The following is a 63,545-nucleotide window of genomic DNA, read 5'->3' as shown; positions in this document are numbered from 1 at the left end:
CGGACACAGGCAGGGGAAGAGCAGACTTTCAAAGCTGCCCGAGCCGCACGATATGAAAGCTCAAGCCAAGGAGCCAGGAAGGGCTGGCCGCTGAGGACGGAAATGTCCTCTCGGGGGACTCGTCCACTCCCTCTGGCAGACAGAGGCCAGGAGGGGGGCAGGACAGAGTGAGGCACCTGAGTGAGGGGACACCAAAACCCTGGGCCAGCGCAGCAAGATTCCTAATCCTTCCATCCAGTCTGTTCAGAATCAAAACGGATGCAAGGGATCCACGAGGAGCCAGACACCGACCTTTCAAACGAAGGCAGGACCCCCCCCCCCCCAAAAGACAAAAGCGAAGACGGAGACGGAGTTGCATCCCAGCCGGGGAGCGGGGGGAGGCGCTTGAAACTTAGACACTTGGGGAAGGGGACGTCTTTAAGGAAAGACAACACAAAAGGACCCGTACCAACTCCGGTGCGGAAACGAGGGTTTCTCGCGAACGACGGTATCAAGGACAGCCAGGTACCGACTTGGAGAAGCTGACACACGGCGCAGGCATCAGAAAATCCAGAAGCCGTCCCGCTTGGGATGGATGGCCAGGCCCGGAAGGCTCCTCTCGAGCCCAGTGGGCCCCGTCCTTCTGTAGGTGCTGTTTGGAGAGGCCTGACCCGGGGTCTTTCCTAGATGGGCTCTGGAAGACGGAGGGGCTGCTGGCAGCTTGCTGAAGCTGTCCGGGCCTCCGCAGCCCGGAGCGGGATCCGTTCCATCGCACACCACGACTCGACCAACTGCTTGGGTGCCGCGCCGGCCGAGTGGACCGCTAGGGTCTCTCAGGAGCCTGGCGGGTGGGAAGAGGCCGCCGAGGACAGAGGGAGCCCGCCGGACGAGGGCGGCGTCGGGGGCACGGCCACGCGGGGCCGGCCCCGGTTGGCCCTGGGTTCCCGTGGGGCCGCGAGGTGGAAGGGCTGGGCGGCGGCGGCGGCGGCGGCGGCGGTGGCCGCGGCCGCGGGGCACTCGCGCGGCTGGACAGCGGTGGGGGCGTGGCGGGGCGATGGGGCGACCGGTGAGGAGGGAGGAGGGGCGGGAGGAGCGTGGAGGGAGCGGCTCTAGGGCCGGGGGGCGGGGGGGGGGGGCGCAAAAGGAGAGGGAGGCGGCGGGAGGCAAAAGCCTACAGCACCCGGTATTCCCAGGCGGTCTCCCATCCAAGTACTAACCAGGCCCGACCCTGCTTAGCTTCCGAGATCAGACGAGATCGGGCGCGTTCAGGGTGGTATGGCCGTAGACGCTGGCGGCTGCCGCCGGCGCCCCTAAGAAGCCTCGCGCGCGCGCGCGCTGTCGCCTGGCCCCTGTGACGCGCCGTCGCCTGGCGTCTGTGACGCGCGCGCCCGAGCCCCTGTGACGCGCACCGGCCGCCCGCGTCCCCTGCGCCCCGCGCTCCGCCGCCTGCCGCCTGCCTGCCACTGCCTCCCGCCGCCGCCGCCGCCGCCGCCGCCGCCGCCGCCGCGGCCAGCCAAACCCTGCCCTGCCCTGCCCTGCCCTGCCCTGCCCTGCCCTGCCGCCCGCCCAGGGCGCGGGAGGCCTCGGGCACCCCGGGGACTGTGGGCGGGCGGGGCGCAAGTCTAGGCGCTCTCCCAAGCCGGCCCCGGACGCTCCAGGCCTCCTGTCCGCCCGCATCCCGGCGACGGGTCGCAGGACATCCGGCTGCTCTGCTCGGGGACAGGTGGCCCGGGGCGTCGGGCGCGTCGGCGCGTCGGCGCGTCAGCGCGTCGGGGCCCCGGGCCGGCGAGGCCCCTCCGGCCCGAGGCGCCTCCCAACGAACCCGGGCCCAACAACCCCCGGCGGCCGCCGCTCCGGCCCGGCCCCAACTTGCCCAAATCCAGCTGGAGCCACCGGCGCGACCAGAGGGCATCACCGGAAACCCCTCCGGGGCGGGCGGCGGGGCGCGGGGAGACCAGGGCGGGCCACCCTTCCCCGCCCCGCCCCGCGCCCCGCCCACGGGACCCGGACCGCGCCCTCAACCCCAGGCCCCGCGGCCACCCTGGACAGCTCCTGACTGACCGACCTGAGAGACACAGAGACAGAGACAGAGACAGAGGCAGAGACAGAGAGATTGAGAGGATCCGAGACACGGACCCAGACAGACACCCCCCGGGACAGACACACAGACGCTCACGCTGACACAGAGAGGCCCTGCCCAAGAGGCAGCTTCCCCACAGGAGGGCGGTGGTGCTTGAGCTGGGCCCGGGCAAGGAGGCGGGGGCCCTGGGGCTGGCGATCACCCCTGGGGCCCTGGGACGTGCAGACAGGGTCTCAGGAGTGCAGCGCTCCTGGGATCCCTGTCCCGCGACCCGGACGCCCAGGAGCCACGGACAGGCAGCCGGGCTCGGGCTCGCTCTCGCTCTCGCTCTCGCTCTCGCTCTCGCTCTGTGTGTGCGCGTTTTTGTGTGCGCGTGCGTGTTTGTGTGTTTCTTTCCTTCTCTCTTCGCCTCTTCGTTCTGGCTCTTTTCCTCTTTCTGCGGGGCGCCCCCGGACTTCCTGAGTTGACAGAACGAGCAGCCAGAAAAGTCAGGACACGGAGAACTTCGCCCGAGAAACCAACGCAATCTACCAGACGTACAGAACCCCCTCCCCGACGACCACAGCGTCCACAGTCTGCTCGAGCGCAGGTAGGGACATTACCCAGGGTCTCCCACAGGTTAGCTCACCCGTTAAGTCTCCTTAGTTTTACCAAGATGGCTAGCACGCCGAGGATGGACGGATGAGCGCCACGGTGTGATTACGGGGAGGGAAACGCACGTCGGAACACCCGTTGGTGCCTCCCGACGTCACCGGTATCCCCGTCCCGAGACCTCTGGGCTTCAGGGTTCTGGGCCGCAGCCCTCTCCCGTCGTCCACCCGGGATCCAGTGCACGATGTCTGCACTGCCCATCTCAAGAGTTTGGGCCCTGTGGGCGTTCTTGGATCCCGTTGGAAAGGGGACCTCGGGACGCGAGGGAGAGGAAAGGGCCGGGGGGCCGGGGGGGGGGGCGGGGGGGCGGGCTGGGGGAAAGAGAGCGACGCCATCAACGCATGTCTGACCAGGACCTCGGCTGTGCCAGGCTCTCCATTTCCCACGGCACCGCGTCCCGTCGTCGGGGACGCCGCCTCTCGTCGGGACGTGTTGGTCTGCCGTCGGTCCTCCCGTCCCAGGCACGAGGCGGCGAACTCCCCCAAAGGCAGAGATTTTGGCACCTGCGTCCTCGGCTGCTGGGTCCGGCCCCAAGCAGGCACGCGGCCCGCAGGTGCCGGGCGAATGTCGGCGGAAAGCACTATGCTCACAGGGAAGGACGGCAGACGATGAGCGCGCACCAACCAGTGCCGCGCTCCGTGCTGAGCGGTGTGCTCCGTGCTCCCGCTTCCGCGCTCGCAACAACGCCACCGACGAGGCACTAACAGGACCCCCTTTCCAACCAGATGAGGCAACTGCCGCTCAGGGAGGGCGAGTCCCTCGCAGGAACGGCGGCCCTTGCTGCCGAGCCTTCGTTTGAGACCAAGCCTCCGGGCCCGCACTCCGGGAAACTTACGGAGACACAGCCCCAGTTCTCCCAGCAGAACACGCTCATCGGAGGTCAGATTGGGGGAGCCGTCGGAACCAGAACCACCCAGGGCGCTACCCTGCAGGGAGCGACGCGCGGCCCGCCCCGCCCCGCCACCCCGCCATCCCGGGCAAGCAGGAAGCAGGCCACAGGTGCCCTGGGTCTGCTCTGGCAGGGAAAGTGGGGCCCACGGGAAAAGGGAAACACGAGGATATTCGCTCCCAGGATGATTGCTGAACGGTGAGAGGATGGAGGTTGAGGTCCTCTCTTCCTGCTCTGCCCGCATGTCCCAGCTTCTCCACAGCGAGCAACTATTGCTTTCTGTCTGCGGTGGGGAAGAGACGGCTTACCTTGATGAATTCCCCCCTTGAAAATGTAAAAGTCCGTGCGATCTGAGGCAAGTCTCCCCTCTCCTCCTCCCTGTCATCCCCGCTCTCCTCCCCTGGAGCAAACTCCCCTCCCGCTTTCCCGGATCCCCTTTCCGCGATAGTCTGCGCGGACACAGGCAGGGGAAGAGCAGACTTTCAAAGCTGCCCGAGCCGCACGATATGAAAGCTCAAGCCAAGGAGCCAGGAAGGGCTGGCCGCTGAGGACGGAAATGTCCTCTCGGGGGACTCGTCCACTCCCTCTGGCAGACAGAGGCCAGGAGGGGGGCAGGACAGAGTGAGGCACCTGAGTGAGGGGACACCAAAACCCTGGGCCAGCGCAGCAAGATTCCTAATCCTTCCATCCAGTCTGTTCAGAATCAAAACGGATGCAAGGGATCCACGAGGAGCCAGACACCGACCTTTCAAACGAAGGCAGGACCCCCCCCCCCCCAAAAGACAAAAGCGAAGACGGAGACGGAGTTGCATCCCAGCCGGGGAGCGGGGGGAGGCGCTTGAAACTTAGACACTTGGGGAAGGGGACGTCTTTAAGGAAAGACAACACAAAAGGACCCGTACCAACTCCGGTGCGGAAACGAGGGTTTCTCGCGAACGACGGTATCAAGGACAGCCAGGTACCGACTTGGAGAAGCTGACACACGGCGCAGGCATCAGAAAATCCAGAAGCCGTCCCGCTTGGGATGGATGGCCAGGCCCGGAAGGCTCCTCTCGAGCCCAGTGGGCCCCGTCCTTCTGTAGGTGCTGTTTGGAGAGGCCTGACCCGGGGTCTTTCCTAGATGGGCTCTGGAAGACGGAGGGGCTGCTGGCAGCTTGCTGAAGCTGTCCGGGCCTCCGCAGCCCGGAGCGGGATCCGTTCCATCGCACACCACGACTCGACCAACTGCTTGGGTGCCGCGCCGGCCGAGTGGACCGCTAGGGTCTCTCAGGAGCCTGGCGGGTGGGAAGAGGCCGCCGAGGACAGAGGGAGCCCGCCGGACGAGGGCGGCGTCGGGGGCACGGCCACGCGGGGCCGGCCCCGGTTGGCCCTGGGTTCCCGTGGGGCCGCGAGGTGGAAGGGCTGGGCGGCGGCGGCGGCGGCGGCGGCGGTGGCCGCGGCCGCGGGGCACTCGCGCGGCTGGACAGCGGTGGGGGCGTGGCGGGGCGATGGGGCGACCGGTGAGGAGGGAGGAGGGGCGGGAGGAGCGTGGAGGGAGCGGCTCTAGGGCCGGGGGGCGGGGGGGGGGGGGCGCAAAAGGAGAGGGAGGCGGCGGGAGGCAAAAGCCTACAGCACCCGGTATTCCCAGGCGGTCTCCCATCCAAGTACTAACCAGGCCCGACCCTGCTTAGCTTCCGAGATCAGACGAGATCGGGCGCGTTCAGGGTGGTATGGCCGTAGACGCTGGCGGCTGCCGCCGGCGCCCCTAAGAAGCCTCGCGCGCGCGCGCGCTGTCGCCTGGCCCCTGTGACGCGCCGTCGCCTGGCGTCTGTGACGCGCGCGCCCGAGCCCCTGTGACGCGCACCGGCCGCCCGCGTCCCCTGCGCCCCGCGCTCCGCCGCCTGCCGCCTGCCTGCCACTGCCTCCCGCCGCCGCCGCCGCCGCCGCCGCCGCCGCCGCCGCGGCCAGCCAAACCCTGCCCTGCCCTGCCCTGCCCTGCCCTGCCCTGCCCTGCCGCCCGCCCAGGGCGCGGGAGGCCTCGGGCACCCCGGGGACTGTGGGCGGGCGGGGCGCAAGTCTAGGCGCTCTCCCAAGCCGGCCCCGGACGCTCCAGGCCTCCTGTCCGCCCGCATCCCGGCGACGGGTCGCAGGACATCCGGCTGCTCTGCTCGGGGACAGGTGGCCCGGGGCGTCGGGCGCGTCGGCGCGTCGGCGCGTCAGCGCGTCGGGGCCCCGGGCCGGCGAGGCCCCTCCGGCCCGAGGCGCCTCCCAACGAACCCGGGCCCAACAACCCCCGGCGGCCGCCGCTCCGGCCCGGCCCCAACTTGCCCAAATCCAGCTGGAGCCACCGGCGCGACCAGAGGGCATCACCGGAAAGCCCTCCGGGGCGGGCGGCGGGGCGCGGGGAGACCAGGGCGGGCCACCCTTCCCCGCCCCGCCCCGCGCCCCGCCCACGGGACCCGGACCGCGCCCTCAACCCCAGGCCCCGCGGCCACCCTGGACAGCTCCTGACTGACCGACCTGAGAGACACAGAGACAGAGACAGAGACAGAGGCAGAGACAGAGAGATTGAGAGGATCCGAGACACGGACCCAGACAGACACCCCCCGGGACAGACACACAGACGCTCACGCTGACACAGAGAGGCCCTGCCCAAGAGGCAGCTTCCCCACAGGAGGGCGGTGGTGCTTGAGCTGGGCCCGGGCAAGGAGGCGGGGGCCCTGGGGCTGGCGATCACCCCTGGGGCCCTGGGACGTGCAGACAGGGTCTCAGGAGTGCAGCGCTCCTGGGATCCCTCTCCCGCGACCCGGACGCCCAGGAGCCACGGACAGGCAGCCGGGCTCGGGCTCGCTCTCGCTCTCGCTCTCGCTCTCGCTCTCGCTCTGTGTGTGCGCGTTTTTGTGTGCGCGTGCGTGTTTGTGTGTTTCTTTCCTTCTCTCTTCGCCTCTTCGTTCTGGCTCTTTTCCTCTTTCTGCGGGGCGCCCCCGGACTTCCTGAGTTGACAGAACGAGCAGCCAGAAAAGTCAGGACACGGAGAACTTCGCCCGAGAAACCAACGCAATCTACCAGACGTACAGAACCCCCTCCCCGACGACCACAGCGTCCACAGTCTGCTCGAGCGCAGGTAGGGACATTACCCAGGGTCTCCCACAGGTTAGCTCACCCGTTAAGTCTCCTTAGTTTTACCAAGATGGCTAGCACGCCGAGGATGGACGGATGAGCGCCACGGTGTGATTACGGGGAGGGAAACGCACGTCGGAACACCCGTTGGTGCCTCCCGACGTCACCGGTATCCCCGTCCCGAGACCTCTGGGCTTCAGGGTTCTGGGCCGCAGCCCTCTCCCGTCGTCCACCCGGGATCCAGTGCACGATGTCTGCACTGCCCATCTCAAGAGTTTGGGCCCTGTGGGCGTTCTTGGATCCCGTTGGAAAGGGGACCTCGGGACGCGAGGGAGAGGAAAGGGCCGGGGGGCCGGGGTGGGGGGCGGGGGGCGGGCTGGGGGAAAGAGAGCGACGCCATCAACGCATGTCTGACCAGGACCTCGGCTGTGCCAGGCTCTCCATTTCCCACGGCACCGCGTCCCGTCGTCGGGGACGCCGCCTCTCGTCGGGACGTGTTGGTCTGCCGTCGGTCCTCCCGTCCCAGGCACGAGGCGGCGAACTCCCCCAAAGGCAGAGATTTTGGCACCTGCGTCCTCGGCTGCTGGGTCCGGCCCCAAGCAGGCACGCGGCCCGCAGGTGCCGGGCGAATGTCGGCGGAAAGCACTATGCTCACAGGGAAGGACGGCAGACGATGAGCGCGCACCAACCAGTGCCGCGCTCCGTGCTGAGCGGTGTGCTCCGTGCTCCCGCTTCCGCGCTCGCAACAACGCCACCGACGAGGCACTAACAGGACCCCCTTTCCAACCAGATGAGGCAACTGCCGCTCAGGGAGGGCGAGTCCCTCGCAGGAACGGCGGCCCTTGCTGCCGAGCCTTCGTTTGAGACCAAGCCTCCGGGCCCGCACTCCGGGAAACTTACGGAGACACAGCCCCAGTTCTCCCAGCAGAACACGCTCATCGGAGGTCAGATTGGGGGAGCCGTCGGAACCAGAACCACCCAGGGCGCTACCCTGCAGGGAGCGACGCGCGGCCCGCCCCGCCCCGCCACCCCGCCATCCCGGGCAAGCAGGAAGCAGGCCACAGGTGCCCTGGGTCTGCTCTGGCAGGGAAAGTGGGGCCCACGGGAAAAGGGAAACACGAGGATATTCGCTCCCAGGATGATTGCTGAACGGTGAGAGGATGGAGGTTGAGGTCCTCTCTTCCTGCTCTGCCCGCATGTCCCAGCTTCTCCACAGCGAGCAACTATTGCTTTCTGTCTGCGGTGGGGAAGAGACGGCTTACCTTGATGAATTCCCCCCTTGAAAATGTAAAAGTCCGTGCGATCTGAGGCAAGTCTCCCCTCTCCTCCTCCCTGTCATCCCCGCTCTCCTCCCCTGGAGCAAACTCCCCTCCCGCTTTCCCGGATCCCCTTTCCGCGATAGTCTGCGCGGACACAGGCAGGGGAAGAGCAGACTTTCAAAGCTGCCCGAGCCGCACGATATGAAAGCTCAAGCCAAGGAGCCAGGAAGGGCTGGCCGCTGAGGACGGAAATGTCCTCTCGGGGGACTCGTCCACTCCCTCTGGCAGACAGAGGCCAGGAGGGGGGCAGGACAGAGTGAGGCACCTGAGTGAGGGGACACCAAAACCCTGGGCCAGCGCAGCAAGATTCCTAATCCTTCCATCCAGTCTGTTCAGAATCAAAACGGATGCAAGGGATCCACGAGGAGCCAGACACCGACCTTTCAAACGAAGGCAGGACCCCCCCCCCCCCAAAAGACAAAAGCGAAGACGGAGACGGAGTTGCATCCCAGCCGGGGAGCGGGGGGAGGCGCTTGAAACTTAGACACTTGGGGAAGGGGACGTCTTTAAGGAAAGACAACACAAAAGGACCCGTACCAACTCCGGTGCGGAAACGAGGGTTTCTCGCGAACGACGGTATCAAGGACAGCCAGGTACCGACTTGGAGAAGCTGACACACGGCGCAGGCATCAGAAAATCCAGAAGCCGTCCCGCTTGGGATGGATGGCCAGGCCCGGAAGGCTCCTCTCGAGCCCAGTGGGCCCCGTCCTTCTGTAGGTGCTGTTTGGAGAGGCCTGACCCGGGGTCTTTCCTAGATGGGCTCTGGAAGACGGAGGGGCTGCTGGCAGCTTGCTGAAGCTGTCCGGGCCTCCGCAGCCCGGAGCGGGATCCGTTCCATCGCACACCACGACTCGACCAACTGCTTGGGTGCCGCGCCGGCCGAGTGGACCGCTAGGGTCTCTCAGGAGCCTGGCGGGTGGGAAGAGGCCGCCGAGGACAGAGGGAGCCCGCCGGACGAGGGCGGCGTCGGGGGCACGGCCACGCGGGGCCGGCCCCGGTTGGCCCTGGGTTCCCGTGGGGCCGCGAGGTGGAAGGGCTGGGCGGCGGCGGCGGCGGTGGCGGCGGCGGTGGCCGCGGCCGCGGGGCACTCGCGCGGCTGGACAGCGGTGGGGGCGTGGCGGGGCGATGGGGCGACCGGTGAGGAGGGAGGAGGGGCGGGAGGAGCGTGGAGGGAGCGGCGCTGGGGCCGGGGGGGGGGGGGGGGGGGCGCAAAAGGAGAGGGAGGCGGCGGGAGGCAAAAGCCTACAGCACCCGGTATTCCCAGGCGGTCTCCCATCCAAGTACTAACCAGGCCCGACCCTGCTTAGCTTCCGAGATCAGACGAGATCGGGCGCGTTCAGGGTGGTATGGCCGTAGACGCTGGCGGCTGCCGCCGGCGCCCCTAAGAAGCCTCGCGCGCGCGCGCGCTGTCGCCTGGCCCCTGTGACGCGCCGTCGCCTGGCGTCTGTGACGCGCGCGCCCGAGCCCCTGTGACGCGCACCGGCCGCCCGCGTCCCCTGCGCCCCGCGCTCCGCCGCCTGCCGCCTGCCTGCCACTGCCTCCCGCCGCCGCCGCCGCCGCCGCCGCCGCCGCCGCCGCGGCCAGCCAAACCCTGCCCTGCCCTGCCCTGCCCTGCCCTGCCCTGCCGCCCGCCCAGGGCGCGGGAGGCCTCGGGCAGCCCGGGGACTGTGGGCGGGCGGGGCGCAAGTCTAGGCGCTCTCCCAAGCCGGCCCCGGACGCTCCAGGCCTCCTGTCCGCCCGCATCCCGGCGACGGGTCGCAGGACATCCGGCTGCTCTGCTCGGGGACAGGTGGCCCGGGGCGTCGGGCGCGTCGGCGCGTCGGCGCGTCAGCGCGTCGGGGCCCCGGGCCGGCGAGGCCCCTCCGGCCCGAGGCGCCTCCCAACGAACCCGGGCCCAACAACCCCCGGCGGCCGCCGCTCCGGCCCGGCCCCAACTTGCCCAAATCCAGCTGGAGCCACCGGCGCGACCAGAGGGCATCACCGGAAAGCCCTCCGGGGCGGGCGGCGGGGCGCGGGGAGACCAGGGCGGGCCACCCTTCCCCGCCCCGCCCCGCGCCCCGCCCACGGGACCCGGACCGCGCCCTCAACCCCAGGCCCCGCGGCCACCCTGGACAGCTCCTGACTGACCGACCTGAGAGACACAGAGACAGAGACAGAGACAGAGGCAGAGACAGAGAGATTGAGAGGATCCGAGACACGGACCCAGACAGACACCCCCCGGGACAGACACACAGACGCTCACGCTGACACAGAGAGGCCCTGCCCAAGAGGCAGCTTCCCCACAGGAGGGCGGTGGTGCTTGAGCTGGGCCCGGGCAAGGAGGCGGGGGCCCTGGGGCTGGCGATCACCCCTGGGGCCCTGGGACGTGCAGACAGGGTCTCAGGAGTGCAGCGCTCCTGGGATCCCTGTCCCGCGACCCGGACGCCCAGGAGCCACGGACAGGCAGCCGGGCTCGGGCTCGCTCTCGCTCTCGCTCTCGCTCTCGCTCTCGCTCTGTGTGTGCGCGTTTTTGTGTGCGCGTGCGTGTTTGTGTGTTTCTTTCCTTCTCTCTTCGCCTCTTCGTTCTGGCTCTTTTCCTCTTTCTGCGGGGCGCCCCCGGACTTCCTGAGTTGACAGAACGAGCAGCCAGAAAAGTCAGGACACGGAGAACTTCGCCCGAGAAACCAACGCAATCTACCAGACGTACAGAACCCCCTCCCCGACGACCACAGCGTCCACAGTCTGCTCGAGCGCAGGTAGGGACATTACCCAGGGTCTCCCACAGGTTAGCTCACCCGTTAAGTCTCCTTAGTTTTACCAAGATGGCTAGCACGCCGAGGATGGACGGATGAGCGCCACGGTGTGATTACGGGGAGGGAAACGCACGTCGGAACACCCGTTGGTGCCTCCCGACGTCACCGGTATCCCCGTCCCGAGACCTCTGGGCTTCAGGGTTCTGGGCCGCAGCCCTCTCCCGTCGTCCACCCGGGATCCAGTGCACGATGTCTGCACTGCCCATCTCAAGAGTTTGGGCCCTGTGGGCGTTCTTGGATCCCGTTGGAAAGGGGACCTCGGGACGCGAGGGAGAGGAAAGGGCCGGGGGGCCGGGGTGGGGGGCGGGGGGCGGGCTGGGGGAAAGAGAGCGACGCCATCAACGCATGTCTGACCAGGACCTCGGCTGTGCCAGGCTCTCCATTTCCCACGGCACCGCGTCCCGTCGTCGGGGACGCCGCCTCTCGTCGGGACGTGTTGGTCTGCCGTCGGTCCTCCCGTCCCAGGCACGAGGCGGCGAACTCCCCCAAAGGCAGAGATTTTGGCACCTGCGTCCTCGGCTGCTGGGTCCGGCCCCAAGCAGGCACGCGGCCCGCAGGTGCCGGGCGAATGTCGGCGGAAAGCACTATGCTCACAGGGAAGGACGGCAGACGATGAGCGCGCACCAACCAGTGCCGCGCTCCGTGCTGAGCGGTGTGCTCCGTGCTCCCGCTTCCGCGCTCGCAACAACGCCACCGACGAGGCACTAACAGGACCCCCTTTCCAACCAGATGAGGCAACTGCCGCTCAGGGAGGGCGAGTCCCTCGCAGGAACGGCGGCCCTTGCTGCCGAGCCTTCGTTTGAGACCAAGCCTCCGGGCCCGCACTCCGGGAAACTTACGGAGACACAGCCCCAGTTCTCCCAGCAGAACACGCTCATCGGAGGTCAGATTGGGGGAGCCGTCGGAACCAGAACCACCCAGGGCGCTACCCTGCAGGGAGCGACGCGCGGCCCGCCCCGCCCCGCCACCCCGCCATCCCGGGCAAGCAGGAAGCAGGCCACAGGTGCCCTGGGTCTGCTCTGGCAGGGAAAGTGGGGCCCACGGGAAAAGGGAAACACGAGGATATTCGCTCCCAGGATGATTGCTGAACGGTGAGAGGATGGAGGTTGAGGTCCTCTCTTCCTGCTCTGCCCGCATGTCCCAGCTTCTCCACAGCGAGCAACTATTGCTTTCTGTCTGCGGTGGGGAAGAGACGGCTTACCTTGATGAATTCCCCCCTTGAAAATGTAAAAGTCCGTGCGATCTGAGGCAAGTCTCCCCTCTCCTCCTCCCTGTCATCCCCGCTCTCCTCCCCTGGAGCAAACTCCCCTCCCGCTTTCCCGGATCCCCTTTCCGCGATAGTCTGCGCGGACACAGGCAGGGGAAGAGCAGACTTTCAAAGCTGCCCGAGCCGCACGATATGAAAGCTCAAGCCAAGGAGCCAGGAAGGGCTGGCCGCTGAGGACGGAAATGTCCTCTCGGGGGACTCGTCCACTCCCTCTGGCAGACAGAGGCCAGGAGGGGGGCAGGACAGAGTGAGGCACCTGAGTGAGGGGACACCAAAACCCTGGGCCAGCGCAGCAAGATTCCTAATCCTTCCATCCAGTCTGTTCAGAATCAAAACGGATGCAAGGGATCCACGAGGAGCCAGACACCGACCTTTCAAACGAAGGCAGGACCCCCCCCCCCCCAAAAGACAAAAGCGAAGACGGAGACGGAGTTGCATCCCAGCCGGGGAGCGGGGGGAGGCGCTTGAAACTTAGACACTTGGGGAAGGGGACGTCTTTAAGGAAAGACAACACAAAAGGACCCGTACCAACTCCGGTGCGGAAACGAGGGTTTCTCGCGAACGACGGTATCAAGGACAGCCAGGTACCGACTTGGAGAAGCTGACACACGGCGCAGGCATCAGAAAATCCAGAAGCCGTCCCGCTTGGGATGGATGGCCAGGCCCGGAAGGCTCCTCTCGAGCCCAGTGGGCCCCGTCCTTCTGTAGGTGCTGTTTGGAGAGGCCTGACCCGGGGTCTTTCCTAGATGGGCTCTGGAAGACGGAGGGGCTGCTGGCAGCTTGCTGAAGCTGTCCGGGCCTCCGCAGCCCGGAGCGGGATCCGTTCCATCGCACACCACGACTCGACCAACTGCTTGGGTGCCGCGCCGGCCGAGTGGACCGCTAGGGTCTCTCAGGAGCCTGGCGGGTGGGAAGAGGCCGCCGAGGACAGAGGGAGCCCGCCGGACGAGGGCGGCGTCGGGGGCACGGCCACGCGGGGCCGGCCCCGGTTGGCCCTGGGTTCCCGTGGGGCCGCGAGGTGGAAGGGCTGGGCGGCGGCGGCGGCGGCGGCGGCGGCGGTGGCCGCGGCCGCGGGGCACTCGCGCGGCTGGACAGCGGTGGGGGCGTGGCGGGGCGATGGGGCGACCGGTGAGGAGGGAGGAGGGGCGGGAGGAGCGTGGAGGGAGCGGCGCTGGGGCCGTTGGGGGGGGCGCAAAAGGAGAGGGAGGCGGCGGGAGGCAAAAGCCTACAGCACCCGGTATTCCCAGGCGGTCTCCCATCCAAGTACTAACCAGGCCCGACCCTGCTTAGCTTCCGAGATCAGACGAGATCGGGCGCGTTCAGGGTGGTATGGCCGTAGACGCTGGCGGCTGCCGCCGGCGCCCCTAAGAAGCCTCGCGCGCGCGCGCGCTGTCGCCTGGCCCCTGTGACGCGCCGTCGCCTGGCGTCTGTGACGCGCGCGCCCGAGCCCCTGTGACGCGCACCGGCCGCCCGCGTCCCCTGCGCCCCGCGCTCCGCCGCCTGCCGCCTGCCTGCCACTGCCTCCCGCCGCCGCCGCCGCCGCCGCCGCCGCCGCCGCCGCGGCCAGCCAAACCCTGCCCTGCCCTGCCCTGCCCTGCCCTGCCCTGCCCTGCCGCCCGCCCAGGGCGCGGGAGGCCTCGGGCACCCCGGGGACTGTGGGCGGGCGGGGCGCAAGTCTAGGCGCTCTCCCAAGCCGGCCCCGGACGCTCCAGGCCTCCTGTCCGCCCGCATCCCGGCGACGGGTCGCAGGACATCCGGCTGCTCTGCTCGGGGACAGGTGGCCCGGGGCGTCGGGCGCGTCGGCGCGTCGGCGCGTCAGCGCGTCGGGGCCCCGGGCCGGCGAGGCCCCTCCGGCCCGAGGCGCCTCCCAACGAACCCGGGCCCAACAACCCCCGGCGGCCGCCGCTCCGGCCCGGCCCCAACTTGCCCAAATCCAGCTGGAGCCACCGGCGCGACCAGAGGGCATCACCGGAAACCCCTCCGGGGCGGGCGGCGGGGCGCGGGGAGACCAGGGCGGGCCACCCTTCCCCGCCCCGCCCCGCGCCCCGCCCACGGGACCCGGACCGCGCCCTCAACCCCAGGCCCCGCGGCCACCCTGGACAGCTCCTGACTGACCGACCTGAGAGACACAGAGACAGAGACAGAGACAGAGGCAGAGACAGAGAGATTGAGAGGATCCGAGACACGGACCCAGACAGACACCCCCCGGGACAGACACACAGACGCTCACGCTGACACAGAGAGGCCCTGCCCAAGAGGCAGCTTCCCCACAGGAGGGCGGTGGTGCTTGAGCTGGGCCCGGGCAAGGAGGCGGGGGCCCTGGGGCTGGCGATCACCCCTGGGGCCCTGGGACGTGCAGACAGGGTCTCAGGAGTGCAGCGCTCCTGGGATCCCTCTCCCGCGACCCGGACGCCCAGGAGCCACGGACAGGCAGCCGGGCTCGGGCTCGCTCTCGCTCTCGCTCTCGCTCTCGCTCTCGCTCTGTGTGTGCGCGTTTTTGTGTGCGCGTGCGTGTTTGTGTGTTTCTTTCCTTCTCTCTTCGCCTCTTCGTTCTGGCTCTTTTCCTCTTTCTGCGGGGCGCCCCCGGACTTCCTGAGTTGACAGAACGAGCAGCCAGAAAAGTCAGGACACGGAGAACTTCGCCCGAGAAACCAACGCAATCTACCAGACGTACAGAACCCCCTCCCCGACGACCACAGCGTCCACAGTCTGCTCGAGCGCAGGTAGGGACATTACCCAGGGTCTCCCACAGGTTAGCTCACCCGTTAAGTCTCCTTAGTTTTACCAAGATGGCTAGCACGCCGAGGATGGACGGATGAGCGCCACGGTGTGATTACGGGGAGGGAAACGCACGTCGGAACACCCGTTGGTGCCTCCCGACGTCACCGGTATCCCCGTCCCGAGACCTCTGGGCTTCAGGGTTCTGGGCCGCAGCCCTCTCCCGTCGTCCACCCGGGATCCAGTGCACGATGTCTGCACTGCCCATCTCAAGAGTTTGGGCCCTGTGGGCGTTCTTGGATCCCGTTGGAAAGGGGACCTCGGGACGCGAGGGAGAGGAAAGGGCCGGGGGGCCGGGGTGGGGGGCGGGGGGCGGGCTGGGGGAAAGAGAGCGACGCCATCAACGCATGTCTGACCAGGACCTCGGCTGTGCCAGGCTCTCCATTTCCCACGGCACCGCGTCCCGTCGTCGGGGACGCCGCCTCTCGTCGGGACGTGTTGGTCTGCCGTCGGTCCTCCCGTCCCAGGCACGAGGCGGCGAACTCCCCCAAAGGCAGAGATTTTGGCACCTGCGTCCTCGGCTGCTGGGTCCGGCCCCAAGCAGGCACGCGGCCCGCAGGTGCCGGGCGAATGTCGGCGGAAAGCACTATGCTCACAGGGAAGGACGGCAGACGATGAGCGCGCACCAACCAGTGCCGCGCTCCGTGCTGAGCGGTGTGCTCCGTGCTCCCGCTTCCGCGCTCGCAACAACGCCACCGACGAGGCACTAACAGGACCCCCTTTCCAACCAGATGAGGCAACTGCCGCTCAGGGAGGGCGAGTCCCTCGCAGGAACGGCGGCCCTTGCTGCCGAGCCTTCGTTTGAGACCAAGCCTCCGGGGCCGCACTCCGGGAAACTTACGGAGACACAGCCCCAGTTCTCCCAGCAGAACACGCTCATCGGAGGTCAGATTGGGGGAGCCGTCGGAACCAGAACCACCCAGGGCGCTACCCTGCAGGGAGCGACGCGCGGCCCGCCCCGCCCCGCCACCCCGCCATCCCGGGCAAGCAGGAAGCAGGCCACAGGTGCCCTGGGTCTGCTCTGGCAGGGAAAGTGGGGCCCACGGGAAAAGGGAAACACGAGGATATTCGCTCCCAGGATGATTGCTGAACGGTGAGAGGATGGAGGTTGAGGTCCTCTCTTCCTGCTCTGCCCGCATGTCCCAGCTTCTCCACAGCGAGCAACTATTGCTTTCTGTCTGCGGTGGGGAAGAGACGGCTTACCTTGATGAATTCCCCCCTTGAAAATGTAAAAGTCCGTGCGATCTGAGGCAAGTCTCCCCTCTCCTCCTCCCTGTCATCCCCGCTCTCCTCCCCTGGAGCAAACTCCCCTCCCGCTTTCCCGGATCCCCTTTCCGCGATAGTCTGCGCGGACACAGGCAGGGGAAGAGCAGACTTTCAAAGCTGCCCGAGCCGCACGATATGAAAGCTCAAGCCAAGGAGCCAGGAAGGGCTGGCCGCTGAGGACGGAAATGTCCTCTCGGGGGACTCGTCCACTCCCTCTGGCAGACAGAGGCCAGGAGGGGGGCAGGACAGAGTGAGGCACCTGAGTGAGGGGACACCAAAACCCTGGGCCAGCGCAGCAAGATTCCTAATCCTTCCATCCAGTCTGTTCAGAATCAAAACGGATGCAAGGGATCCACGAGGAGCCAGACACCGACCTTTCAAACGAAGGCAGGACCCCCCCCCCCCAAAAGACAAAAGCGAAGACGGAGACGGAGTTGCATCCCAGCCGGGGAGCGGGGGGAGGCGCTTGAAACTTAGACACTTGGGGAAGGGGACGTCTTTAAGGAAAGACAACACAAAAGGACCCGTACCAACTCCGGTGCGGAAACGAGGGTTTCTCGCGAACGACGGTATCAAGGACAGCCAGGTACCGACTTGGAGAAGCTGACACACGGCGCAGGCATCAGAAAATCCAGAAGCCGTCCCGCTTGGGATGGATGGCCAGGCCCGGAAGGCTCCTCTCGAGCCCAGTGGGCCCCGTCCTTCTGTAGGTGCTGTTTGGAGAGGCCTGACCCGGGGTCTTTCCTAGATGGGCTCTGGAAGACGGAGGGGCTGCTGGCAGCTTGCTGAAGCTGTCCGGGCCTCCGCAGCCCGGAGCGGGATCCGTTCCATCGCACACCACGACTCGACCAACTGCTTGGGTGCCGCGCCGGCCGAGTGGACCGCTAGGGTCTCTCAGGAGCCTGGCGGGTGGGAAGAGGCCGCCGAGGACAGAGGGAGCCCGCCGGACGAGGGCGGCGTCGGGGGCACGGCCACGCGGGGCCGGCCCCGGTTGGCCCTGGGTTCCCGTGGGGCCGCGAGGTGGAAGGGCTGGGCGGCGGCGGCGGCGGCGGCGGCGGCGGTGGCCGCGGCCGCGGGGCACTCGCGCGGCTGGACAGCGGTGGGGGCGTGGCGGGGCGATGGGGCGACCGGTGAGGAGGGAGGAGGGGCGGGAGGAGCGTGGAGGGAGCGGCGCTGGGGCCGTTGGGGGGGGCGCAAAAGGAGAGGGAGGCGGCGGGAGGCAAAAGCCTACAGCACCCGGTATTCCCAGGCGGTCTCCCATCCAAGTACTAACCAGGCCCGACCCTGCTTAGCTTCCGAGATCAGACGAGATCGGGCGCGTTCAGGGTGGTATGGCCGTAGACGCTGGCGGCTGCCGCCGGCGCCCCTAAGAAGCCTCGCGCGCGCGCGCGCTGTCGCCTGGCCCCTGTGACGCGCCGTCGCCTGGCGTCTGTGACGCGCGCGCCCGAGCCCCTGTGACGCGCACCGGCCGCCCGCGTCCCCTGCGCCCCGCGCTCCGCCGCCTGCCGCCTGCCTGCCACTGCCTCCCGCCGCCGCCGCCGCCGCCGCCGCCGCCGCCGCGGCCAGCCAAACCCTGCCCTGCCCTGCCCTGCCCTGCCCTGCCCTGCCCTGCCGCCCGCCCAGGGCGCGGGAGGCCTCGGGCACCCCGGGGACTGTGGGCGGGCGGGGCGCAAGTCTAGGCGCTCTCCCAAGCCGGCCCCGGACGCTCCAGGCCTCCTGTCCGCCCGCATCCCGGCGACGGGTCGCAGGACATCCGGCTGCTCTGCTCGGGGACAGGTGGCCCGGGGCGTCGGGCGCGTCGGCGCGTCGGCGCGTCAGCGCGTCGGGGCCCCGGGCCGGCGAGGCCCCTCCGGCCCGAGGCGCCTCCCAACGAACCCGGGCCCAACAACCCCCGGCGGCCGCCGCTCCGGCCCGGCCCCAACTTGCCCAAATCCAGCTGGAGCCACCGGCGCGACCAGAGGGCATCACCGGAAAGCCCTCCGGGGCGGGCGGCGGGGCGCGGGGAGACCAGGGCGGGCCACCCTTCCCCGCCCCGCCCCGCGCCCCGCCCACGGGACCCGGACCGCGCCCTCAACCCCAGGCCCCGCGGCCACCCTGGACAGCTCCTGACTGACCGACCTGAGAGACACAGAGACAGAGACAGAGACAGAGGCAGAGACAGAGAGATTGAGAGGATCCGAGACACGGACCCAGACAGACACCCCCCGGGACAGACACACAGACGCTCACGCTGACACAGAGAGGCCCTGCCCAAGAGGCAGCTTCCCCACAGGAGGGCGGTGGTGCTTGAGCTGGGCCCGGGCAAGGAGGCGGGGGCCCTGGGGCTGGCGATCACCCCTGGGGCCCTGGGACGTGCAGACAGGGTCTCAGGAGTGCAGCGCTCCTGGGATCCCTGTCCCGCGACCCGGACGCCCAGGAGCCACGGACAGGCAGCCGGGCTCGGGCTCGCTCTCGCTCTCGCTCTCGCTCTCGCTCTCGCTCTGTGTGTGCGCGTTTTTGTGTGCGCGTGCGTGTTTGTGTGTTTCTTTCCTTCTCTCTTCGCCTCTTCGTTCTGGCTCTTTTCCTCTTTCTGCGGGGCGCCCCCGGACTTCCTGAGTTGACAGAACGAGCAGCCAGAAAAGTCAGGACACGGAGAACTTCGCCCGAGAAACCAACGCAATCTACCAGACGTACAGAACCCCCTCCCCGACGACCACAGCGTCCACAGTCTGCTCGAGCGCAGGTAGGGACATTACCCAGGGTCTCCCACAGGTTAGCTCACCCGTTAAGTCTCCTTAGTTTTACCAAGATGGCTAGCACGCCGAGGATGGACGGATGAGCGCCACGGTGTGATTACGGGGAGGGAAACGCACGTCGGAACACCCGTTGGTGCCTCCCGACGTCACCGGTATCCCCGTCCCGAGACCTCTGGGCTTCAGGGTTCTGGGCCGCAGCCCTCTCCCGTCGTCCACCCGGGATCCAGTGCACGATGTCTGCACTGCCCATCTCAAGAGTTTGGGCCCTGTGGGCGTTCTTGGATCCCGTTGGAAAGGGGACCTCGGGACGCGAGGGAGAGGAAAGGGCCGGGGGGCCGGGGTGGGGGGCGGGGGGCGGGCTGGGGGAAAGAGAGCGACGCCATCAACGCATGTCTGACCAGGACCTCGGCTGTGCCAGGCTCTCCATTTCCCACGGCACCGCGTCCCGTCGTCGGGGACGCCGCCTCTCGTCGGGACGTGTTGGTCTGCCGTCGGTCCTCCCGTCCCAGGCACGAGGCGGCGAACTCCCCCAAAGGCAGAGATTTTGGCACCTGCGTCCTCGGCTGCTGGGTCCGGCCCCAAGCAGGCACGCGGCCCGCAGGTGCCGGGCGAATGTCGGCGGAAAGCACTATGCTCACAGGGAAGGACGGCAGACGATGAGCGCGCACCAACCAGTGCCGCGCTCCGTGCTGAGCGGTGTGCTCCGTGCTCCCGCTTCCGCGCTCGCAACAACGCCACCGACGAGGCACTAACAGGACCCCCTTTCCAACCAGATGAGGCAACTGCCGCTCAGGGAGGGCGAGTCCCTCGCAGGAACGGCGGCCCTTGCTGCCGAGCCTTCGTTTGAGACCAAGCCTCCGGGCCCGCACTCCGGGAAACTTACGGAGACACAGCCCCAGTTCTCCCAGCAGAACACGCTCATCGGAGGTCAGATTGGGGGAGCCGTCGGAACCAGAACCACCCAGGGCGCTACCCTGCAGGGAGCGACGCGCGGCCCGCCCCGCCCCGCCACCCCGCCATCCCGGGCAAGCAGGAAGCAGGCCACAGGTGCCCTGGGTCTGCTCTGGCAGGGAAAGTGGGGCCCACGGGAAAAGGGAAACACGAGGATATTCGCTCCCAGGATGATTGCTGAACGGTGAGAGGATGGAGGTTGAGGTCCTCTCTTCCTGCTCTGCCCGCATGTCCCAGCTTCTCCACAGCGAGCAACTATTGCTTTCTGTCTGCGGTGGGGAAGAGACGGCTTACCTTGATGAATTCCCCCCTTGAAAATGTAAAAGTCCGTGCGATCTGAGGCAAGTCTCCCCTCTCCTCCTCCCTGTCATCCCCGCTCTCCTCCCCTGGAGCAAACTCCCCTCCCGCTTTCCCGGATCCCCTTTCCGCGATAGTCTGCGCGGACACAGGCAGGGGAAGAGCAGACTTTCAAAGCTGCCCGAGCCGCACGAAATGAAAGCTGAAGCCAAGGAGCCAGGAAGGGCTGGCCGCTGAGGACGGAAATGTCCTCTCGGGGGACTCGTCCACTCCCTCTGGCAGACAGAGGCCAGGAGGGGGGCAGGACAGAGTGAGGCACCTGAGTGAGGGGACACCAAAACCCTGGGCCAACGAAGCAAGATTCCTAATCCTTCCATCCAGTCTGTTCAGAATCAAAACGGATGCAAGGGATCCACGAGGAGCCAGACACCGACCTTTCAAACGAAGGCAGGACACCCCCCCCCCCCAAAAGACAAAAGCGAAGACGGAGACGGAGTTGCATCCCAGCCGGGGAGCGGGGGGAGGCGCTTGAAACTTAGACACTTGGGGAAGGGGACGTCTTTAAGGAAAGACAACACAAAAGGACCCGTACCAACTCCGGTGCGGAAACGAGGGTTTCTCGCGAACGACGGTATCAAGGACAGCCAGGTACCGACTTGGAGAAGCTGACACACGGCGCAGGCATCAGAAAATCCAGAAGCCGTCCCGCTTGGGATGGATGGCCAGGCCCGGAAGGCTCCTCTCGAGCCCAGTGGGCCCCGTCCTTCTGTAGGTGCTGTTTGGAGAGGCCTGACCCGGGGTCTTTCCTAGATGGGCTCTGGAAGACGGAGGGGCTGCTGGCAGCTTGCTGAAGCTGTCCGGGCCTCCGCAGCCCGGAGCGGGATCCGTTCCATCGCACACCACGACTCGACCAACTGCTTGGGTGCCGCGCCGGCCGAGTGGACCGCTAGGGTCTCTCAGGAGCCTGGCGGGTGGGAAGAGGCCGCCGAGGACAGAGGGAGCCCGCCGGACGAGGGCGGCGTCGGGGGCACGGCCACGCGGGGCCGGCCCCGGTTGGCCCTGGGTTCCCGTGGGGCCGCGAGGTGGAAGGGCTGGGCGGCGGCGGCGGCGGCGGCGGCGGTGGCCGCGGCCGCGGGGCACTCGCGCGGCTGGACAGCGGTGGGGGCGTGGCGGGGCGATGGGGCGACCGGTGAGGAGGGAGGAGGGGCGGGAGGAGCGTGGAGGGAGCGGCTCTAGGGCCGGGGGGCGGGGGGGGGGGGGGCGCAAAAGGAGAGGGAGGCGGCGGGAGGCAAAAGCCTACAGCACCCGGTATTCCCAGGCGGTCTCCCATCCAAGTACTAACCAGGCCCGACCCTGCTTAGCTTCCGAGATCAGACGAGATCGGGCGCGTTCAGGGTGGTATGGCCGTAGACGCTGGCGGCTGCCGCCGGCGCCCCTAAGAAGCCTCGCGCGCGCGCGCGCTGTCGCCTGGCCCCTGTGACGCGCCGTCGCCTGGCGTCTGTGACGCGCGCGCCCGAGCCCCTGTGACGCGCACCGGCCGCCCGCGTCCCCTGCGCCCCGCGCTCCGCCGCCTGCCGCCTGCCTGCCACTGCCTCCCGCCGCCGCCGCCGCCGCCGCCGCCGCCGCCGCCGCGGCCAGCCAAACCCTGCCCTGCCCTGCCCTGCCCTGCCCTGCCCTGCCCTGCCGCCCGCCCAGGGCGCGGGAGGCCTCGGGCACCCCGGGGACTGTGGGCGGGCGGGGCGCAAGTCTAGGCGCTCTCCCAAGCCGGCCCCGGACGCTCCAGGCCTCCTGTCCGCCCGCATCCCGGCGACGGGTCGCAGGACATCCGGCTGCTCTGCTCGGGGACAGGTGGCCCGGGGCGTCGGGCGCGTCGGCGCGTCGGCGCGTCAGCGCGTCGGGGCCCCGGGCCGGCGAGGCCCCTCCGGCCCGAGGCGCCTCCCAACGAACCCGGGCCCAACAACCCCCGGCGGCCGCCGCTCCGGCCCGGCCCCAACTTGCCCAAATCCAGCTGGAGCCACCGGCGCGACCAGAGGGCATCACCGGAAACCCCTCCGGGGCGGGCGGCGGGGCGCGGGGAGACCAGGGCGGGCCACCCTTCCCCGCCCCGCCCCGCGCCCCGCCCACGGGACCCGGACCGCGCCCTCAACCCCAGGCCCCGCGGCCACCCTGGACAGCTCCTGACTGACCGACCTGAGAGACACAGAGACAGAGACAGAGACAGAGGCAGAGACAGAGAGATTGAGAGGATCCGAGACACGGACCCAGACAGACACCCCCCGGGACAGACACACAGACGCTCACGCTGACACAGAGAGGCCCTGCCCAAGAGGCAGCTTCCCCACAGGAGGGCGGTGGTGCTTGAGCTGGGCCCGGGCAAGGAGGCGGGGGCCCTGGGGCTGGCGATCACCCCTGGGGCCCTGGGACGTGCAGACAGGGTCTCAGGAGTGCAGCGCTCCTGGGATCCCTCTCCCGCGACCCGGACGCCCAGGAGCCACGGACAGGCAGCCGGGCTCGGGCTCGCTCTCGCTCTCGCTCTCGCTCTCGCTCTCGCTCTGTGTGTGCGCGTTTTTGTGTGCGCGTGCGTGTTTGTGTGTTTCTTTCCTTCTCTCTTCGCCTCTTCGTTCTGGCTCTTTTCCTCTTTCTGCGGGGCGCCCCCGGACTTCCTGAGTTGACAGAACGAGCAGCCAGAAAAGTCAGGACACGGAGAACTTCGCCCGAGAAACCAACGCAATCTACCAGACGTACAGAACCCCCTCCCCGACGACCACAGCGTCCACAGTCTGCTCGAGCGCAGGTAGGGACATTACCCAGGGTCTCCCACAGGTTAGCTCACCCGTTAAGTCTCCTTAGTTTTACCAAGATGGCTAGCACGCCGAGGATGGACGGATGAGCGCCACGGTGTGATTACGGGGAGGGAAACGCACGTCGGAACACCCGTTGGTGCCTCCCGACGTCACCGGTATCCCCGTCCCGAGACCTCTGGGCTTCAGGGTTCTGGGCCGCAGCCCTCTCCCGTCGTCCACCCGGGATCCAGTGCACGATGTCTGCACTGCCCATCTCAAGAGTTTGGGCCCTGTGGGCGTTCTTGGATCCCGTTGGAAAGGGGACCTCGGGACGCGAGGGAGAGGAAAGGGCCGGGGGGCCGGGGTGGGGGGCGGGGGGCGGGCTGGGGGAAAGAGAGCGACGCCATCAACGCATGTCTGACCAGGACCTCGGCTGTGCCAGGCTCTCCATTTCCCACGGCACCGCGTCCCGTCGTCGGGGACGCCGCCTCTCGTCGGGACGTGTTGGTCTGCCGTCGGTCCTCCCGTCCCAGGCACGAGGCGGCGAACTCCCCCAAAGGCAGAGATTTTGGCACCTGCGTCCTCGGCTGCTGGGTCCGGCCCCAAGCAGGCACGCGGCCCGCAGGTGCCGGGCGAATGTCGGCGGAAAGCACTATGCTCACAGGGAAGGACGGCAGACGATGAGCGCGCACCAACCAGTGCCGCGCTCCGTGCTGAGCGGTGTGCTCCGTGCTCCCGCTTCCGCGCTCGCAACAACGCCACCGACGAGGCACTAACAGGACCCCCTTTCCAACCAGATGAGGCAACTGCCGCTCAGGGAGGGCGAGTCCCTCGCAGGAACGGCGGCCCTTGCTGCCGAGCCTTCGTTTGAGACCAAGCCTCCGGGCCCGCACTCCGGGAAACTTACGGAGACACAGCCCCAGTTCTCCCAGCAGAACACGCTCATCGGAGGTCAGATTGGGGGAGCCGTCGGAACCAGAACCACCCAGGGCGCTACCCTGCAGGGAGCGACGCGCGGCCCGCCCCGCCCCGCCACCCCGCCATCCCGGGCAAGCAGGAAGCAGGCCACAGGTGCCCTGGGTCTGCTCTGGCAGGGAAAGTGGGGCCCACGGGAAAAGGGAAACACGAGGATATTCGCTCCCAGGATGATTGCTGAACGGTGAGAGGATGGAGGTTGAGGTCCTCTCTTCCTGCTCTGCCCGCATGTCCCAGCTTCTCCACAGCGAGCAACTATTGCTTTCTGTCTGCGGTGGGGAAGAGACGGCTTACCTTGATGAATTCCCCCCTTGAAAATGTAAAAGTCCGTGCGATCTGAGGCAAGTCTCCCCTCTCCTCCTCCCTGTCATCCCCGCTCTCCTCCCCTGGAGCAAACTCCCCTCCCGCTTTCCCGGATCCCCTTTCCGCGATAGTCTGCGCGGACACAGGCAGGGGAAGAGCAGACTTTCAAAGCTGCCCGAGCCGCACGATATGAAAGCTCAAGCCAAGGAGCCAGGAAGGGCTGGCCGCTGAGGACGGAAATGTCCTCTCGGGGGACTCGTCCACTCCCTCTGGCAGACAGAGGCCAGGAGGGGGGCAGGACAGAGTGAGGCACCTGAGTGAGGGGACACCAAAACCCTGGGCCAGCGCAGCAAGATTCCTAATCCTTCCATCCAGTCTGTTCAGAATCAAAACGGATGCAAGGGATCCACGAGGAGCCAGACACCGACCTTTCAAACGAAGGCAGGACCCCCCCCCCCCCAAAAGACAAAAGCGAAGACGGAGACGGAGTTGCATCCCAGCCGGGGAGCGGGGGGAGGCGCTTGAAACTTAGACACTTGGGGAAGGGGACGTCTTTAAGGAAAGACAACACAAAAGGACCCGTACCAACTCCGGTGCGGAAACGAGGGTTTCTCGCGAACGACGGTATCAAGGACAGCCAGGTACCGACTTGGAGAAGCTGACACACGGCGCAGGCATCAGAAAATCCAGAAGCCGTCCCGCTTGGGATGGATGGCCAGGCCCGGAAGGCTCCTCTCGAGCCCAGTGGGCCCCGTCCTTCTGTAGGTGCTGTTTGGAGAGGCCTGACCCGGGGTCTTTCCTAGATGGGCTCTGGAAGACGGAGGGGCTGCTGGCAGCTTGCTGAAGCTGTCCGGGCCTCCGCAGCCCGGAGCGGGATCCGTTCCATCGCACACCACGACTCGACCAACTGCTTGGGTGCCGCGCCGGCCGAGTGGACCGCTAGGGTCTCTCAGGAGCCTGGCGGGTGGGAAGAGGCCGCCGAGGACAGAGGGAGCCCGCCGGACGAGGGCGGCGTCGGGGGCACGGCCACGCGGGGCCGGCCCCGGTTGGCCCTGGGTTCCCGTGGGGCCGCGAGGTGGAAGGGCTGGGCGGCGGCGGCGGCGGCGGCGGCGGTGGCCGCGGCCGCGGGGCACTCGCGCGGCTGGACAGCGGTGGGGGCGTGGCGGGGCGATGGGGCGACCGGTGAGGAGGGAGGAGGGGCGGGAGGAGCGTGGAGGGAGCGGCTCTAGGGCCGGGGGGCGGGGGGGGGGGGGGCGCAAAAGGAGAGGGAGGCGGCGGGAGGCAAAAGCCTACAGCACCCGGTATTCCCAGGCGGTCTCCCATCCAAGTACTAACCAGGCCCGACCCTGCTTAGCTTCCGAGATCAGACGAGATCGGGCGCGTTCAGGGTGGTATGGCCGTAGACGCTGGCGGCTGCCGCCGGCGCCCCTAAGAAGCCTCGCGCGCGCGCGCGCTGTCGCCTGGCCCCTGTGACGCGCCGTCGCCTGGCGTCTGTGACGCGCGCGCCCGAGCCCCTGTGACGCGCACCGGCCGCCCGCGTCCCCTGCGCCCCGCGCTCCGCCGCCTGCCGCCTGCCTGCCACTGCCTCCCGCCGCCGCCGCCGCCGCCGCCGCCGCCGCCGCCGCGGCCAGCCAAACCCTGCCCTGCCCTGCCCTGCCCTGCCCTGCCCTGCCCTGCCGCCCGCCCAGGGCGCGGGAGGCCTCGGGCACCCCGGGGACTGTGGGCGGGCGGGGCGCAAGTCTAGGCGCTCTCCCAAGCCGGCCCCGGACGCTCCAGGCCTCCTGTCCGCCCGCATCCCGGCGACGGGTCGCAGGACATCCGGCTGCTCTGCTCGGGGACAGGTGGCCCGGGGCGTCGGGCGCGTCGGCGCGTCGGCGCGTCAGCGCGTCGGGGCCCCGGGCCGGCGAGGCCCCTCCGGCCCGAGGCGCCTCCCAACGAACCCGGGCCCAACAACCCCCGGCGGCCGCCGCTCCGGCCCGGCCCCAACTTGCCCAAATCCAGCTGGAGCCACCGGCGCGACCAGAGGGCATCACCGGAAACCCCTCCGGGGCGGGCGGCGGGGCGCGGGGAGACCAGGGCGGGCCACCCTTCCCCGCCCCGCCCCGCGCCCCGCCCACGGGACCCGGACCGCGCCCTCAACCCCAGGCCCCGCGGCCACCCTGGACAGCTCCTGACTGACCGACCTGAGAGACACAGAGACAGAGACAGAGACAGAGGCAGAGACAGAGAGATTGAGAGGATCCGAGACACGGACCCAGACAGACACCCCCCGGGACAGACACACAGACGCTCACGCTGACACAGAGAGGCCCTGCCCAAGAGGCAGCTTCCCCACAGGAGGGCGGTGGTGCTTGAGCTGGGCCCGGGCAAGGAGGCGGGGGCCCTGGGGCTGGCGATCACCCCTGGGGCCCTGGGACGTGCAGACAGGGTCTCAGGAGTGCAGCGCTCCTGGGATCCCTGTCCCGCGACCCGGACGCCCAGGAGCCACGGACAGGCAGCCGGGCTCGGGCTCGCTCTCGCTCTCGCTCTCGCTCTCGCTCTCGCTCTGTGTGTGCGCGTTTTTGTGTGCGCGTGCGTGTTTGTGTGTTTCTTTCCTTCTCTCTTCGCCTCTTCGTTCTGGCTCTTTTCCTCTTTCTGCGGGGCGCCCCCGGACTTCCTGAGTTGACAGAACGAGCAGCCAGAAAAGTCAGGACACGGAGAACTTCGCCCGAGAAACCAACGCAATCTACCAGACGTACAGAACCCCCTCCCCGACGACCACAGCGTCCACAGTCTGCTCGAGCGCAGGTAGGGACATTACCCAGGGTCTCCCACAGGTTAGCTCACCCGTTAAGTCTCCTTAGTTTTACCAAGATGGCTAGCACGCCGAGGATGGACGGATGAGCGCCACGGTGTGATTACGGGGAGGGAAACGCACGTCGGAACACCCGTTGGTGCCTCCCGACGTCACCGGTATCCCCGTCCCGAGACCTCTGGGCTTCAGGGTTCTGGGCCGCAGCCCTCTCCCGTCGTCCACCCGGGATCCAGTGCACGATGTCTGCACTGCCCATCTCAAGAGTTTGGGCCCTGTGGGCGTTCTTGGATCCCGTTGGAAAGGGGACCTCGGGACGCGAGGGAGAGGAAAGGGCCGGGGGGCCGGGGTGGGGGGCGGGGGGCGGGCTGGGGGAAAGAGAGCGACGCCATCAACGCATGTCTGACCAGGACCTCGGCTGTGCCAGGCTCTCCATTTCCCACGGCACCGCGTCCCGTCGTCGGGGACGCCGCCTCTCGTCGGGACGTGTTGGTCTGCCGTCGGTCCTCCCGTCCCAGGCACGAGGCGGCGAACTCCCCCAAAGGCAGAGATTTTGGCACCTGCGTCCTCGGCTGCTGGGTCCGGCCCCAAGCAGGCACGCGGCCCGCAGGTGCCGGGCGAATGTCGGCGGAAAGCACTATGCTCACAGGGAAGGACGGCAGACGATGAGCGCGCACCAACCAGTGCCGCGCTCCGTGCTGAGCGGTGTGCTCCGTGCTCCCGCTTCCGCGCTCGCAACAACGCCACCGACGAGGCACTAACAGGACCCCCTTTCCAACCAGATGAGGCAACTGCCGCTCAGGGAGGGCGAGTCCCTCGCAGGAACGGCGGCCCTTGCTGCCGAGCCTTCGTTTGAGACCAAGCCTCCGGGGCCGCACTCCGGGAAACTTACGGAGACACAGCCCCAGTTCTCCCAGCAGAACACGCTCATCGGAGGTCAGATTGGGGGAGCCGTCGGAACCAGAACCACCCAGGGCGCTACCCTGCAGGGAGCGACGCGCGGCCCGCCCCGCCCCGCCACCCCGCCATCCCGGGCAAGCAGGAAGCAGGCCACAGGTGCCCTGGGTCTGCTCTGGCAGGGAAAGTGGGGCCCACGGGAAAAGGGAAACACGAGGATATTCGCTCCCAGGATGATTGCTGAACGGTGAGAGGATGGAGGTTGAGGTCCTCTCTTCCTGCTCTGCCCGCATGTCCCAGCTTCTCCACAGCGAGCAACTATTGCTTTCTGTCTGCGGTGGGGAAGAGACGGCTTACCTTGATGAATTCCCCCCTTGAAAATGTAAAAGTCCGTGCGATCTGAGGCAAGTCTCCCCTCTCCTCCTCCCTGTCATCCCCGCTCTCCTCCCCTGGAGCAAACTCCCCTCCCGCTTTCCCGGATCCCCTTTCCGCGATAGTCTGCGCGGACACAGGCAGGGGAAGAGCAGACTTTCAAAGCTGCCCGAGCCGCACGATATGAAAGCTCAAGCCAAGGAGCCAGGAAGGGCTGGCCGCTGAGGACGGAAATGTCCTCTCGGGGGACTCGTCCACTCCCTCTGGCAGACAGAGGCCAGGAGGGGGGCAGGACAGAGTGAGGCACCTGAGTGAGGGGACACCAAAACCCTGGGCCAGCGCAGCAAGATTCCTAATCCTTCCATCCAGTCTGTTCAGAATCAAAACGGATGCAAGGGATCCACGAGGAGCCAGACACCGACCTTTCAAACGAAGGCAGGACCCCCCCCCCCCCAAAAGACAAAAGCGAAGACGGAGACGGAGTTGCATCCCAGCCGGGGAGCGGGGGGAGGCGCTTGAAACTTAGACACTTGGGGAAGGGGACGTCTTTAAGGAAAGACAACACAAAAGGACCCGTACCAACTCCGGTGCGGAAACGAGGGTTTCTCGCGAACGACGGTATCAAGGACAGCCAGGTACCGACTTGGAGAAGCTGACACACGGCGCAGGCATCAGAAAATCCAGAAGCCGTCCCGCTTGGGATGGATGGCCAGGCCCGGAAGGCTCCTCTCGAGCCCAGTGGGCCCCGTCCTTCTGTAGGTGCTGTTTGGAGAGGCCTGACCCGGGGTCTTTCCTAGATGGGCTCTGGAAGACGGAGGGGCTGCTGGCAGCTTGCTGAAGCTGTCCGGGCCTCCGCAGCCCGGAGCGGGATCCGTTCCATCGCACACCACGACTCGACCAACTGCTTGGGTGCCGCGCCGGCCGAGTGGACCGCTAGGGTCTCTCAGGAGCCTGGCGGGTGGGAAGAGGCCGCCGAGGACAGAGGGAGCCCGCCGGACGAGGGCGGCGTCGGGGGCACGGCCACGCGGGGCCGGCCCCGGTTGGCCCTGGGTTCCCGTGGGGCCGCGAGGTGGAAGGGCTGGGCGGCGGCGGCGGCGGCGGCGGCGGCGGTGGCCGCGGCCGCGGGGCACTCGCGCGGCTGGACAGCGGTGGGGGCGTGGCGGGGCGATGGGGCGACCGGTGAGGAGGGAGGAGGGGCGGGAGGAGCGTGGAGGGAGCGGCGCTGGGGCCGTTGGGGGGGGCGCAAAAGGAGAGGGAGGCGGCGGGAGGCAAAAGCCTACAGCACCCGGTATTCCCAGGCGGTCTCCCATCCAAGTACTAACCAGGCCCGACCCTGCTTAGCTTCCGAGATCAGACGAGATCGGGCGCGTTCAGGGTGGTATGGCCGTAGACGCTGGCGGCTGCCGCCGGCGCCCCTAAGAAGCCTCGCGCGCGCGCGCGCTGTCGCCTGGCCCCTGTGACGCGCCGTCGCCTGGCGTCTGTGACGCGCGCGCCCGAGCCCCTGTGACGCGCACCGGCCGCCCGCGTCCCCTGCGCCCCGCGCTCCGCCGCCTGCCGCCTGCCTGCCACTGCCTCCCGCCGCCGCCGCCGCCGCCGCCGCCGCCGCCGCGGCCAGCCAAACCCTGCCCTGCCCTGCCCTGCCCTGCCCTGCCCTGCCCTGCCGCCCGCCCAGGGCGCGGGAGGCCTCGGGCACCCCGGGGACTGTGGGCGGGCGGGGCGCAAGTCTAGGCGCTCTCCCAAGCCGGCCCCGGACGCTCCAGGCCTCCTGTCCGCCCGCATCCCGGCGACGGGTCGCAGGACATCCGGCTGCTCTGCTCGGGGACAGGTGGCCCGGGGCGTCGGGCGCGTCGGCGCGTCGGCGCGTCAGCGCGTCGGGGCCCCGGGCCGGCGAGGCCCCTCCGGCCCGAGGCGCCTCCCAACGAACCCGGGCCCAACAACCCCCGGCGGCCGCCGCTCCGGCCCGGCCCCAACTTGCCCAAATCCAGCTGGAGCCACCGGCGCGACCAGAGGGCATCACCGGAAACCCCTCCGGGGCGGGCGGCGGGGCGCGGGGAGACCAGGGCGGGCCACCCTTCCCCGCCCCGCCCCGCGCCCCGCCCACGGGACCCGGACCGCGCCCTCAACCCCAGGCCCCGCGGCCACCCTGGACAGCTCCTGACTGACCGACCTGAGAGACACAGAGACAGAGACAGAGACAGAGGCAGAGACAGAGAGATTGAGAGGATCCGAGACACGGACCCAGACAGACACCCCCCGGGACAGACACACAGACGCTCACGCTGACACAGAGAGGCCCTGCCCAAGAGGCAGCTTCCCCACAGGAGGGCGGTGGTGCTTGAGCTGGGCCCGGGCAAGGAGGCGGGGGCCCTGGGGCTGGCGATCACCCCTGGGGCCCTGGGACGTGCAGACAGGGTCTCAGGAGTGCAGCGCTCCTGGGATCCCTCTCCCGCGACCCGGACGCCCAGGAGCCACGGACAGGCAGCCGGGCTCGGGCTCGCTCTCGCTCTCGCTCTCGCTCTCGCTCTCGCTCTGTGTGTGCGCGTTTTTGTGTGCGCGTGCGTGTTTGTGTGTTTCTTTCCTTCTCTCTTCGCCTCTTCGTTCTGGCTCTTTTCCTCTTTCTGCGGGGCGCCCCCGGACTTCCTGAGTTGACAGAACGAGCAGCCAGAAAAGTCAGGACACGGAGAACTTCGCCCGAGAAACCAACGCAATCTACCAGACGTACAGAACCCCCTCCCCGACGACCACAGCGTCCACAGTCTGCTCGAGCGCAGGTAGGGACATTACCCAGGGTCTCCCACAGGTTAGCTCACCCGTTAAGTCTCCTTAGTTTTACCAAGATGGCTAGCACGCCGAGGATGGACGGATGAGCGCCACGGTGTGATTACGGGGAGGGAAACGCACGTCGGAACACCCGTTGGTGCCTCCCGACGTCACCGGTATCCCCGTCCCGAGACCTCTGGGCTTCAGGGTTCTGGGCCGCAGCCCTCTCCCGTCGTCCACCCGGGATCCAGTGCACGATGTCTGCACTGCCCATCTCAAGAGTTTGGGCCCTGTGGGCGTTCTTGGATCCCGTTGGAAAGGGGACCTCGGGACGCGAGGGAGAGGAAAGGGCCGGGGGGCCGGGGTGGGGGGCGGGGGGCGGGCTGGGGGAAAGAGAGCGACGCCATCAACGCATGTCTGACCAGGACCTCGGCTGTGCCAGGCTCTCCATTTCCCACGGCACCGCGTCCCGTCGTCGGGGACGCCGCCTCTCGTCGGGACGTGTTGGTCTGCCGTCGGTCCTCCCGTCCCAGGCACGAGGCGGCGAACTCCCCCAAAGGCAGAGATTTTGGCACCTGCGTCCTCGGCTGCTGGGTCCGGCCCCAAGCAGGCACGCGGCCCGCAGGTGCCGGGCGAATGTCGGCGGAAAGCACTATGCTCACAGGGAAGGACGGCAGACGATGAGCGCGCACCAACCAGTGCCGCGCTCCGTGCTGAGCGGTGTGCTCCGTGCTCCCGCTTCCGCGCTCGCAACAACGCCACCGACGAGGCACTAACAGGACCCCCTTTCCAACCAGATGAGGCAACTGCCGCTCAGGGAGGGCGAGTCCCTCGCAGGAACGGCGGCCCTTGCTGCCGAGCCTTCGTTTGAGACCAAGCCTCCGGGCCCGCACTCCGGGAAACTTACGGAGACACAGCCCCAGTTCTCCCAGCAGAACACGCTCATCGGAGGTCAGATTGGGGGAGCCGTCGGAACCAGAACCACCCAGGGCGCTACCCTGCAGGGAGCGACGCGCGGCCCGCCCCGCCCCGCCACCCCGCCATCCCGGGCAAGCAGGAAGCAGGCCACAGGTGCCCTGGGTCTGCTCTGGCAGGGAAAGTGGGGCCCACGGGAAAAGGGAAACACGAGGATATTCGCTCCCAGGATGATTGCTGAACGGTGAGAGGATGGAGGTTGAGGTCCTCTCTTCCTGCTCTGCCCGCATGTCCCAGCTTCTCCACAGCGAGCAACTATTGCTTTCTGTCTGCGGTGGGGAAGAGACGGCTTACCTTGATGAATTCCCCCCTTGAAAATGTAAAAGTCCGTGCGATCTGAGGCAAGTCTCCCCTCTCCTCCTCCCTGTCATCCCCGCTCTCCTCCCCTGGAGCAAACTCCCCTCCCGCTTTCCCGGATCCCCTTTCCGCGATAGTCTGCGCGGACACAGGCAGGGGAAGAGCAGACTTTCAAAGCTGCCCGAGCCGCACGATATGAAAGCTCAAGCCAAGGAGCCAGGAAGGGCTGGCCGCTGAGGACGGAAATGTCCTCTCGGGGGACTCGTCCACTCCCTCTGGCAGACAGAGGCCAGGAGGGGGGCAGGACAGAGTGAGGCACCTGAGTGAGGGGACACCAAAACCCTGGGCCAACGAAGCAAGATTCCTAATCCTTCCATCCAGTCTGTTCAGAATCAAAACGGATGCAAGGGATCCACGAGGAGCCAGACACCGACCTTTCAAACGAAGGCAGGACCCCCCCCCCCCCAAAAGACAAAAGCGAAGACGGAGACGGAGTTGCATCCCAGCCGGGGAGCGGGGGGAGGCGCTTGAAACTTAGACACTTGGGGAAGGGGACGTCTTTAAGGAAAGACAACACAAAAGGACCCGTACCAACTCCGGTGCGGAAACGAGGGTTTCTCGCGAACGACGGTATCAAGGACAGCCAGGTACCGACTTGGAGAAGCTGACACACGGCGCAGGCATCAGAAAATCCAGAAGCCGTCCCGCTTGGGATGGATGGCCAGGCCCGGAAGGCTCCTCTCGAGCCCAGTGGGCCCCGTCCTTCTGTAGGTGCTGTTTGGAGAGGCCTGACCCGGGGTCTTTCCTAGATGGGCTCTGGAAGACGGAGGGGCTGCTGGCAGCTTGCTGAAGCTGTCCGGGCCTCCGCAGCCCGGAGCGGGATCCGTTCCATCGCACACCACGACTCGACCAACTGCTTGGGTGCCGCGCCGGCCGAGTGGACCGCTAGGGTCTCTCAGGAGCCTGGCGGGTGGGAAGAGGCCGCCGAGGACAGAGGGAGCCCGCCGGACGAGGGCGGCGTCGGGGGCACGGCCACGCGGGGCCGGCCCCGGTTGGCCCTGGGTTCCCGTGGGGCCGCGAGGTGGAAGGGCTGGGCGGCGGCGGCGGCGGCGGCGGCGGCGGTGGCCGCGGCCGCGGGGCACTCGCGCGGCTGGACAGCGGTGGGGGCGTGGCGGGGCGATGGGGCGACCGGTGAGGAGGGAGGAGGGGCGGGAGGAGCGTGGAGGGAGCGGCGCTGGGGCCGTTGGGGGGGGCGCAAAAGGAGAGGGAGGCGGCGGGAGGCAAAAGCCTACAGCACCCGGTATTCCCAGGCGGTCTCCCATCCAAGTACTAACCAGGCCCGACCCTGCTTAGCTTCCGAGATCAGACGAGATCGGGCGCGTTCAGGGTGGTATGGCCGTAGACGCTGGCGGCTGCCGCCGGCGCCCCTAAGAAGCCTCGCGCGCGCGCGCGCTGTCGCCTGGCCCCTGTGACGCGCCGTCGCCTGGCGTCTGTGACGCGCGCGCCCGAGCCCCTGTGACGCGCACCGGCCGCCCGCGTCCCCTGCGCCCCGCGCTCCGCCGCCTGCCGCCTGCCTGCCACTGCCTCCCGCCGCCGCCGCCGCCGCCGCCGCCGCCGCCGCGGCCAGCCAAACCCTGCCCTGCCCTGCCCTGCCCTGCCCTGCCCTGCCCTGCCGCCCGCCCAGGGCGCGGGAGGCCTCGGGCACCCCGGGGACTGTGGGCGGGCGGGGCGCAAGTCTAGGCGCTCTCCCAAGCCGGCCCCGGACGCTCCAGGCCTCCTGTCCGCCCGCATCCCGGCGACGGGTCGCAGGACATCCGGCTGCTCTGCTCGGGGACAGGTGGCCCGGGGCGTCGGGCGCGTCGGCGCGTCGGCGCGTCAGCGCGTCGGGGCCCCGGGCCGGCGAGGCCCCTCCGGCCCGAGGCGCCTCCCAACGAACCCGGGCCCAACAACCCCCGGCGGCCGCCGCTCCGGCCCGGCCCCAACTTGCCCAAATCCAGCTGGAGCCACCGGCGCGACCAGAGGGCATCACCGGAAACCCCTCCGGGGCGGGCGGCGGGGCGCGGGGAGACCAGGGCGGGCCACCCTTCCCCGCCCCGCCCCGCGCCCCGCCCACGGGACCCGGACCGCGCCCTCAACCCCAGGCCCCGCGGCCACCCTGGACAGCTCCTGACTGACCGACCTGAGAGACACAGAGACAGAGACAGAGACAGAGGCAGAGACAGAGAGATTGAGAGGATCCGAGACACGGACCCAGACAGACACCCCCCGGGACAGACACACAGACGCTCACGCTGACACAGAGAGGCCCTGCCCAAGAGGCAGCTTCCCCACAGGAGGGCGGTGGTGCTTGAGCTGGGCCCGGGCAAGGAGGCGGGGGCCCTGGGGCTGGCGATCACCCCTGGGGCCCTGGGACGTGCAGACAGGGTCTCAGGAGTGCAGCGCTCCTGGGATCCCTCTCCCGCGACCCGGACGCCCAGGAGCCACGGACAGGCAGCCGGGCTCGGGCTCGCTCTCGCTCTCGCTCTCGCTCTCGCTCTCGCTCTGTGTGTGCGCGTTTTTGTGTGCGCGTGCGTGTTTGTGTGTTTCTTTCCTTCTCTCTTCGCCTCTTCGTTCTGGCTCTTTTCCTCTTTCTGCGGGGCGCCCCCGGACTTCCTGAGTTGACAGAACGAGCAGCCAGAAAAGTCAGGACACGGAGAACTTCGCCCGAGAAACCAACGCAATCTACCAGACGTACAGAACCCCCTCCCCGACGACCACAGCGTCCACAGTCTGCTCGAGCGCAGGTAGGGACATTACCCAGGGTCTCCCACAGGTTAGCTCACCCGTTAAGTCTCCTTAGTTTTACCAAGATGGCTAGCACGCCGAGGATGGACGGATGAGCGCCACGGTGTGATTACGGGGAGGGAAACGCACGTCGGAACACCCGTTGGTGCCTCCCGACGTCACCGGTATCCCCGTCCCGAGACCTCTGGGCTTCAGGGTTCTGGGCCGCAGCCCTCTCCCGTCGTCCACCCGGGATCCAGTGCACGATGTCTGCACTGCCCATCTCAAGAGTTTGGGCCCTGTGGGCGTTCTTGGATCCCGTTGGAAAGGGGACCTCGGGACGCGAGGGAGAGGAAAGGGCCGGGGGGCCGGGGTGGGGGGCGGGGGGCGGGCTGGGGGAAAGAGAGCGACGCCATCAACGCATGTCTGACCAGGACCTCGGCTGTGCCAGGCTCTCCATTTCCCACGGCACCGCGTCCCGTCGTCGGGGACGCCGCCTCTCGTCGGGACGTGTTGGTCTGCCGTCGGTCCTCCCGTCCCAGGCACGAGGCGGCGAACTCCCCCAAAGGCAGAGATTTTGGCACCTGCGTCCTCGGCTGCTGGGTCCGGCCCCAAGCAGGCACGCGGCCCGCAGGTGCCGGGCGAATGTCGGCGGAAAGCACTATGCTCACAGGGAAGGACGGCAGACGATGAGCGCGCACCAACCAGTGCCGCGCTCCGTGCTGAGCGGTGTGCTCCGTGCTCCCGCTTCCGCGCTCGCAACAACGCCACCGACGAGGCACTAACAGGACCCCCTTTCCAACCAGATGAGGCAACTGCCGCTCAGGGAGGGCGAGTCCCTCGCAGGAACGGCGGCCCTTGCTGCCGAGCCTTCGTTTGAGACCAAGCCTCCGGGCCCGCACTCCGGGAAACTTACGGAGACACAGCCCCAGTTCTCCCAGCAGAACACGCTCATCGGAGGTCAGATTGGGGGAGCCGTCGGAACCAGAACCACCCAGGGCGCTACCCTGCAGGGAGCGACGCGCGGCCCGCCCCGCCCCGCCACCCCGCCATCCCGGGCAAGCAGGAAGCAGGCCACAGGTGCCCTGGGTCTGCTCTGGCAGGGAAAGTGGGGCCCACGGGAAAAGGGAAACACGAGGATATTCGCTCCCAGGATGATTGCTGAACGGTGAGAGGATGGAGGTTGAGGTCCTCTCTTCCTGCTCTGCCCGCATGTCCCAGCTTCTCCACAGCGAGCAACTATTGCTTTCTGTCTGCGGTGGGGAAGAGACGGCTTACCTTGATGAATTCCCCCCTTGAAAATGTAAAAGTCCGTGCGATCTGAGGCAAGTCTCCCCTCTCCTCCTCCCTGTCATCCCCGCTCTCCTCCCCTGGAGCAAACTCCCCTCCCGCTTTCCCGGATCCCCTTTCCGCGATAGTCTGCGCGGACACAGGCAGGGGAAGAGCAGACTTTCAAAGCTGCCCGAGCCGCACGATATGAAAGCTCAAGCCAAGGAGCCAGGAAGGGCTGGCCGCTGAGGACGGAAATGTCCTCTCGGGGGACTCGTCCACTCCCTCTGGCAGACAGAGGCCAGGAGGGGGGCAGGACAGAGTGAGGCACCTGAGTGAGGGGACACCAAAACCCTGGGCCAACGAAGCAAGATTCCTAATCCTTCCATCCAGTCTGTTCAGAATCAAAACGGATGCAAGGGATCCACGAGGAGCCAGACACCGACCTTTCAAACGAAGGCAGGACCCCCCCCCCCCCCAAAAGACAAAAGCGAAGACGGAGACGGAGTTGCATCCCAGCCGGGGAGCGGGGGGAGGCGCTTGAAACTTAGACACTTGGGGAAGGGGACGTCTTTAAGGAAAGACAACACAAAAGGACCCGTACCAACTCCGGTGCGGAAACGAGGGTTTCTCGCGAACGACGGTATCAAGGACAGCCAGGTACCGACTTGGAGAAGCTGACACACGGCGCAGGCATCAGAAAATCCAGAAGCCGTCCCGCTTGGGATGGATGGCCAGGCCCGGAAGGCTCCTCTCGAGCCCAGTGGGCCCCGTCCTTCTGTAGGTGCTGTTTGGAGAGGCCTGACCCGGGGTCTTTCCTAGATGGGCTCTGGAAGACGGAGGGGCTGCTGGCAGCTTGCTGAAGCTGTCCGGGCCTCCGCAGCCCGGAGCGGGATCCGTTCCATCGCACACCACGACTCGACCAACTGCTTGGGTGCCGCGCCGGCCGAGTGGACCGCTAGGGTCTCTCAGGAGCCTGGCGGGTGGGAAGAGGCCGCCGAGGACAGAGGGAGCCCGCCGGACGAGGGCGGCGTCGGGGGCACGGCCACGCGGGGCCGGCCCCGGTTGGCCCTGGGTTCCCGTGGGGCCGCGAGGTGGAAGGGCTGGGCGGCGGCGGCGGCGGCGGCGGCGGTGGCCGCGGCCGCGGGGCACTCGCGCGGCTGGACAGCGGTGGGGGCGTGGCGGGGCGATGGGGCGACCGGTGAGGAGGGAGGAGGGGCGGGAGGAGCGTGGAGGGAGCGGCTCTAGGGCCGGGGGGCGGGGGGGGGGGGGGCGCAAAAGGAGAGGGAGGCGGCGGGAGGCAAAAGCCTACAGCACCCGGTATTCCCAGGCGGTCTCCCATCCAAGTACTAACCAGGCCCGACCCTGCTTAGCTTCCGAGATCAGACGAGATCGGGCGCGTTCAGGGTGGTATGGCCGTAGACGCTGGCGGCTGCCGCCGGCGCCCCTAAGAAGCCTCGCGCGCGCGCGCGCTGTCGCCTGGCCCCTGTGACGCGCCGTCGCCTGGCGTCTGTGACGCGCGCGCCCGAGCCCCTGTGACGCGCACCGGCCGCCCGCGTCCCCTGCGCCCCGCGCTCCGCCGCCTGCCGCCTGCCTGCCACTGCCTCCCGCCGCCGCCGCCGCCGCCGCCGCCGCCGCCGCCGCGGCCAGCCAAACCCTGCCCTGCCCTGCCCTGCCCTGCCCTGCCCTGCCCTGCCGCCCGCCCAGGGCGCGGGAGGCCTCGGGCACCCCGGGGACTGTGGGCGGGCGGGGCGCAAGTCTAGGCGCTCTCCCAAGCCGGCCCCGGACGCTCCAGGCCTCCTGTCCGCCCGCATCCCGGCGACGGGTCGCAGGACATCCGGCTGCTCTGCTCGGGGACAGGTGGCCCGGGGCGTCGGGCGCGTCGGCGCGTCGGCGCGTCAGCGCGTCGGGGCCCCGGGCCGGCGAGGCCCCTCCGGCCCGAGGCGCCTCCCAACGAACCCGGGCCCAACAACCCCCGGCGGCCGCCGCTCCGGCCCGGCCCCAACTTGCCCAAATCCAGCTGGAGCCACCGGCGCGACCAGAGGGCATCACCGGAAACCCCTCCGGGGCGGGCGGCGGGGCGCGGGGAGACCAGGGCGGGCCACCCTTCCCCGCCCCGCCCCGCGCCCCGCCCACGGGACCCGGACCGCGCCCTCAACCCCAGGCCCCGCGGCCACCCTGGACAGCTCCTGACTGACCGACCTGAGAGACACAGAGACAGAGACAGAGACAGAGGCAGAGACAGAGAGATTGAGAGGATCCGAGACACGGACCCAGACAGACACCCCCCGGGACAGACACACAGACGCTCACGCTGACACAGAGAGGCCCTGCCCAAGAGGCAGCTTCCCCACAGGAGGGCGGTGGTGCTTGAGCTGGGCCCGGGCAAGGAGGCGGGGGCCCTGGGGCTGGCGATCACCCCTGGGGCCCTGGGACGTGCAGACAGGGTCTCAGGAGTGCAGCGCTCCTGGGATCCCTGTCCCGCGACCCGGACGCCCAGGAGCCACGGACAGGCAGCCGGGCTCGGGCTCGCTCTCGCTCTCGCTCTCGCTCTCGCTCTCGCTCTGTGTGTGCGCGTTTTTGTGTGCGCGTGCGTGTTTGTGTGTTTCTTTCCTTCTCTCTTCGCCTCTTCGTTCTGGCTCTTTTCCTCTTTCTGCGGGGCGCCCCCGGACTTCCTGAGTTGACAGAACGAGCAGCCAGAAAAGTCAGGACACGGAGAACTTCGCCCGAGAAACCAACGCAATCTACCAGACGTACAGAACCCCCTCCCCGACGACCACAGCGTCCACAGTCTGCTCGAGCGCAGGTAGGGACATTACCCAGGGTCTCCCACAGGTTAGCTCACCCGTTAAGTCTCCTTAGTTTTACCAAGATGGCTAGCACGCCGAGGATGGACGGATGAGCGCCACGGTGTGATTACGGGGAGGGAAACGCACGTCGGAACACCCGTTGGTGCCTCCCGACGTCACCGGTATCCCCGTCCCGAGACCTCTGGGCTTCAGGGTTCTGGGCCGCAGCCCTCTCCCGTCGTCCACCCGGGATCCAGTGCACGATGTCTGCACTGCCCATCTCAAGAGTTTGGGCCCTGTGGGCGTTCTTGGATCCCGTTGGAAAGGGGACCTCGGGACGCGAGGGAGAGGAAAGGGCCGGGGGGCCGGGGTGGGGGGCGGGGGGCGGGCTGGGGGAAAGAGAGCGACGCCATCAACGCATGTCTGACCAGGACCTCGGCTGTGCCAGGCTCTCCATTTCCCACGGCACCGCGTCCCGTCGTCGGGGACGCCGCCTCTCGTCGGGACGTGTTGGTCTGCCGTCGGTCCTCCCGTCCCAGGCACGAGGCGGCGAACTCCCCCAAAGGCAGAGATTTTGGCACCTGCGTCCTCGGCTGCTGGGTCCGGCCCCAAGCAGGCACGCGGCCCGCAGGTGCCGGGCGAATGTCGGCGGAAAGCACTATGCTCACAGGGAAGGACGGCAGACGATGAGCGCGCACCAACCAGTGCCGCGCTCCGTGCTGAGCGGTGTGCTCCGTGCTCCCGCTTCCGCGCTCGCAACAACGCCACCGACGAGGCACTAACAGGACCCCCTTTCCAACCAGATGAGGCAACTGCCGCTCAGGGAGGGCGAGTCCCTCGCAGGAACGGCGGCCCTTGCTGCCGAGCCTTCGTTTGAGACCAAGCCTCCGGGGCCGCACTCCGGGAAACTTACGGAGACACAGCCCCAGTTCTCCCAGCAGAACACGCTCATCGGAGGTCAGATTGGGGGAGCCGTCGGAACCAGAACCACCCAGGGCGCTACCCTGCAGGGAGCGACGCGCGGCCCGCCCCGCCCCGCCACCCCGCCATCCCGGGCAAGCAGGAAGCAGGCCACAGGTGCCCTGGGTCTGCTCTGGCAGGGAAAGTGGGGCCCACGGGAAAAGGGAAACACGAGGATATTCGCTCCCAGGATGATTGCTGAACGGTGAGAGGATGGAGGTTGAGGTCCTCTCTTCCTGCTCTGCCCGCATGTCCCAGCTTCTCCACAGCGAGCAACTATTGCTTTCTGTCTGCGGTGGGGAAGAGACGGCTTACCTTGATGAATTCCCCCCTTGAAAATGTAAAAGTCCGTGCGATCTGAGGCAAGTCTCCCCTCTCCTCCTCCCTGTCATCCCCGCTCTCCTCCCCTGGAGCAAACTCCCCTCCCGCTTTCCCGGATCCCCTTTCCGCGATAGTCTGCGCGGACACAGGCAGGGGAAGAGCAGACTTTCAAAGCTGCCCGAGCCGCACGATATGAAAGCTCAAGCCAAGGAGCCAGGAAGGGCTGGCCGCTGAGGACGGAAATGTCCTCTCGGGGGACTCGTCCACTCCCTCTGGCAGACAGAGGCCAGGAGGGGGGCAGGACAGAGTGAGGCACCTGAGTGAGGGGACACCAAAACCCTGGGCCAGCGCAGCAAGATTCCTAATCCTTCCATCCAGTCTGTTCAGAATCAAAACGGATGCAAGGGATCCACGAGGAGCCAGACACCGACCTTTCAAACGAAGGCAGGACACCCCCCCCCCCCCAAAAGACAAAAGCGAAGACGGAGACGGAGTTGCATCCCAGCCGGGGAGCGGGGGGAGGCGCTTGAAACTTAGACACTTGGGGAAGGGGACGTCTTTAAGGAAAGACAACACAAAAGGACCCGTACCAACTCCGGTGCGGAAACGAGGGTTTCTCGCGAACGACGGTATCAAGGACAGCCAGGTACCGACTTGGAGAAGCTGACACACGGCGCAGGCATCAGAAAATCCAGAAGCCGTCCCGCTTGGGATGGATGGCCAGGCCCGGAAGGCTCCTCTCGAGCCCAGTGGGCCCCGTCCTTCTGTAGGTGCTGTTTGGAGAGGCCTGACCCGGGGTCTTTCCTAGATGGGCTCTGGAAGACGGAGGGGCTGCTGGCAGCTTGCTGAAGCTGTCCGGGCCTCCGCAGCCCGGAGCGGGATCCGTTCCATCGCACACCACGACTCGACCAACTGCTTGGGTGCCGCGCCGGCCGAGTGGACCGCTAGGGTCTCTCAGGAGCCTGGCGGGTGGGAAGAGGCCGCCGAGGACAGAGGGAGCCCGCCGGACGAGGGCGGCGTCGGGGGCACGGCCACGCGGGGCCGGCCCCGGTTGGCCCTGGGTTCCCGTGGGGCCGCGAGGTGGAAGGGCTGGGCGGCGGCGGCGGCGGCGGCGGCGGCGGTGGCCGCGGCCGCGGGGCACTCGCGCGGCTGGACAGCGGTGGGGGCGTGGCGGGGCGATGGGGCGACCGGTGAGGAGGGAGGAGGGGCGGGAGGAGCGTGGAGGGAGCGGCGCTGGGGCCGGGGGGGGGGGCGCAAAAGGAGAGGGAGGCGGCGGGAGGCAAAAGCCTACAGCACCCGGTATTCCCAGGCGGTCTCCCATCCAAGTACTAACCAGGCCCGACCCTGCTTAGCTTCCGAGATCAGACGAGATCGGGCGCGTTCAGGGTGGTATGGCCGTAGACGCTGGCGGCTGCCGCCGGCGCCCCTAAGAAGCCTCGCGCGCGCGCGCGCTGTCGCCTGGCCACTGTGACGCGCCGTCGCCTGGCCCCTGTGACGCGCGCGCCCGAGCCCCTGTGACGCGCACCGGCCGCCCGCGTCCCCTGCGCCCCGCGCTCCGCCGCCTGCCGCCTGCCTGCCACTGCCTCCCGCCGCCGCCGCCGCCGCCGCCGCCGCCGCCGCCGCGGCCAGCCAAACCCTGCCCTGCCCTGCCCTGCCCTGCCCTGCCCTGCCCTGCCGCCCGCCCAGGGCGCGGGAGGCCTCGGGCAGCCCGGGGACTGTGGGCGGGCGGGGCGCAAGTCTAGGCGCTCTCCCAAGCCGGCCCCGGACGCTCCAGGCCTCCTGTCCGCCCGCATCCCGGCGACGGGTCGCAGGACATCCGGCTGCTCTGCTCGGGGACAGGTGGCCCGGGGCGTCGGGCGCGTCGGCGCGTCGGCGCGTCGGCGCGTCGGGGCCCCGGGCCCGCGAGGCCCCTCCGGCCCGAGGCGCCTCCCAACGAACCCGGGCCCAACAACCCCCGGCGGCCGCCGCTCCGGCCCGGCCCCAACTTGCCCAAATCCAGCTGGAGCCACCGGCGCGACCAGAGGGCATCACCGGAAACCCCTCCGGGGCGGGCGGCGGGGCGCGGGGAGACCAGGGCGGGCCACCCTTCCCCGCCCCGCCCCGCGCCCCGCCCACGGGACCCGGACCGCGCCCTCAACCCCAGGCCCCGCGGCCACCCTGGACAGCTCCTGACTGACCGACCTGAGAGACACAGAGACAGAGACAGAGACAGAGGCAGAGACAGAGAGATTGAGAGGATCCGAGACACGGACCCAGACAGACACCCCCCGGGACAGACACACAGACGCTCACGCTGACACAGAGAGGCCCTGCCCAAGAGGCAGCTTCCCCACAGGAGGGCGGTGGTGCTTGAGCTGGGCCCGGGCAAGGAGGCGGGGGCCCTGGGGCTGGCGATCACCCCTGGGGCCCTGGGACGTGCAGACAGGGTCTCAGGAGTGCAGCGCTCCTGGGATCCCTGTCCCGCGACCCGGACGCCCAGGAGCCACGGACAGGCAGCCGGGCTCGGGCTCGCTCTCGCTCTCGCTCTCGCTCTCGCTCTCGCTCTGTGTGTGCGCGTTTTTGTGTGCGCGTGCGTGTTTGTGTGTTTCTTTCCTTCTCTCTTCGCCTCTTCGTTCTGGCTCTTTTCCTCTTTCTGCGGGGCGCCCCCGGACTTCCTGAGTTGACAGAACGAGCAGCCAGAAAAGTCAGGACACGGAGAACTTCGCCCGAGAAACCAACGCAATCTACCAGACGTACAGAACCCCCTCCCCGACGACCACAGCGTCCACAGTCTGCTCGAGCGCAGGTAGGGACATTACCCAGGGTCTCCCACAGGTTAGCTCACCCGTTAAGTCTCCTTAGTTTTACCAAGATGGCTAGCACGCCGAGGATGGACGGATGAGCGCCACGGTGTGATTACGGGGAGGGAAACGCACGTCGGAACACCCGTTGGTGCCTCCCGACGTCACCGGTATCCCCGTCCCGAGACCTCTGGGCTTCAGGGTTCTGGGCCGCAGCCCTCTCCCGTCGTCCACCCGGGATCCAGTGCACGATGTCTGCACTGCCCATCTCAAGAGTTTGGGCCCTGTGGGCGTTCTTGGATCCCGTTGGAAAGGGGACCTCGGGACGCGAGGGAGAGGAAAGGGCCGGGGGGCCGGGGTGGGGGGCGGGGGGCGGGCTGGGGGAAAGAGAGCGACGCCATCAACGCATGTCTGACCAGGACCTCGGCTGTGCCAGGCTCTCCATTTCCCACGGCACCGCGTCCCGTCGTCGGGGACGCCGCCTCTCGTCGGGACGTGTTGGTCTGCCGTCGGTCCTCCCGTCCCAGGCACGAGGCGGCGAACTCCCCCAAAGGCAGAGATTTTGGCACCTGCGTCCTCGGCTGCTGGGTCCGGCCCCAAGCAGGCACGCGGCCCGCAGGTGCCGGGCGAATGTCGGCGGAAAGCACTATGCTCACAGGGAAGGACGGCAGACGATGAGCGCGCACCAACCAGTGCCGCGCTCCGTGCTGAGCGGTGTGCTCCGTGCTCCCGCTTCCGCGCTCGCAACAACGCCACCGACGAGGCACTAACAGGACCCCCTTTCCAACCAGATGAGGCAACTGCCGCTCAGGGAGGGCGAGTCCCTCGCAGGAACGGCGGCCCTTGCTGCCGAGCCTTCGTTTGAGACCAAGCCTCCGGGCCCGCACTCCGGGAAACTTACGGAGACACAGCCCCAGTTCTCCCAGCAGAACACGCTCATCGGAGGTCAGATTGGGGGAGCCGTCGGAACCAGAACCACCCAGGGCGCTACCCTGCAGGGAGCGACGCGCGGCCCGCCCCGCCCCGCCACCCCGCCATCCCGGGCAAGCAGGAAGCAGGCCACAGGTGCCCTGGGTCTGCTCTGGCAGGGAAAGTGGGGCCCACGGGAAAAGGGAAACACGAGGATATTCGCTCCCAGGATGATTGCTGAACGGTGAGAGGATGGAGGTTGAGGTCCTCTCTTCCTGCTCTGCCCGCATGTCCCAGCTTCTCCACAGCGAGCAACTATTGCTTTCTGTCTGCGGTGGGGAAGAGACGGCTTACCTTGATGAATTCCCCCCTTGAAAATGTAAAAGTCCGTGCGATCTGAGGCAAGTCTCCCCTCTCCTCCTCCCTGTCATCCCCGCTCTCCTCCCCTGGAGCAAACTCCCCTCCCGCTTTCCCGGATCCCCTTTCCGCGATAGTCTGCGCGGACACAGGCAGGGGAAGAGCAGACTTTCAAAGCTGCCCGAGCCGCACGATATGAAAGCTCAAGCCAAGGAGCCAGGAAGGGCTGGCCGCTGAGGACGGAAATGTCCTCTCGGGGGACTCGTCCACTCCCTCTGGCAGACAGAGGCCAGGAGGGGGGCAGGACAGAGTGAGGCACCTGAGTGAGGGGACACCAAAACCCTGGGCCAGCGCAGCAAGATTCCTAATCCTTCCATCCAGTCTGTTCAGAATCAAAACGGATGCAAGGGATCCACGAGGAGCCAGACACCGACCTTTCAAACGAAGGCAGGACCCCCCCCCCCCCAAAAGACAAAAGCGAAGACGGAGACGGAGTTGCATCCCAGCCGGGGAGCGGGGGGAGGCGCTTGAAACTTAGACACTTGGGGAAGGGGACGTCTTTAAGGAAAGACAACACAAAAGGACCCGTACCAACTCCGGTGCGGAAACGAGGGTTTCTCGCGAACGACGGTATCAAGGACAGCCAGGTACCGACTTGGAGAAGCTGACACACGGCGCAGGCATCAGAAAATCCAGAAGCCGTCCCGCTTGGGATGGATGGCCAGGCCCGGAAGGCTCCTCTCGAGCCCAGTGGGCCCCGTCCTTCTGTAGGTGCTGTTTGGAGAGGCCTGACCCGGGGTCTTTCCTAGATGGGCTCTGGAAGACGGAGGGGCTGCTGGCAGCTTGCTGAAGCTGTCCGGGCCTCCGCAGCCCGGAGCGGGATCCGTTCCATCGCACACCACGACTCGACCAACTGCTTGGGTGCCGCGCCGGCCGAGTGGACCGCTAGGGTCTCTCAGGAGCCTGGCGGGTGGGAAGAGGCCGCCGAGGACAGAGGGAGCCCGCCGGACGAGGGCGGCGTCGGGGGCACGGCCACGCGGGGCCGGCCCCGGTTGGCCCTGGGTTCCCGTGGGGCCGCGAGGTGGAAGGGCTGGGCGGCGGCGGCGGCGGCGGCGGCGGCGGTGGCCGCGGCCGCGGGGCACTCGCGCGGCTGGACAGCGGTGGGGGCGTGGCGGGGCGATGGGGCGACCGGTGAGGAGGGAGGAGGGGCGGGAGGAGCGTGGAGGGAGCGGCGCTGGGGCCGTTGGGGGGGGCGCAAAAGGAGAGGGAGGCGGCGGGAGGCAAAAGCCTACAGCACCCGGTATTCCCAGGCGGTCTCCCATCCAAGTACTAACCAGGCCCGACCCTGCTTAGCTTCCGAGATCAGACGAGATCGGGCGCGTTCAGGGTGGTATGGCCGTAGACGCTGGCGGCTGCCGCCGGCGCCCCTAAGAAGCCTCGCGCGCGCGCGCGCTGTCGCCTGGCCCCTGTGACGCGCCGTCGCCTGGCGTCTGTGACGCGCGCGCCCGAGCCCCTGTGACGCGCACCGGCCGCCCGCGTCCCCTGCGCCCCGCGCTCCGCCGCCTGCCGCCTGCCTGCCACTGCCTCCCGCCGCCGCCGCCGCCGCCGCCGCCGCCGCCGCCGCGGCCAGCCAAACCCTGCCCTGCCCTGCCCTGCCCTGCCCTGCCCTGCCCTGCCGCCCGCCCAGGGCGCGGGAGGCCTCGGGCACCCCGGGGACTGTGGGCGGGCGGGGCGCAAGTCTAGGCGCTCTCCCAAGCCGGCCCCGGACGCTCCAGGCCTCCTGTCCGCCCGCATCCCGGCGACGGGTCGCAGGACATCCGGCTGCTCTGCTCGGGGACAGGTGGCCCGGGGCGTCGGGCGCGTCGGCGCGTCGGCGCGTCAGCGCGTCGGGGCCCCGGGCCGGCGAGGCCCCTCCGGCCCGAGGCGCCTCCCAACGAACCCGGGCCCAACAACCCCCGGCGGCCGCCGCTCCGGCCCGGCCCCAACTTGCCCAAATCCAGCTGGAGCCACCGGCGCGACCAGAGGGCATCACCGGAAAGCCCTCCGGGGCGGGCGGCGGGGCGCGGGGAGACCAGGGCGGGCCACCCTTCCCCGCCCCGCCCCGCGCCCCGCCCACGGGACCCGGACCGCGCCCTCAACCCCAGGCCCCGCGGCCACCCTGGACAGCTCCTGACTGACCGACCTGAGAGACACAGAGACAGAGACAGAGACAGAGGCAGAGACAGAGAGATTGAGAGGATCCGAGACACGGACCCAGACAGACACCCCCCGGGACAGACACACAGACGCTCACGCTGACACAGAGAGGCCCTGCCCAAGAGGCAGCTTCCCCACAGGAGGGCGGTGGTGCTTGAGCTGGGCCCGGGCAAGGAGGCGGGGGCCCTGGGGCTGGCGATCACCCCTGGGGCCCTGGGACGTGCAGACAGGGTCTCAGGAGTGCAGCGCTCCTGGGATCCCTGTCCCGCGACCCGGACGCCCAGGAGCCACGGACAGGCAGCCGGGCTCGGGCTCGCTCTCGCTCTCGCTCTCGCTCTCGCTCTCGCTCTGTGTGTGCGCGTTTTTGTGTGCGCGTGCGTGTTTGTGTGTTTCTTTCCTTCTCTCTTCGCCTCTTCGTTCTGGCTCTTTTCCTCTTTCTGCGGGGCGCCCCCGGACTTCCTGAGTTGACAGAACGAGCAGCCAGAAAAGTCAGGACACGGAGAACTTCGCCCGAGAAACCAACGCAATCTACCAGACGTACAGAACCCCCTCCCCGACGACCACAGCGTCCACAGTCTGCTCGAGCGCAGGTAGGGACATTACCCAGGGTCTCCCACAGGTTAGCTCACCCGTTAAGTCTCCTTAGTTTTACCAAGATGGCTAGCACGCCGAGGATGGACGGATGAGCGCCACGGTGTGATTACGGGGAGGGAAACGCACGTCGGAACACCCGTTGGTGCCTCCCGACGTCACCGGTATCCCCGTCCCGAGACCTCTGGGCTTCAGGGTTCTGGGCCGCAGCCCTCTCCCGTCGTCCACCCGGGATCCAGTGCACGATGTCTGCACTGCCCATCTCAAGAGTTTGGGCCCTGTGGGCGTTCTTGGATCCCGTTGGAAAGGGGACCTCGGGACGCGAGGGAGAGGAAAGGGCCGGGGGGCCGGGGTGGGGGGCGGGGGGCGGGCTGGGGGAAAGAGAGCGACGCCATCAACGCATGTCTGACCAGGACCTCGGCTGTGCCAGGCTCTCCATTTCCCACGGCACCGCGTCCCGTCGTCGGGGACGCCGCCTCTCGTCGGGACGTGTTGGTCTGCCGTCGGTCCTCCCGTCCCAGGCACGAGGCGGCGAACTCCCCCAAAGGCAGAGATTTTGGCACCTGCGTCCTCGGCTGCTGGGTCCGGCCCCAAGCAGGCACGCGGCCCGCAGGTGCCGGGCGAATGTCGGCGGAAAGCACTATGCTCACAGGGAAGGACGGCAGACGATGAGCGCGCACCAACCAGTGCCGCGCTCCGTGCTGAGCGGTGTGCTCCGTGCTCCCGCTTCCGCGCTCGCAACAACGCCACCGACGAGGCACTAACAGGACCCCCTTTCCAACCAGATGAGGCAACTGCCGCTCAGGGAGGGCGAGTCCCTCGCAGGAACGGCGGCCCTTGCTGCCGAGCCTTCGTTTGAGACCAAGCCTCCGGGCCCGCACTCCGGGAAACTTACGGAGACACAGCCCCAGTTCTCCCAGCAGAACACGCTCATCGGAGGTCAGATTGGGGGAGCCGTCGGAACCAGAACCACCCAGGGCGCTACCCTGCAGGGAGCGACGCGCGGCCCGCCCCGCCCCGCCACCCCGCCATCCCGGGCAAGCAGGAAGCAGGCCACAGGTGCCCTGGGTCTGCTCTGGCAGGGAAAGTGGGGCCCACGGGAAAAGGGAAACACGAGGATATTCGCTCCCAGGATGATTGCTGAACGGTGAGAGGATGGAGGTTGAGGTCCTCTCTTCCTGCTCTGCCCGCATGTCCCAGCTTCTCCACAGCGAGCAACTATTGCTTTCTGTCTGCGGTGGGGAAGAGACGGCTTACCTTGATGAATTCCCCCCTTGAAAATGTAAAAGTCCGTGCGATCTGAGGCAAGTCTCCCCTCTCCTCCTCCCTGTCATCCCCGCTCTCCTCCCCTGGAGCAAACTCCCCTCCCGCTTTCCCGGATCCCCTTTCCGCGATAGTCTGCGCGGACACAGGCAGGGGAAGAGCAGACTTTCAAAGCTGCCCGAGCCGCACGATATGAAAGCTCAAGCCAAGGAGCCAGGAAGGGCTGGCCGCTGAGGACGGAAATGTCCTCTCGGGGGACTCGTCCACTCCCTCTGGCAGACAGAGGCCAGGAGGGGGGCAGGACAGAGTGAGGCACCTGAGTGAGGGGACACCAAAACCCTGGGCCAGCGCAGCAAGATTCCTAATCCTTCCATCCAGTCTGTTCAGAATCAAAACGGATGCAAGGGATCCACGAGGAGCCAGACACCGACCTTTCAAACGAAGGCAGGACCCCCCCCCCCCCAAAAGACAAAAGCGAAGACGGAGACGGAGTTGCATCCCAGCCGGGGAGCGGGGGGAGGCGCTTGAAACTTAGACACTTGGGGAAGGGGACGTCTTTAAGGAAAGACAACACAAAAGGACCCGTACCAACTCCGGTGCGGAAACGAGGGTTTCTCGCGAACGACGGTATCAAGGACAGCCAGGTACCGACTTGGAGAAGCTGACACACGGCGCAGGCATCAGAAAATCCAGAAGCCGTCCCGCTTGGGATGGATGGCCAGGCCCGGAAGGCTCCTCTCGAGCCCAGTGGGCCCCGTCCTTCTGTAGGTGCTGTTTGGAGAGGCCTGACCCGGGGTCTTTCCTAGATGGGCTCTGGAAGACGGAGGGGCTGCTGGCAGCTTGCTGAAGCTGTCCGGGCCTCCGCAGCCCGGAGCGGGATCCGTTCCATCGCACACCACGACTCGACCAACTGCTTGGGTGCCGCGCCGGCCGAGTGGACCGCTAGGGTCTCTCAGGAGCCTGGCGGGTGGGAAGAGGCCGCCGAGGACAGAGGGAGCCCGCCGGACGAGGGCGGCGTCGGGGGCACGGCCACGCGGGGCCGGCCCCGGTTGGCCCTGGGTTCCCGTGGGGCCGCGAGGTGGAAGGGCTGGGCGGCGGCGGCGGCGGTGGCGGCGGCGGTGGCCGCGGCCGCGGGGCACTCGCGCGGCTGGACAGCGGTGGGGGCGTGGCGGGGCGATGGGGCGACCGGTGAGGAGGGAGGAGGGGCGGGAGGAGCGTGGAGGGAGCGGCGCTGGGGCCGTTGGGGGGGGCGCAAAAGGAGAGGGAGGCGGCGGGAGGCAAAAGCCTACAGCACCCGGTATTCCCAGGCGGTCTCCCATCCAAGTACTAACCAGGCCCGACCCTGCTTAGCTTCCGAGATCAGACGAGATCGGGCGCGTTCAGGGTGGTATGGCCGTAGACGCTGGCGGCTGCCGCCGGCGCCCCTAAGAAGCCTCGCGCGCGCGCGCGCTGTCGCCTGGCCCCTGTGACGCGCCGTCGCCTGGCGTCTGTGACGCGCGCGCCCGAGCCCCTGTGACGCGCACCGGCCGCCCGCGTCCCCTGCGCCCCGCGCTCCGCCGCCTGCCGCCTGCCTGCCACTGCCTCCCGCCGCCGCCGCCGCCGCCGCCGCCGCCGCCGCCGCGGCCAGCCAAACCCTGCCCTGCCCTGCCCTGCCCTGCCCTGCCGCCCGCCCAGGGCGCGGGAGGCCTCGGGCACCCCGGGGACTGTGGGCGGGCGGGGCGCAAGTCTAGGCGCTCTCCCAAGCCGGCCCCGGACGCTCCAGGCCTCCTGTCCGCCCGCATCCCGGCGACGGGTCGCAGGACATCCGGCTGCTCTGCTCGGGGACAGGTGGCCCGGGGCGTCGGGCGCGTCGGCGCGTCGGCGCGTCAGCGCGTCGGGGCCCCGGGCCGGCGAGGCCCCTCCGGCCCGAGGCGCCTCCCAACGAACCCGGGCCCAACAACCCCCGGCGGCCGCCGCTCCGGCCCGGCCCCAACTTGCCCAAATCCAGCTGGAGCCACCGGCGCGACCAGAGGGCATCACCGGAAAGCCCTCCGGGGCGGGCGGCGGGGCGCGGGGAGACCAGGGCGGGCCACCCTTCCCCGCCCCGCCCCGCGCCCCGCCCACGGGACCCGGACCGCGCCCTCAACCCCAGGCCCCGCGGCCACCCTGGACAGCTCCTGACTGACCGACCTGAGAGACACAGAGACAGAGACAGAGACAGAGGCAGAGACAGAGAGATTGAGAGGATCCGAGACACGGACCCAGACAGACACCCCCCGGGACAGACACACAGACGCTCACGCTGACACAGAGAGGCCCTGCCCAAGAGGCAGCTTCCCCACAGGAGGGCGGTGGTGCTTGAGCTGGGCCCGGGCAAGGAGGCGGGGGCCCTGGGGCTGGCGATCACCCCTGGGGCCCTGGGACGTGCAGACAGGGTCTCAGGAGTGCAGCGCTCCTGGGATCCCTGTCCCGCGACCCGGACGCCCAGGAGCCACGGACAGGCAGCCGGGCTCGGGCTCGCTCTCGCTCTCGCTCTCGCTCTCGCTCTCGCTCTGTGTGTGCGCGTTTTTGTGTGCGCGTGCGTGTTTGTGTGTTTCTTTCCTTCTCTCTTCGCCTCTTCGTTCTGGCTCTTTTCCTCTTTCTGCGGGGCGCCCCCGGACTTCCTGAGTTGACAGAACGAGCAGCCAGAAAAGTCAGGACACGGAGAACTTCGCCCGAGAAACCAACGCAATCTACCAGACGTACAGAACCCCCTCCCCGACGACCACAGCGTCCACAGTCTGCTCGAGCGCAGGTAGGGACATTACCCAGGGTCTCCCACAGGTTAGCTCACCCGTTAAGTCTCCTTAGTTTTACCAAGATGGCTAGCACGCCGAGGATGGACGGATGAGCGCCACGGTGTGATTACGGGGAGGGAAACGCACGTCGGAACACCCGTTGGTGCCTCCCGACGTCACCGGTATCCCCGTCCCGAGACCTCTGGGCTTCAGGGTTCTGGGCCGCAGCCCTCTCCCGTCGTCCACCCGGGATCCAGTGCACGATGTCTGCACTGCCCATCTCAAGAGTTTGGGCCCTGTGGGCGTTCTTGGATCCCGTTGGAAAGGGGACCTCGGGACGCGAGGGAGAGGAAAGGGCCGGGGGGCCGGGGTGGGGGGCGGGGGGCGGGCTGGGGGAAAGAGAGCGACGCCATCAACGCATGTCTGACCAGGACCTCGGCTGTGCCAGGCTCTCCATTTCCCACGGCACCGCGTCCCGTCGTCGGGGACGCCGCCTCTCGTCGGGACGTGTTGGTCTGCCGTCGGTCCTCCCGTCCCAGGCACGAGGCGGCGAACTCCCCCAAAGGCAGAGATTTTGGCACCTGCGTCCTCGGCTGCTGGGTCCGGCCCCAAGCAGGCACGCGGCCCGCAGGTGCCGGGCGAATGTCGGCGGAAAGCACTATGCTCACAGGGAAGGACGGCAGACGATGAGCGCGCACCAACCAGTGCCGCGCTCCGTGCTGAGCGGTGTGCTCCGTGCTCCCGCTTCCGCGCTCGCAACAACGCCACCGACGAGGCACTAACAGGACCCCCTTTCCAACCAGATGAGGCAACTGCCGCTCAGGGAGGGCGAGTCCCTCGCAGGAACGGCGGCCCTTGCTGCCGAGCCTTCGTTTGAGACCAAGCCTCCGGGCCCGCACTCCGGGAAACTTACGGAGACACAGCCCCAGTTCTCCCAGCAGAACACGCTCATCGGAGGTCAGATTGGGGGAGCCGTCGGAACCAGAACCACCCAGGGCGCTACCCTGCAGGGAGCGACGCGCGGCCCGCCCCGCCCCGCCACCCCGCCATCCCGGGCAAGCAGGAAGCAGGCCACAGGTGCCCTGGGTCTGCTCTGGCAGGGAAAGTGGGGCCCACGGGAAAAGGGAAACACGAGGATATTCGCTCCCAGGATGATTGCTGAACGGTGAGAGGATGGAGGTTGAGGTCCTCTCTTCCTGCTCTGCCCGCATGTCCCAGCTTCTCCACAGCGAGCAACTATTGCTTTCTGTCTGCGGTGGGGAAGAGACGGCTTACCTTGATGAATTCCCCCCTTGAAAATGTAAAAGTCCGTGCGATCTGAGGCAAGTCTCCCCTCTCCTCCTCCCTGTCATCCCCGCTCTCCTCCCCTGGAGCAAACTCCCCTCCCGCTTTCCCGGATCCCCTTTCCGCGATAGTCTGCGCGGACACAGGCAGGGGAAGAGCAGACTTTCAAAGCTGCCCGAGCCGCACGATATGAAAGCTCAAGCCAAGGAGCCAGGAAGGGCTGGCCGCTGAGGACGGAAATGTCCTCTCGGGGGACTCGTCCACTCCCTCTGGCAGACAGAGGCCAGGAGGGGGGCAGGACAGAGTGAGGCACCTGAGTGAGGGGACACCAAAACCCTGGGCCAGCGCAGCAAGATTCCTAATCCTTCCATCCAGTCTGTTCAGAATCAAAACGGATGCAAGGGATCCACGAGGAGCCAGACACCGACCTTTCAAACGAAGGCAGGACCCCCCCCCCCCCAAAAGACAAAAGCGAAGACGGAGACGGAGTTGCATCCCAGCCGGGGAGCGGGGGGAGGCGCTTGAAACTTAGACACTTGGGGAAGGGGACGTCTTTAAGGAAAGACAACACAAAAGGACCCGTACCAACTCCGGTGCGGAAACGAGGGTTTCTCGCGAACGACGGTATCAAGGACAGCCAGGTACCGACTTGGAGAAGCTGACACACGGCGCAGGCATCAGAAAATCCAGAAGCCGTCCCGCTTGGGATGGATGGCCAGGCCCGGAAGGCTCCTCTCGAGCCCAGTGGGCCCCGTCCTTCTGTAGGTGCTGTTTGGAGAGGCCTGACCCGGGGTCTTTCCTAGATGGGCTCTGGAAGACGGAGGGGCTGCTGGCAGCTTGCTGAAGCTGTCCGGGCCTCCGCAGCCCGGAGCGGGATCCGTTCCATCGCACACCACGACTCGACCAACTGCTTGGGTGCCGCGCCGGCCGAGTGGACCGCTAGGGTCTCTCAGGAGCCTGGCGGGTGGGAAGAGGCCGCCGAGGACAGAGGGAGCCCGCCGGACGAGGGCGGCGTCGGGGGCACGGCCACGCGGGGCCGGCCCCGGTTGGCCCTGGGTTCCCGTGGGGCCGCGAGGTGGAAGGGCTGGGCGGCGGCGGCGGCGGCGGCGGCGGCGGTGGCCGCGGCCGCGGGGCACTCGCGCGGCTGGACAGCGGTGGGGGCGTGGCGGGGCGATGGGGCGACCGGTGAGGAGGGAGGAGGGGCGGGAGGAGCGTGGAGGGAGCGGCGCTGGGGCCGTTGGGGGGGGCGCAAAAGGAGAGGGAGGCGGCGGGAGGCAAAAGCCTACAGCACCCGGTATTCCCAGGCGGTCTCCCATCCAAGTACTAACCAGGCCCGACCCTGCTTAGCTTCCGAGATCAGACGAGATCGGGCGCGTTCAGGGTGGTATGGCCGTAGACGCTGGCGGCTGCCGCCGGCGCCCCTAAGAAGCCTCGCGCGCGCGCGCGCTGTCGCCTGGCCCCTGTGACGCGCCGTCGCCTGGCGTCTGTGACGCGCGCGCCCGAGCCCCTGTGACGCGCACCGGCCGCCCGCGTCCCCTGCGCCCCGCGCTCCGCCGCCTGCCGCCTGCCTGCCACTGCCTCCCGCCGCCGCCGCCGCCGCCGCCGCCGCCGCCGCCGCGGCCAGCCAAACCCTGCCCTGCCCTGCCCTGCCCTGCCCTGCCCTGCCCTGCCGCCCGCCCAGGGCGCGGGAGGCCTCGGGCACCCCGGGGACTGTGGGCGGGCGGGGCGCAAGTCTAGGCGCTCTCCCAAGCCGGCCCCGGACGCTCCAGGCCTCCTGTCCGCCCGCATCCCGGCGACGGGTCGCAGGACATCCGGCTGCTCTGCTCGGGGACAGGTGGCCCGGGGCGTCGGGCGCGTCGGCGCGTCGGCGCGTCAGCGCGTCGGGGCCCCGGGCCGGCGAGGCCCCTCCGGCCCGAGGCGCCTCCCAACGAACCCGGGCCCAACAACCCCCGGCGGCCGCCGCTCCGGCCCGGCCCCAACTTGCCCAAATCCAGCTGGAGCCACCGGCGCGACCAGAGGGCATCACCGGAAAGCCCTCCGGGGCGGGCGGCGGGGCGCGGGGAGACCAGGGCGGGCCACCCTTCCCCGCCCCGCCCCGCGCCCCGCCCACGGGACCCGGACCGCGCCCTCAACCCCAGGCCCCGCGGCCACCCTGGACAGCTCCTGACTGACCGACCTGAGAGACACAGAGACAGAGACAGAGACAGAGGCAGAGACAGAGAGATTGAGAGGATCCGAGACACGGACCCAGACAGACACCCCCCGGGACAGACACACAGACGCTCACGCTGACACAGAGAGGCCCTGCCCAAGAGGCAGCTTCCCCACAGGAGGGCGGTGGTGCTTGAGCTGGGCCCGGGCAAGGAGGCGGGGGCCCTGGGGCTGGCGATCACCCCTGGGGCCCTGGGACGTGCAGACAGGGTCTCAGGAGTGCAGCGCTCCTGGGATCCCTGTCCCGCGACCCGGACGCCCAGGAGCCACGGACAGGCAGCCGGGCTCGGGCTCGCTCTCGCTCTCGCTCTCGCTCTCGCTCTCGCTCTGTGTGTGCGCGTTTTTGTGTGCGCGTGCGTGTTTGTGTGTTTCTTTCCTTCTCTCTTCGCCTCTTCGTTCTGGCTCTTTTCCTCTTTCTGCGGGGCGCCCCCGGACTTCCTGAGTTGACAGAACGAGCAGCCAGAAAAGTCAGGACACGGAGAACTTCGCCCGAGAAACCAACGCAATCTACCAGACGTACAGAACCCCCTCCCCGACGACCACAGCGTCCACAGTCTGCTCGAGCGCAGGTAGGGACATTACCCAGGGTCTCCCACAGGTTAGCTCACCCGTTAAGTCTCCTTAGTTTTACCAAGATGGCTAGCACGCCGAGGATGGACGGATGAGCGCCACGGTGTGATTACGGGGAGGGAAACGCACGTCGGAACACCCGTTGGTGCCTCCCGACGTCACCGGTATCCCCGTCCCGAGACCTCTGGGCTTCAGGGTTCTGGGCCGCAGCCCTCTCCCGTCGTCCACCCGGGATCCAGTGCACGATGTCTGCACTGCCCATCTCAAGAGTTTGGGCCCTGTGGGCGTTCTTGGATCCCGTTGGAAAGGGGACCTCGGGACGCGAGGGAGAGGAAAGGGCCGGGGGGCCGGGGTGGGGGGCGGGGGGCGGGCTGGGGGAAAGAGAGCGACGCCATCAACGCATGTCTGACCAGGACCTCGGCTGTGCCAGGCTCTCCATTTCCCACGGCACCGCGTCCCGTCGTCGGGGACGCCGCCTCTCGTCGGGACGTGTTGGTCTGCCGTCGGTCCTCCCGTCCCAGGCACGAGGCGGCGAACTCCCCCAAAGGCAGAGATTTTGGCACCTGCGTCCTCGGCTGCTGGGTCCGGCCCCAAGCAGGCACGCGGCCCGCAGGTGCCGGGCGAATGTCGGCGGAAAGCACTATGCTCACAGGGAAGGACGGCAGACGATGAGCGCGCACCAACCAGTGCCGCGCTCCGTGCTGAGCGGTGTGCTCCGTGCTCCCGCTTCCGCGCTCGCAACAACGCCACCGACGAGGCACTAACAGGACCCCCTTTCCAACCAGATGAGGCAACTGCCGCTCAGGGAGGGCGAGTCCCTCGCAGGAACGGCGGCCCTTGCTGCCGAGCCTTCGTTTGAGACCAAGCCTCCGGGCCCGCACTCCGGGAAACTTACGGAGACACAGCCCCAGTTCTCCCAGCAGAACACGCTCATCGGAGGTCAGATTGGGGGAGCCGTCGGAACCAGAACCACCCAGGGCGCTACCCTGCAGGGAGCGACGCGCGGCCCGCCCCGCCCCGCCACCCCGCCATCCCGGGCAAGCAGGAAGCAGGCCACAGGTGCCCTGGGTCTGCTCTGGCAGGGAAAGTGGGGCCCACGGGAAAAGGGAAACACGAGGATATTCGCTCCCAGGATGATTGCTGAACGGTGAGAGGATGGAGGTTGAGGTCCTCTCTTCCTGCTCTGCCCGCATGTCCCAGCTTCTCCACAGCGAGCAACTATTGCTTTCTGTCTGCGGTGGGGAAGAGACGGCTTACCTTGATGAATTCCCCCCTTGAAAATGTAAAAGTCCGTGCGATCTGAGGCAAGTCTCCCCTCTCCTCCTCCCTGTCATCCCCGCTCTCCTCCCCTGGAGCAAACTCCCCTCCCGCTTTCCCGGATCCCCTTTCCGCGATAGTCTGCGCGGACACAGGCAGGGGAAGAGCAGACTTTCAAAGCTGCCCGAGCCGCACGATATGAAAGCTCAAGCCAAGGAGCCAGGAAGGGCTGGCCGCTGAGGACGGAAATGTCCTCTCGGGGGACTCGTCCACTCCCTCTGGCAGACAGAGGCCAGGAGGGGGGCAGGACAGAGTGAGGCACCTGAGTGAGGGGACACCAAAACCCTGGGCCAGCGCAGCAAGATTCCTAATCCTTCCATCCAGTCTGTTCAGAATCAAAACGGATGCAAGGGATCCACGAGGAGCCAGACACCGACCTTTCAAACGAAGGCAGGACCCCCCCCCCCCCAAAAGACAAAAGCGAAGACGGAGACGGAGTTGCATCCCAGCCGGGGAGCGGGGGGAGGCGCTTGAAACTTAGACACTGGGGGAAGGGGACGTCTTTAAGGAAAGACAACACAAAAGGACCCGTACCAACTCCGGTGCGGAAACGAGGGTTTCTCGCGAACGACGGTATCAAGGACAGCCAGGTACCGACTTGGAGAAGCTGACACACGGCGCAGGCATCAGAAAATCCAGAAGCCGTCCCGCTTGGGATGGATGGCCAGGCCCGGAAGGCTCCTCTCGAGCCCAGTGGGCCCCGTCCTTCTGTAGGTGCTGTTTGGAGAGGCCTGACCCGGGGTCTTTCCTAGATGGGCTCTGGAAGACGGAGGGGCTGCTGGCAGCTTGCTGAAGCTGTCCGGGCCTCCGCAGCCCGGAGCGGGATCCGTTCCATCGCACACCACGACTCGACCAACTGCTTGGGTGCCGCGCCGGCCGAGTGGACCGCTAGGGTCTCTCAGGAGCCTGGCGGGTGGGAAGAGGCCGCCGAGGACAGAGGGAGCCCGCCGGACGAGGGCGGCGTCGGGGGCACGGCCACGCGGGGCCGGCCCCGGTTGGCCCTGGGTTCCCGTGGGGCCGCGAGGTGGAAGGGCTGGGCGGCGGCGGCGGCGGCGGCGGCGGCGGTGGCCGCGGCCGCGGGGCACTCGCGCGGCTGGACAGCGGTGGGGGCGTGGCGGGGCGATGGGGCGACCGGTGAGGAGGGAGGAGGGGCGGGAGGAGCGTGGAGGGAGCGGCGCTGGGGCCGTTGGGGGGGGCGCAAAAGGAGAGGGAGGCGGCGGGAGGCAAAAGCCTACAGCACCCGGTATTCCCAGGCGGTCTCCCATCCAAGTACTAACCAGGCCCGACCCTGCTTAGCTTCCGAGATCAGACGAGATCGGGCGCGTTCAGGGTGGTATGGCCGTAGACGCTGGCGGCTGCCGCCGGCGCCCCTAAGAAGCCTCGCGCGCGCGCGCGCTGTCGCCTGGCCCCTGTGACGCGCCGTCGCCTGGCGTCTGTGACGCGCGCGCCCGAGCCCCTGTGACGCGCACCGGCCGCCCGCGTCCCCTGCGCCCCGCGCTCCGCCGCCTGCCGCCTGCCTGCCACTGCCTCCCGCCGCCGCCGCCGCCGCCGCCGCCGCCGCCGCCGCGGCCAGCCAAACCCTGCCCTGCCCTGCCCTGCCCTGCCCTGCCCTGCCCTGCCGCCCGCCCAGGGCGCGGGAGGCCTCGGGCACCCCGGGGACTGTGGGCGGGCGGGGCGCAAGTCTAGGCGCTCTCCCAAGCCGGCCCCGGACGCTCCAGGCCTCCTGTCCGCCCGCATCCCGGCGACGGGTCGCAGGACATCCGGCTGCTCTGCTCGGGGACAGGTGGCCCGGGGCGTCGGGCGCGTCGGCGCGTCGGCGCGTCAGCGCGTCGGGGCCCCGGGCCGGCGAGGCCCCTCCGGCCCGAGGCGCCTCCCAACGAACCCGGGCCCAACAACCCCCGGCGGCCGCCGCTCCGGCCCGGCCCCAACTTGCCCAAATCCAGCTGGAGCCACCGGCGCGACCAGAGGGCATCACCGGAAACCCCTCCGGGGCGGGCGGCGGGGCGCGGGGAGACCAGGGCGGGCCACCCTTCCCCGCCCCGCCCCGCGCCCCGCCCACGGGACCCGGACCGCGCCCTCAACCCCAGGCCCCGCGGCCACCCTGGACAGCTCCTGACTGACCGACCTGAGAGACACAGAGACAGAGACAGAGACAGAGGCAGAGACAGAGAGATTGAGAGGATCCGAGACACGGACCCAGACAGACACCCCCCGGGACAGACACACAGACGCTCACGCTGACACAGAGAGGCCCTGCCCAAGAGGCAGCTTCCCCACAGGAGGGCGGTGGTGCTTGAGCTGGGCCCGGGCAAGGAGGCGGGGGCCCTGGGGCTGGCGATCACCCCTGGGGCCCTGGGACGTGCAGACAGGGTCTCAGGAGTGCAGCGCTCCTGGGATCCCTGTCCCGCGACCCGGACGCCCAGGAGCCACGGACAGGCAGCCGGGCTCGGGCTCGCTCTCGCTCTCGCTCTCGCTCTCGCTCTCGCTCTGTGTGTGCGCGTTTTTGTGTGCGCGTGCGTGTTTGTGTGTTTCTTTCCTTCTCTCTTCGCCTCTTCGTTCTGGCTCTTTTCCTCTTTCTGCGGGGCGCCCCCGGACTTCCTGAGTTGACAGAACGAGCAGCCAGAAAAGTCAGGACACGGAGAACTTCGCCCGAGAAACCAACGCAATCTACCAGACGTACAGAACCCCCTCCCCGACGACCACAGCGTCCACAGTCTGCTCGAGCGCAGGTAGGGACATTACCCAGGGTCTCCCACAGGTTAGCTCACCCGTTAAGTCTCCTTAGTTTTACCAAGATGGCTAGCACGCCGAGGATGGACGGATGAGCGCCACGGTGTGATTACGGGGAGGGAAACGCACGTCGGAACACCCGTTGGTGCCTCCCGACGTCACCGGTATCCCCGTCCCGAGACCTCTGGGCTTCAGGGTTCTGGGCCGCAGCCCTCTCCCGTCGTCCACCCGGGATCCAGTGCACGATGTCTGCACTGCCCATCTCAAGAGTTTGGGCCCTGTGGGCGTTCTTGGATCCCGTTGGAAAGGGGACCTCGGGACGCGAGGGAGAGGAAAGGGCCGGGGGGCCGGGGTGGGGGGCGGGGGGCGGGCTGGGGGAAAGAGAGCGACGCCATCAACGCATGTCTGACCAGGACCTCGGCTGTGCCAGGCTCTCCATTTCCCACGGCACCGCGTCCCGTCGTCGGGGACGCCGCCTCTCGTCGGGACGTGTTGGTCTGCCGTCGGTCCTCCCGTCCCAGGCACGAGGCGGCGAACTCCCCCAAAGGCAGAGATTTTGGCACCTGCGTCCTCGGCTGCTGGGTCCGGCCCCAAGCAGGCACGCGGCCCGCAGGTGCCGGGCGAATGTCGGCGGAAAGCACTATGCTCACAGGGAAGGACGGCAGACGATGAGCGCGCACCAACCAGTGCCGCGCTCCGTGCTGAGCGGTGTGCTCCGTGCTCCCGCTTCCGCGCTCGCAACAACGCCACCGACGAGGCACTAACAGGACCCCCTTTCCAACCAGATGAGGCAACTGCCGCTCAGGGAGGGCGAGTCCCTCGCAGGAACGGCGGCCCTTGCTGCCGAGCCTTCGTTTGAGACCAAGCCTCCGGGGCCGCACTCCGGGAAACTTACGGAGACACAGCCCCAGTTCTCCCAGCAGAACACGCTCATCGGAGGTCAGATTGGGGGAGCCGTCGGAACCAGAACCACCCAGGGCGCTACCCTGCAGGGAGCGACGCGCGGCCCGCCCCGCCCCGCCACCCCGCCATCCCGGGCAAGCAGGAAGCAGGCCACAGGTGCCCTGGGTCTGCTCTGGCAGGGAAAGTGGGGCCCACGGGAAAAGGGAAACACGAGGATATTCGCTCCCAGGATGATTGCTGAACGGTGAGAGGATGGAGGTTGAGGTCCTCTCTTCCTGCTCTGCCCGCATGTCCCAGCTTCTCCACAGCGAGCAACTATTGCTTTCTGTCTGCGGTGGGGAAGAGACGGCTTACCTTGATGAATTCCCCCCTTGAAAATGTAAAAGTCCGTGCGATCTGAGGCAAGTCTCCCCTCTCCTCCTCCCTGTCATCCCCGCTCTCCTCCCCTGGAGCAAACTCCCCTCCCGCTTTCCCGGATCCCCTTTCCGCGATAGTCTGCGCGGACACAGGCAGGGGAAGAGCAGACTTTCAAAGCTGCCCGAGCCGCACGATATGAAAGCTCAAGCCAAGGAGCCAGGAAGGGCTGGCCGCTGAGGACGGAAATGTCCTCTCGGGGGACTCGTCCACTCCCTCTGGCAGACAGAGGCCAGGAGGGGGGCAGGACAGAGTGAGGCACCTGAGTGAGGGGACACCAAAACCCTGGGCCAGCGCAGCAAGATTCCTAATCCTTCCATCCAGTCTGTTCAGAATCAAAACGGATGCAAGGGATCCACGAGGAGCCAGACACCGACCTTTCAAACGAAGGCAGGACCCCCCCCCCCCAAAAGACAAAAGCGAAGACGGAGACGGAGTTGCATCCCAGCCGGGGAGCGGGGGGAGGCGCTTGAAACTTAGACACTTGGGGAAGGGGACGTCTTTAAGGAAAGACAACACAAAAGGACCCGTACCAACTCCGGTGCGGAAACGAGGGTTTCTCGCGAACGACGGTATCAAGGACAGCCAGGTACCGACTTGGAGAAGCTGACACACGGCGCAGGCATCAGAAAATCCAGAAGCCGTCCCGCTTGGGATGGATGGCCAGGCCCGGAAGGCTCCTCTCGAGCCCAGTGGGCCCCGTCCTTCTGTAGGTGCTGTTTGGAGAGGCCTGACCCGGGGTCTTTCCTAGATGGGCTCTGGAAGACGGAGGGGCTGCTGGCAGCTTGCTGAAGCTGTCCGGGCCTCCGCAGCCCGGAGCGGGATCCGTTCCATCGCACACCACGACTCGACCAACTGCTTGGGTGCCGCGCCGGCCGAGTGGACCGCTAGGGTCTCTCAGGAGCCTGGCGGGTGGGAAGAGGCCGCCGAGGACAGAGGGAGCCCGCCGGACGAGGGCGGCGTCGGGGGCACGGCCACGCGGGGCCGGCCCCGGTTGGCCCTGGGTTCCCGTGGGGCCGCGAGGTGGAAGGGCTGGGCGGCGGCGGCGGCGGCGGCGGCGGTGGCCGCGGCCGCGGGGCACTCGCGCGGCTGGACAGCGGTGGGGGCGTGGCGGGGCGATGGGGCGACCGGTGAGGAGGGGGAGGGGCGGGAGGAGCGTGGAGGGAGCGGCTCTAGGGCCGGGGGGCGGGGGGGGGGGGGCGCAAAAGGAGAGGGAGGCGGCGGGAGGCAAAAGCCTACAGCACCCGGTATTCCCAGGCGGTCTCCCATCCAAGTACTAACCAGGCCCGACCCTGCTTAGCTTCCGAGATCAGACGAGATCGGGCGCGTTCAGGGTGGTATGGCCGTAGACGCTGGCGGCTGCCGCCGGCGCCCCTAAGAAGCCTCGCGCGCGCGCGCGCTGTCGCCTGGCCCCTGTGACGCGCCGTCGCCTGGCGTCTGTGACGCGCGCGCCCGAGCCCCTGTGACGCGCACCGGCCGCCCGCGTCCCCTGCGCCCCGCGCTCCGCCGCCTGCCGCCTGCCTGCCACTGCCTCCCGCCGCCGCCGCCGCCGCCGCCGCCGCCGCGCGCGGCCAGCCAAACCCTGCCCTGCCCTGCCCTGCCCTGCCCTGCCCTGCCCTGCCGCCCGCCCAGGGCGCGGGAGGCCTCGGGCACCCCGGGGACTGTGGGCGGGCGGGGCGCAAGTCTAGGCGCTCTCCCAAGCCGGCCCCGGACGCTCCAGGCCTCCTGTCCGCCCGCATCCCGGCGACGGGTCGCAGGACATCCGGCTGCTCTGCTCGGGGACAGGTGGCCCGGGGCGTCGGGCGCGTCGGCGCGTCGGCGCGTCAGCGCGTCGGGGCCCCGGGCCGGCGAGGCCCCTCCGGCCCGAGGCGCCTCCCAACGAACCCGGGCCCAACAACCCCCGGCGGCCGCCGCTCCGGCCCGGCCCCAACTTGCCCAAATCCAGCTGGAGCCACCGGCGCGACCAGAGGGCATCACCGGAAACCCCTCCGGGGCGGGCGGCGGGGCGCGGGGAGACCAGGGCGGGCCACCCCTCCCCCCCCCGCCCCGCGCCCCCGCCCACGGGACCCGGACCGCGCCCTCAACCCCAGGCCCCGCGGCCACCCTGGACAGCTCCTGACTGACCGACCTGAGAGACACAGAGACAGAGACAGAGACAGAGGCAGAGACAGAGAGATTGAGAGGATCCGAGACACGGACCCAGACAGACACCCCCCGGGACAGACACACAGACGCTCACGCTGACACAGAGAGGCCCTGCCCAAGAGGCAGCTTCCCCACAGGAGGGCGGTGGTGCTTGAGCTGGGCCCGGGCAAGGAGGCGGGGGCCCTGGGGCTGGCGATCACCCCTGGGGCCCTGGGACGTGCAGACAGGGTCTCAGGAGTGCAGCGCTCCTGGGATCCCTGTCCCGCGACCCGGACGCCCAGGAGCCACGGACAGGCAGCCGGGCTCGGGCTCGCTCTCGCTCTCGCTCTCGCTCTCGCTCTCGCTCTGTGTGTGCGCGTTTTTGTGTGCGCGTGCGTGTTTGTGTGTTTCTTTCCTTCTCTCTTCGCCTCTTCGTTCTGGCTCTTTTCCTCTTTCTGCGGGGCGCCCCCGGACTTCCTGAGTTGACAGAACGAGCAGCCAGAAAAGTCAGGACACGGAGAACTTCGCCCGAGAAACCAACGCAATCTACCAGACGTACAGAACCCCCTCCCCGACGACCACAGCGTCCACAGTCTGCTCGAGCGCAGGTAGGGACATTACCCAGGGTCTCCCACAGGTTAGCTCACCCGTTAAGTCTCCTTAGTTTTACCAAGATGGCTAGCACGCCGAGGATGGACGGATGAGCGCCACGGTGTGATTACGGGGAGGGAAACGCACGTCGGAACACCCGTTGGTGCCTCCCGACGTCACCGGTATCCCCG

The 63,545-nt window shown here is 68.3% G+C and overlaps 16 non-coding genes across 16 annotated transcripts; all 16 read right to left on the bottom strand.

Annotated features, from left to right (window-relative positions):
* Positions 1–1,147: 1,147 nt before the first annotated feature.
* Positions 1,148–1,266, bottom strand: LOC138922482 (5S ribosomal RNA). The gene has a single exon (XR_011435568.1). It is a non-coding gene; the product is annotated as a 5S ribosomal RNA (ribosomal RNA).
* Positions 1,267–5,201: 3,935 nt separating this feature from the next.
* On the bottom strand, positions 5,202–5,320 carry LOC138922480 (5S ribosomal RNA). The gene has a single exon (XR_011435566.1). It is a non-coding gene; the product is annotated as a 5S ribosomal RNA (ribosomal RNA).
* A 3,936-nt stretch (positions 5,321–9,256) lies between these two features.
* LOC138922479 (5S ribosomal RNA) lies at positions 9,257–9,375 on the bottom strand. The gene has a single exon (XR_011435565.1). It is a non-coding gene; the product is annotated as a 5S ribosomal RNA (ribosomal RNA).
* Positions 9,376–13,298: 3,923 nt separating this feature from the next.
* LOC138922478 (5S ribosomal RNA) lies at positions 13,299–13,417 on the bottom strand. Its single transcript, XR_011435564.1, has one exon. It is a non-coding gene; the product is annotated as a 5S ribosomal RNA (ribosomal RNA).
* A 3,927-nt stretch (positions 13,418–17,344) lies between these two features.
* On the bottom strand, positions 17,345–17,463 carry LOC138922477 (5S ribosomal RNA). The gene has a single exon (XR_011435563.1). It is a non-coding gene; the product is annotated as a 5S ribosomal RNA (ribosomal RNA).
* A 3,933-nt stretch (positions 17,464–21,396) lies between these two features.
* On the bottom strand, positions 21,397–21,515 carry LOC138922476 (5S ribosomal RNA). Its single transcript, XR_011435562.1, has one exon. It is a non-coding gene; the product is annotated as a 5S ribosomal RNA (ribosomal RNA).
* Positions 21,516–25,450: 3,935 nt separating this feature from the next.
* Positions 25,451–25,569, bottom strand: LOC138922475 (5S ribosomal RNA). The gene has a single exon (XR_011435561.1). It is a non-coding gene; the product is annotated as a 5S ribosomal RNA (ribosomal RNA).
* Positions 25,570–29,497: 3,928 nt separating this feature from the next.
* LOC138922474 (5S ribosomal RNA) lies at positions 29,498–29,616 on the bottom strand. Its single transcript, XR_011435560.1, has one exon. It is a non-coding gene; the product is annotated as a 5S ribosomal RNA (ribosomal RNA).
* A 3,925-nt stretch (positions 29,617–33,541) lies between these two features.
* Positions 33,542–33,660, bottom strand: LOC138922473 (5S ribosomal RNA). The gene has a single exon (XR_011435559.1). It is a non-coding gene; the product is annotated as a 5S ribosomal RNA (ribosomal RNA).
* Positions 33,661–37,593: 3,933 nt separating this feature from the next.
* On the bottom strand, positions 37,594–37,712 carry LOC138922472 (5S ribosomal RNA). Its single transcript, XR_011435558.1, has one exon. It is a non-coding gene; the product is annotated as a 5S ribosomal RNA (ribosomal RNA).
* A 3,930-nt stretch (positions 37,713–41,642) lies between these two features.
* LOC138922471 (5S ribosomal RNA) lies at positions 41,643–41,761 on the bottom strand. Its single transcript, XR_011435557.1, has one exon. It is a non-coding gene; the product is annotated as a 5S ribosomal RNA (ribosomal RNA).
* Positions 41,762–45,689: 3,928 nt separating this feature from the next.
* LOC138922485 (5S ribosomal RNA) lies at positions 45,690–45,808 on the bottom strand. The gene has a single exon (XR_011435571.1). It is a non-coding gene; the product is annotated as a 5S ribosomal RNA (ribosomal RNA).
* Positions 45,809–49,736: 3,928 nt separating this feature from the next.
* LOC138922484 (5S ribosomal RNA) lies at positions 49,737–49,855 on the bottom strand. The gene has a single exon (XR_011435570.1). It is a non-coding gene; the product is annotated as a 5S ribosomal RNA (ribosomal RNA).
* Positions 49,856–53,773: 3,918 nt separating this feature from the next.
* LOC138922483 (5S ribosomal RNA) lies at positions 53,774–53,892 on the bottom strand. Its single transcript, XR_011435569.1, has one exon. It is a non-coding gene; the product is annotated as a 5S ribosomal RNA (ribosomal RNA).
* Positions 53,893–57,820: 3,928 nt separating this feature from the next.
* On the bottom strand, positions 57,821–57,939 carry LOC138922481 (5S ribosomal RNA). Its single transcript, XR_011435567.1, has one exon. It is a non-coding gene; the product is annotated as a 5S ribosomal RNA (ribosomal RNA).
* Positions 57,940–61,871: 3,932 nt separating this feature from the next.
* On the bottom strand, positions 61,872–61,990 carry LOC138922470 (5S ribosomal RNA). The gene has a single exon (XR_011435556.1). It is a non-coding gene; the product is annotated as a 5S ribosomal RNA (ribosomal RNA).
* Between the last annotated feature and the right edge of the window lie 1,555 nt (positions 61,991–63,545).

The sequence above is a fragment of the Equus caballus genome, unplaced genomic scaffold, assembly GCF_041296265.1.
Source record: "Equus caballus isolate H_3958 breed thoroughbred unplaced genomic scaffold, TB-T2T haplotype2-0000897, whole genome shotgun sequence".
NCBI lineage: Eukaryota > Metazoa > Chordata > Mammalia > Perissodactyla > Equidae > Equus > Equus caballus.
Note: the sequence above shows the minus strand (reverse complement) of the source record. Positions and strands in the feature narration are given on the sequence as shown.